This window comes from Notamacropus eugenii, chromosome 1, assembly GCF_028372415.1.
Source record: "Notamacropus eugenii isolate mMacEug1 chromosome 1, mMacEug1.pri_v2, whole genome shotgun sequence".
In the NCBI taxonomy this organism is placed as follows: Eukaryota; Metazoa; Chordata; class Mammalia; order Diprotodontia; family Macropodidae; genus Notamacropus; species Notamacropus eugenii.
In genome coordinates, this window is record NC_092872.1 from 199,777,885 (window position 1) to 199,841,125 (window position 63,241).

General features: G+C 39.0%; 1 protein-coding gene across 2 annotated transcripts; it reads left to right on the forward strand.

Moving 5' to 3' along the window:
* The first annotated feature begins 12,170 nt into the window (after nucleotides 1–12,170).
* Nucleotides 12,171–42,451, forward strand: BAG3 (BAG cochaperone 3). 2 transcript variants are annotated; one of them, XM_072624019.1, is made up of 5 exons: nucleotides 12,171–12,757; nucleotides 34,284–34,622; nucleotides 36,546–36,947; nucleotides 41,030–41,099; nucleotides 41,352–42,451. In XM_072624019.1, the coding sequence occupies exons 1-5, from the start codon at nucleotides 12,566–12,568 to the stop codon at nucleotides 41,864–41,866; spliced, it is 1,518 nt and encodes a 505-aa protein (XP_072480120.1). In that variant the 5' UTR covers nucleotides 12,171–12,565; the 3' UTR covers nucleotides 41,867–42,451. The 2 variants fall into 2 exon arrangements, with proteins under 2 accessions (XP_072480120.1, XP_072480110.1); XM_072624009.1 differs by having other exon boundaries at nucleotides 41,030–42,451.
* Nucleotides 42,452–63,241: the final 20,790 nt, after the last annotated feature.

A 63,241-nucleotide genomic window follows, 5' to 3' on the forward strand; every position in this document is an offset into this window, starting at 1 on the left:
GGAGGAAAGAGGAGGAGGAAGGGGGAAAAATATGAGTTTTATGGAAGAGATTGTAGAACACTAAAAACAAATAAAATAATAGTAATTTTTTAAAAAAGAAAAATGATTAAATTACTCAGAAACTATGTTGCTCAAACTTTTTAAATGTCACACCAGCAAGATGGCAAATCCAGGCTTGTTTGATTGTTCTGTTAAAGAAGTGATAGTGATTGTAGAACACTGAAAACAAATAAAATAATAGTAATAATAATAAAAATTTGAATTAAGAAATACCCCAGGCCAAAGATGTTGATGATTCTGCTTTGTCCATCTCTCACGGCAGTAGAATGATGAAATCATTCAGTTGTCAAAGGTCACCCACAGAGCTTCATCTTTCCAAACTGATATCTTATTGAGAAAACCACTTAAAAGCTTTAAAAAAAATCACAAAGTCACTTTTAAGTTTTATTTATTTCTAAATAGTAAATCCCAAAATGCTGCTTAAATGATGAATATTCCAAATCTCAACAGCCAGCAGAAACTCTCCACTGCTGTACCCATTTGGAATTTATTAAGGATACAAGCCTTAGATTCTCAAACAGTAGCTTCTGCATTAGCAGTTTTGTATAAAATGGTTGTAGCATAATTCTGTATATAGACATTTGCGTGGACAATGCAATTATTTACTCCCAAAATTCAAAGGCCACATCTTGAAAGGAAATCTTAGAAATTCAAAGGACAATGAAAAAAATTACTGGTGATGATAAGGCTCCAGCGATTTAACAACAACTTATGTGAAGAAAGTGAAGGGAAGGACATTATCAAGAATTTGTTTTAATTGGAAAAGGAGGCACACAGATTACATATAGAGAATGAGAAACAGTAAATGAAGATCACACTTTGTACACTGGTCCTCTTGAAATATTAAAAGAATAAAAGGGAAGTTTACAGGCAGTATCCTATCTGAATCCTTGTCTCCTAGGAAAAGAAGAGGCATTTTCTAATTAGCATGATCCCAAGAAATCTCCCTTTTCTGGTTAGAAGGAGTCTAGTTTCTGGGATCTTTTGGGTTAGCTCCCAAGATTAAACTTGATCCAGAGCTTAGGTTGCCCTGGACCACAGGTTCAAGAGATTTTATAGTAAAGCATGGACAAGGGTGACAGCATGAAAAATGAGAAGGCTTACAGGAAATCTAATTGATAGAGGGAAGCTTAATATTAATGGAATTAGAGATCCTTCAAAGTGTTCTTGAATTGTTGAGAACACATAAGCATAATTTAACATTTATCAGTTTTAAAAAAGAAATACAGATATCTCCTACTATGTTCACTTAGCTTGTATAATTTTAAGTTGTGAAGATTTTTCAATACTTCAAGACAGGTGATTTTATCAGTGTTGAGTATTTTTACTTGTGCCACCTATACAGATAAAATTCCACCTCTCCATTAGTAGATGGTCTTATAAATTACCCTGGTTAAAACTAATAATTATTAATATTATGATAATAACTAGCATTTGTATACTGCTTTAAGGTTTGCAAAGCATTTAGAAAATATTATCTCATTTTATTCTCATGACCCTGGGAGATAGGTGCTATTTTTATCCCCATATTTCACATGAGGACACTGACAGACGTTAAGTGATTTACAGAGTCACACAGTAAGTGTCTAAAACCATATTTGAACTCAGATCTTCCTGATTTCAGGTCCAGCATTCCATTCATTGGACCACCTAGCAGTCGTTACCTGGTATATAATGTTCTAATGATGAGCGATTCAGACTTTACCTAGCTTGAGTCTTAGCTGATAACCCATTCTGTTGTCCCAGAAACCTTTCCAGTTCAGCAGGATATGATACTCAATTGTTGAGGAATCAGGGTAAGAATTCAGTGGCACTAATAAAGGTTGCTATTTAGCCACAAAGTTATGCTGTTAATGAAAATATTGAAAAATAAAATAAAAATTACCCTTAAGGAATAAATATGCTCACTTAATAAAACTGCCTTAAAAATTAATTATTTCTAGTTTCTGGAAAAAGTTAAGATAAAATCTTTGATCTCAGACAATTCAGGCCTTTCAAGAAAAGAAAGGTAATACAGCTCCTATTCATTGATTGCTATTATTTTCATTTCTATTTTTTGAACTGTAACTGATTTCATTGGTATATGGAAACAGGAAGACAATCTACTTTACTAAAATCAGCTGCATCTACTCTGCAATTTGGATATTGCCTGGGGCGCTGAAAGGTTACCTGATCTTCCCAGGGTTACATAGTAGTGTGCGTGAGAGAGAAGACTTAAACTTTAGTCTTCCTCATTTTGAGGCTGACTTTCTGCTATAACAAAGTGCATTTTATTTGTGTATATGTCTTATTTTCACCCTACTAGACTGTAAATTCTTGGAGGAAAGGAACTTTGCCTTATTTTCAAGGCATTGTCCCAAATACTGGACATGCAAAAATACGATAAAAAAGACACAGCCATTGCCTTCAATGATTTTAGAACCTAGTCAGTGAAATGAAAAGATACATCTAAATAACTACTACGCAAATTAGAACATGATGTTTGTAGACAGATAGAGGCAAGGCAGAAGAATTTAATTGCTTCATTCCATCATTTAAAAAAAACAACCTATTAAAATGTCCCTATATTGAAAAGGAAATTAGTACTAATAAGTAAACTATTGGATAGTCATAAAACTATGTTAAAAGCGTAAAATGTGTTAATGACAGATATTGTTAGTAAGCCCACCTAAGTTATAGCCATTGTTTGATATGTGCTTTTTCACAGATACAGACAAAAATGTAATTCAGTTCAGTGTGGTCTCATGTCATCTCACCTGGACTGAAGGATATGGGTTTTGAGGTCTGGCCATGCCATTATCTCTTACAACTGTGAGTAAAGTACTTCCTCTATGTAGGCCTAAGTTTTCTTAACTGTAAAAAGAATAATAATCATTAATAGCACTTTAAGGTTTGCAAAAATCAATACTATTTCATGTGCTACTGATAACTACCCTCTGAGATAGAATGCTGTTATCTCCATTTTCCAGAAACTGACCAAAAGACTTGCCCAGGGTCCCTCAGATATGTATCTGATAAGGGATTTGAACCCAGGCATTTCTGATTCCAATCCCACCACATAAATATTTGTAGTGCCTAAAGGTGTGAAAAGCACTTCCCTTACCACAATCCTTTCAGAACATAGTACAAGTGTTATTATCCATAATTTAAAGATGACCAAGCAGCCATATGAATTGAGGATTAGGGTTGTAGCAGGAAGTGAGCACGTAAAGTGACCAAGGCAGCAGAGGAAGTGTGGTGCTCAGCCTGAGGAAATTTTGGTGGCATGCATCCTTGCTTAGGCTACTTGCTACTTGGTACTCTCTCCAAATGAGGTCAAAGGACTTCTCCAGTGACTAATCAAACCACCAATCCTTCTGAGGTCCAGTTCACACCAGATTCTGTGATACAGCTTCTCTGCCACAGCTCAGTTGAGACCCTTAGTCTCCAGTTGCTGCTTCTACAGTTGATAGTCCTAAGGGAAGCATGAGTTGAGTACCCCCTGGAAACCGGTGTTGTATAGCTTTGCTTGTTTAAAAGAGGACTCAGTGTGTATATGTACTAGAACTTTTGGGTCCCAGTCAGTGCCTGAAGTTGACTTCCAGAGGTTAGCTTTAGGAGATTAGTGAGCTTGCAGCTGCTCAGTAGAAATTTGTTTTATTATGTTATTCTGTACTTTTAACATATATATATATATATATATATATATATATAATATATGTGTGTATATATATGTACTCTAAGAGTAAGAATTATAAATAGTAATGAAATTATTTTTAATGATTTATTTATATTTATATATATTTATAATTTGTTATTAAATGATAAATTTTATTTATTAAGAGTAAAAATGGTATAGTATTCAGTGTCTGTTTCCATTATACTATGATCAAATGAGTGTTCATTGAAAATACAGTGTGTACAAAAGTACATCTGTTTCCATTATACTATGATCAAATGACAAGTGTTCATTGAAAATGCAGTATGTACAGCGTGAGAAGGGATCAGCAAATGGATGGAAGCTTGCAACTAATTTTGATAGGGTTGATTCCACAGACCTCTAAACAACAAATAATGCTGCTCTGTAGGAAGAGGCATAGCTGAAGGGAAGATTATTGTTGACTTTTTGGTAACCATAGAAAATGAAGCAATGATTCAGCACTTCTGCCCTTGTGGCATGCCCAAAATTTCACCAGAGTAAGTGATGAATGCCCACTGAGGAGCTATCAGCTCCATCTGGTGGTTAAACCAAGTTTGCAGAGTTAATAAGTGTGGGAGCAGGAATTTGAACCCCAAATTCTTTTCTTTTAGTCCAGTATTCTTTTTGAACTAGGTGACATCTAGGGTATTAATTTAGTAAGCCTTATTAAATGCCTACTGTGTGCAAGGCAGTATACAAAGTGCTAGAGATGTAAAAAAAAGGATACACATGTACACAAGTAAATATAAAATCTATACAAAATAATTTGAGTGAGCAGGAAGAGCACTGTTCTTTTATAATTTAGCCAAAGTAAAAGGAGCTCATCAAACGTATTCAAAAGCTAAAAAATCCCATTTCTTGTCTGTTTCCACATGCATGTGAAAAATGTTTTTTTCCTTCAAAATTCTGCTATGCTATTTAAACTGAGAATCATTTCAAGTAAAGGTGTTTTAATAGCTGGATAGACCATCCAGCATTCATATTTAACTTAAATAATAGCTCCACTGCTGCTACATGATGGGAGGCTGTTTGTTAATGAAAGAATATTCTGCCCAAGCTGACAGTTTGCAAGATGTTTCAAACACAAACTTGCGTGATACCCAAATGACAGGTTATTGTCAACTCTTATAAGACACTTTTAAAACTGGAAAAACTCCCTCACTCCCAGGCATCAAGCACTACCAGAAAACAATGGAATCATAATCTATAAGATTCACAAAATAGCAACAAAACAACTTATTTATATAGTCTTTAAGTTCTACCTTAAAGAGGCAGGGAGGTTATGCAGGGCAGCAAGATAAACTGTTTGGGGAGGGGGATCTACAGGTTTATTCAAGACAGTAACTTGGTCGTTTCAGTCAACTATCTAATTTCTATACACCCCACCCTACAAACAACTGAATGAGCAACTACCACAATACTGCACTGTTACTGGTGAATATCGGAGGGATACTGCAGAAGTAGAGGATTAAATGACTTCCCCCAGAGCATGAGTTCCATTAAGGAAAAACATTAAAGATTAATAACAATACAAGGTAGTATATGATTAAATGCCATTTGTGAAGTACACAGCTGCTAGTTGTTTTGGGCTTTTGTACTCACAGTCTTAAATTTTATTAAATTGGAATTTTAATATTAAAAACCACTACCACCAACTGAATTTACTTTTTGTTTGCATTTAATTTAGATTTTAAAATATCTTGATGAGTTTTTATTCCTTCTTCACCCCTACTCTTTGTTGTCCATTCTTTTTAACTTTTTTTTATTAACATGTTGGTAGTTAGGGCATTCTTTGTTCTGGTTTGGCTATATTTACTTTACATTATCCCATAAAGTTCTTTCCAGATTTCTTTGTATTCTTCACATTTGTTTTTCTTAATGGCATTAAGAGTATTTCATTACATTAATGCACCACAATTTAACTATTGTATTATTGTAGACCTGGAGTCAGGAAGACCTGACTAGCCTCAGACACTTAACTAGCTGTGGGGCTCTGGGCAAGTCTTTTAACCCTATTTGCCTCAGTTTCTTCATCTATAAACTGAGCTGGAAAAGGAAATGGCAAGCTACTCCAGTATCTTTGCCAAGAAAATCCCACATGGGGTCATGACAAGTCATACACAACTGAAATGAATGAACAACAAAATGGTTGGATATTTAGGTTGCTTCCAATTTTCTGAAATCTTACACAATTCTACTATGAAAATCTTTAAACAAATAACCCTTTTTTTCCCTTGATAACATTTTCAGGTATATTATTATGATTATTGGGTCAAATGATATAATTGTTTTTGTAACTTTTACTGCATACTGCCAGATTACCTGCCCAAAGTCTGCAATTCCATTAGCAATATAGGAAGTACTTATGTCTTCATAACGAAGCTGAATATGTAGATATTCTACATGAGTGTGTAGAGGCTGTTCCTTTTTCTCTTTATATCCCCAGCACCTACCAGAGTCCTTACATATAGTGGTTGTTTAATGAATGTAAAATTGAATCCCATCAGAATCAAATCTAGGTGCTTTTAGTTATGTTTTGCCAACTATAAACATTTTTAATTTTTTAAATTAATAAAACCTATTTTCTTTTCCTCCTTCTATGCTGAAAAAATATAGACAAAAACAAAGCATTTGGAACAAATTCATATAGTCAAGCAAAACAAATGTCCAAAAAATATATTTCTCATTCTGTACCCTGAGTCTATCACCTGTCTGTTAGGCAGTGGTTAGTAGGCTTCCTCATTGGTCTTTTGAAATTTTCGTTGGCCATTGTGATGATCAGAGTACAAAAGCCTTTTAAAGTTGTCTTCACAGTATTCTTATTGCTTAGTTTTCCTAGTTCTGCTCACTTCACTCTGCATCAGTTTATACAGGTCTTCCCAAGTTTCTCTGAAACTATATCCATCATCATTTCTTATGGCACCATAGTATTCCATCACATTCATATTACAAAATTGTTCATCCTCCAAATGATGGGAATGCCAGACCTTTATTAGTAAGAGTGAAAATGAGCACTGACATGTGAAGCTCACCTCTTCAATTTTGTCCATTCTTCTTTGATGAATTTACAGAGCATATTATCAGTAGATCTTTATGCACATGGTATTTTCAGCTTCCTATCAATTAAGCTATTATAATTATACCTTTACAGCTTCCTTCCTAAAACCTTAACTTTTTATTGTCTCTTTACACCCAAAAGTACTTTGCAATCATTGCTTTAAAAACCCCCAAAATATTCTGTTATGTATGGCTGAGTTAACAGTAGCTATCATAGATAATTTCCAGTATCTGAAGAGATTTACTTTTCCTGCTCTTCCCTACTGTCCTCCTTCCCCTTTAGCTTCCTGTTGGTCTTAAACTGCCAATCTTGGACAGGAAGAAAAGGAGGTGGAAAGAAGGGGGTGAATGGGGCATATGTACATGAGTATTAATCTCCAGGAGCATTCCAGAGTTGCATAAAAGTGTCTTTAGAGTTATGTTTTTTTATTCCCTGCTTCTTATCCCCTCCCATTAGCAGAGATAATAGAGAACTGACTGTCCTGCCAAATCCTGTGTCCCATTACTAACAGATTAAATCCTTTAGAGTATGAGTTTTTTGGTGATATTTAAGTACAGTGCAGTCAAGTTGTTGGACTTTAACAACAGTTGGGTTATTTCTAATAAAATTGCTTTTATACTTTTTCATAGCAGTCTTTTCTGTGAAACTATGGTTTCTTAAGTTTAGTAAAAAAAATTAGTTCCCCTTGAAAAATGCCATTTCCATCCCTGTCTCCCACTATGAGGGTATGGGGTTAGGTGATTTTAGCAAACTCTAAATCTACAATTAGATAAACTCACATAGGAAAATCTGTTTTTTACACACACATACCCATCACTCCTTTACCATAATCACTATGAACTTGTAATTACTGTGTTTATGATGGTGGAATAAGTACCATCGTAATTAACCCTTATATCTTGTCTAGATGAAAAAAACAGGTCTCTTCTTGTCTTCCTTATGAGGCTACAGTCTTGTAAAATAGCTCTTGATTCTATATTCTCTTAAGAGATCTGTAATTGTCTAGTCAAGCCTTTCAGTACCAGGTGGGCCATGCCATGAGTATATGTCTCTTGCCCAAAGTGAGGTTAGCTAAGCTCAGAGAGCTCAGTGGTTACCAGGTGATGATTTTTTAAGCCATTGAAACTCACAAAGACTTATCTACAAGGGAATAGAGGAGTTGTGATTGGTGGTGATGGAGGCAGGACTCACACCCACAAAACCACCTTGCTTTGAAGTACTGCAGAGTAAGTATGTCTATCATTCAGACCCAAGAACAGGGATAAAGATTGATGGAGAAGTCTGTGCCTGAGCCAAGACCTCAACTGTCCAGAGCTCTGAGGAGTGCTGCCATTAGGAATTGAGTGGGTCCTTTCATTCTTTTTCTTAGTGGGCAACTATTGCCCTTGTTTAGGCTTTAAGTCATAGTTGCCTGGGACAAAGGTTGCTTTATCTTAGCAGCCCTATAAAGGTTATCCATAATAACACCACCAGAGGCCACACTTAATCATCATGGCTTAGGGCTACTTAATTGAAGAAGGCTTGGGAGCCTCGGTGCCCTTGGCTTCAAACACCAATTTGAATCCACAGTCCTCTGTGCTGTATAACTGGGATGGCTTGAAATCTCCAGAGCTCAGCTCTAACAAAGAGTGTCTGCAAGGGCCTATAAAAAACAATGCCTATAAGGGTTAAATCATAACAATTTTACAGACTTCAACCAACATATTTATTTATTAGTTACAAAAACTACTAAAAAGTTGAGAGGCACAAGATATACTAGATAGTGTTGGGAGCAGAGAAGATCTGAATTATAGACCTGCCTCTAACACATACTAGATGTGGGGATCATGGGCAAGTCCCTTCTTACCTCAGTGCCCCAGGAAACTCCCTAAGACTGTGTGTTGCCGACAAGTGGTAGATATGCATTTTTGGAGGAGTTTTCATACTGAGAGTTCCTTATGCTGATGAAATCACAGGTCCAGACACCCAACACAAAATAAAACTAGTTACAATATGAACTGTATTTGGCAAAGAAAGACATATAAGAATTTAAAATGCATTTTGAATTTGACTTGCAAAGAGGCAAAATGAACCCAGCCTATAAAAAGGCCCTTCTCAAGTCCCTTCTCCTCTTAAGTCTTCCTAGACCATTCAGTCTCATAATGACATCACTTTCCTTTGACCTCAACAGTGATTCAGCAATTAACAAGTCATATCCTTTATGACATTTCTTGTGTTTTGGTATAGTGCTGTTATTTAAGACCTGTTTTGGTGTCTAGAGGGGCAATGAGACAAAAGGATAGAGGGCTAGCCTTGGGGTCAAGAAGACCTGGGTTCAAGTTCAGCTTCTGACATTACCTGTATTAACCGCTGTATAATCATGGGCAAGTAACAACCTCTCAAGTCCCAAGATAACTCTCTAAGATGATAAGAAGCTGATCTATATCAAATGGAAACTAGATACCTTGATGAAATCAAAGGTAGGGGAAAAAAATTATGTAACTTTTTATTTTTATGCCTTATCTCTGCAACTAGATCATAGGCCTTTTGTGCATGATCATGGACCTTAATTTATATACTTCCTCCTAACAAGAAAAAACAGAGAATTTTAGAGCTAGAAGGCACCTCAGAAGTCATATTTTAGTGCCTTCATTTTACAGATAAGAAAATATGAGACCCACAAAAGTGAAGTCACTTGCTCAGAGTTACAGCTGGTGGGTAGTAGAGTTGGAGTTATCCCAGCTAATGGTAGATTATACAACTGGAACTAACAGAGATAGAACTGGGGCTATATAATCCGGGTTTCCTGACTCCTAAAATGATGTTCTTTCCCACTATTCTATCTTCCTTGAAATTATAAATCCCTTGAGAGAAAAGACAATGTCCTATACTTATTTGTATGCCTTCGCCCCCAGCCCAAGTGCCTACAGGGGTGGGGAACCTTCAGCCTCAAAGCCACCACATATGATCTTCTAGGTCCTCAAGTGCAGCCCTTTGATTAAATCCAAACTTCACAGAACAAATCCTTTTAATAAAAGAATTTGTTCTGTAAAACTTAGACTCAGTCAAAAGGCTGCATCCAAGGACCTAGAAGGTCACATGTGGCCTCTAGGCTGCAGGTTCCCTATCCTAGCTGACAACTTCCTGCGCATAATAATTTCAATAAAAATTTACTTGATTGATTATTTTTAACATGAAATGTTTCTTGACTATTCTTGGGACACAGTTGACTTGACTGTATGCTTACGTGAGGTAAATATGTTCCTATCACATTGTGCTGTTAGCTGTGCAAAGAGAATTGAAAATCATCTTCAACTGAATGCATTTATCAAAAATCCAGTTGGTACTATGTGAGGCATTGTCATAAGAATTATGGATCTTATACCTACATAGCCTCTTATGACCTCACAATTTAAGGTGAAATAGATGTAGGAGGACATCTTTCTCTGCCACTTAATACCTGTGTGACCTTAAGTAAATCAGTTTACCCTTTCTTGGTCTCAGTTTCCTCATCTGGTAAAATGAGGGCATTAGACTAAGGTTCTTCTGAGCTCTGAATTGATGATCTAGTGACAAGAAAATAGAGATGTTATATCAATCAGATGTTTATATCATATATAGATCAAGTATAATCATATTTTAGGGATGAATAGCTAGGGTCAGAATAAAATTAGGCTGGATAGAATTAGATGTCCTGTATTCATACTAAATAGAATAAGAGAGAAGCAGTGCCTGTTCTGTTAGAATTTATAATCCATGATAGCCTGTGGACAGATGTCAAGCACATAAATTAAATATGTAAGTTAAACATTTACATTGTATTGACAGTTTTATGAACTAAATACATAATTTCCTTGAGAGCCAGCTGCTGTGGTGCTCCTGTATTGTAAAAGTGTTAGGCAACATTGTGTGACTGGAAGACTTGCCACAGACCATTTTCAATATGTCCAGAAGAACTGGGGATATGGGATCAGAGTGACCACTGATAGTCACCCTCCACTGGTAGTCAGTACAACATTGTTTCCTGCATTGTAAAACCATGTAGGGCATTCTTCTTTGAATTTATATGATTCTGATATCTCAGCCTCTAATCTGTAGGGTGGAGAATTAGACTCAATATTATTACACAAACCATTTAGATGATTCAAGGGGAAGAATGAACTGACAGAATTTGAAATTCTAGGTAACAACCATTTCAACCCTTTTCCCAGTCTGGACATAAAATTTTCGTAGAATTACTGAAGTGCAAAGGCTTCCCATCTGGGAGTTAATGAAAAGATTAGTTGACCTTGTTTCCTTCTTCACAGATGCACATCAAGATTGATATTTCTGCTTTTGTACTTTAATTCAACATATATTTTGTTTAATGGCAATCAACTCTTAAAAAATAAAGATAATTTTTCCTCTTTAAAATGGTTCATTGAAAAATGAAGTTCAGTGCTTTGTATTTAATATTGAACAGTCTTGGTCCAGAGAAGAAATGAGGAAATTCTCCCTCAGATCCTTGGAGAAGTAAGGGCCTATAGTATGGAACATTCTGTTATTGTCCTGGGTGATTTGGTGTGTTGATTAATTTTGCTTAATTGTTCTTTGGCACAAAGATTGGGGTGAATGGGGAATGGTGGTTGAAGGACATGTCCTGAAAAACCTGTAATGTAAAAACAGAACAGGAAGGGGTAACTGACTTGGGTGAGAAAAGTAGGGGAAAAGCTTTGAATTGATGGAAGTTATTTTTTCTTCTTGGGAATGCACAGGCTTCAGACCTACAAAACGCCTTCTCTTTGGGGGAAATAATGTTAGATCCGATTTTCCACGACTCTTTGGGATATAGAACTCAAGCAGAACTACTCCATGTAGCATATTTAACATTTCTTACCCCCAGAAAACTCAAAAATACTAAGGATGAGATTCAAAAACACAAGGTAGGAACCAGGACATCTGCATGTGTTTTCTCTTAATCTTAACCTGCTATGAAATAGCCATAAAGAATGGAAAGGGAAAAATGAAACCTTATTAGCTAGCTAGCACACGAATTAGTTACTGGGAACGCTTCAGTTCTACAAACATCCAGTCCAAATGCCATCATTTTGGGCAATCCCTTGCCATTTTCTCTTTTTAAAAAGAGTCAATAGGCCCACATTCCCAATCAGATTTCTTTTTCGACCGGCAGTCGGAAGGGGTGGGTTGCTACTGAAAAGGCCAAATTTTCTTCAGTTATCCAGCTCTTCTCCCTTTCAACTTACAAACGGGAGCCAACTGCAGTCGAGTAAAGTAAAGGCAGGCTAAAGCAGCCCCGAACCGGAGGCCTAGGTGGAAAGACTAAGGGCCACAATAATAGCCGATGACTCAGGGCGGAGCTCTGCATCCTGGAAAAGGGGCACAGCCAAGTCTGCTGGATGGAACCAGAAGTTTCTACTGAGCCAGTTGCTTCCTCCTCGCTCTCTTCGTTATCTCCTCCGTGCCTCTGCCCCGGGAGGACTATTTCCAGATACTTCCAGCTCTTTCCTCTCACGTCACTCCACCATTAATTCATAAAGGTGCTCGGAGGCGGACTTAAGGACACCCTTGTAGCCAGCCTCCTTCGCCTCCTCTTTAACTTCACCCTCCCCCCGCCTCCGCCCTGTCTAGCCCAACCCAGTTCAACTCGCTCTCCCCGCCCCAGCCGAGCCCCAGCCCCGGCCCCAGCTAGTAGCAGCCTCGCCAGCAAGCAGCAGCGGCAGCCACAGCTCTAGACACAGCAGCAGCAGAAGTCACCGCTACGGTAGCAGAAGTCGCTCCTTCGGCAGAGCATGAGCGCGGCCACTCACTCCCCAATGGTTCAGATGGCGACCAGCAACAGCGGCAATGGCGGGGAGCGAGACCCCTTGCCACCAGGCTGGGAAATTAAAATCGACCCACAGACGGGTTGGCCATTCTTCGTGGATCACAACAACCGGACCACTACATGGAACGACCCGCGCGTCACGCCCGAGGGGCACAAAGTGAGTGGTCCTTCCTCCCCCACGACCTCTGGCTTTGCTTACTCTTCACCGCGGGGTAGCCACCATTGGAGGGTTGGGGGCTTCGGAGGAGAAAGCTGAAAGGACTGGGGAGGGACGTCTTTGGGGATAGGACAAGGAGTAAGGAGTACATAGACCTCCCTTCTCTTCCGCTTTTGGTTTGTTTCGGGGAGAGTGTAGCACGGGGCAGGGAAAGTTGGGAGCAGAAGGAAGAGCCGTAGGGCGGGGATCGAGATAGGCCGGGTGGTGGTGGTGGTCCGGGAATGTGTCTGCGTGTGCGCGCGCGCGCCCTGCTGATGTACAGGTTACTCTGTCCAGCGGCGTGGCAGTGCGGAGAGGAAGGAGACGTGGGGGAAGGACCGTAGAGAGTTCTGGACAAGACATGGGCGGCTAGGCAAGTGGTAGAGAGATCGGGCCTGGAGACCGAGACAGATTAGCCAGGTCACTGCAGGGGGGGCGGGGAGAGGCAGGGAGATCGGGCACGGGGACTGGCCAGGGAAGGGCAGGAGGTGGAAAGGGCATTCATTGGCAAGCCCCTTGTCTCCCCACCCTACCCCACCCCCCAAGTAGAAAGCAGGAGCTGCCTTTTGTCTCTGACGCACTGCAGCTCTTCTTAGTGCGCTAAATCATTTGATACTTTAGCCCTGTAATGTTTATTTAAAGTTGGTTAAGTCCACCCGAGCAGCAGAGACACAAGGGAAACTGATTTATTCTTCAGCTGTGTCCACAGGTTTAACAGCGGACTACGTACAGCGCAAAAGGCACACAGACACAACAATTGAGTAGGGTTGGCTGTCTTCTTTTGCTCCTTTTGCAAGTTGCCTGGGAAGTTTTGTCTCCTGCCTAGTTTGAATGTATGTTCACAGGAGAGAGGCATTTCTATTCTAAATAAGTCCATAGATAGAGATGCTTGTGAGAGAGGCAGTCAGATGTAGAGGAAAACCTAGAGGTTCCAGATTTAGAGGACCTAGATTTGAATTCTAGGCTTTACCCCTTATGTGGGTGACCTTGGGCAAAGCACTCAAGTTCTGTGTGCCTCAGTTTCCCCATCTAAGAAAGTTGGACTGGATGATTGATAAGAATTCTTCCTGTTCAGATCTCCTGATCCCTGTTATATGATTTCTGAGTTACATTTGGTCCAGAAAAATGTTACATTGAGTTGCCATTTTTGCTATCAGTTGACAAGATAAAAGGACACGGTAACTTTCATTTTAAGGAACAATCTAGTCTCTTGATATTTTGTGGTGCTTGTATTGTTTAGTTTTAAAATTTCCATTCTTAATGAAAATATCTTTAGTAAAACTGTCTCTAGCTTGGGGTGGAACACCAAGAAGCAGTGATTCAAAAAATTCTATCTTTGTGTCAGGGCCATGCCTCGGCAGGTCTCTGGAGCTTTCTGAGCATAGTGGAAAAGCTAGAAGAGAAAGTCAGAGGTTGCTAAGGCCTATGTTGAAAGAAGTTTGGGTGGACTCTATGGAGCCACAACATTTGGCTCAGGGCCTCCAAAGCCTGGCTTCTTTAGCTGCCAAGGAAGGTTCCTGACTCTTCTTCTGAAATGAGTGGAAACTTCCCAGCTGTCCCCTAAAAATGGTGGGCAGGGAAGGCAAGCAGTGTTTTTCTGTTGCCCACTCATGCAGCAGCAAAAAGCAGAGTCCAGCTAGCTGTGAAGGTGACTCTCCTTGTCTCAGCATTAGGCCAGCAGCACATTTGCGGCTTTTCAGGCCTAGCTCTTGCCAGAGTACTTTTGCTCCTAAGCTAGGCTCCTGGATTTACAGGAGAGATATCATTTTAGTATTGTTAGTAATGGGCTTTTTTGTACCTTTACTTTTATATTACAATTAAAGCTAAATACCCTAAGAAAAAAATAAAACCAACTCTTATTTCCAACATTTAAAGAATGTAATTGAAGAAGGAATAGTCAACACTTCATAATAAATACTAAAGTCATAGCCAGAAGGTCAATAAAGCAATAATTTGAATTAATAGAAGGCACTCAAGTATGAAAAAAAAGAATTTAGGGAAGTATAACTAGTATTTTAAGAAAAATTTTATTGCTTTTTCCCACATGAGTCTACCTACCAAGCCTTGGGTCTCAGTTTCTCGAACTACAGATGGCCTCAGATTATCCCCTCTAGTATCAAGATTCCGATGCTATGATCCCATAATCTTAGAACATTGAGGAAGCTCCCTTATCCACAGACACTAAATTCACAAATAATTAATTGTGTACTCATTTCTAAAAATTAGCACAGCTGACTAATTTTCTATAATTAACATCCGACATAATTGTATACATGAATTTTTGAATGTGCAACCACTTGGGTGGGGTAGAAATCATCTTACGGAGATTTTGTATTGTAGCTGGGTTGGCATTTTAAATCAGCTTAGAAGATATCAGGTAGTTATAGAACATTTATTTTGCCATGCCATTTCTGTATAGACAAGCAGCTTATGGGAAACCTGTAGAGATCAGGAAAACTCAAGGCAGTTATTAATAAACTATCAAGTTTGAACATTTACTGCATGTGTTGAATGGCGTAGATAGTCTGGCATTTTGTTGTAAACATGAAACTGGTCTAACAAGTCCAGAAGGCTATGTGCAAGAAATGTCTGCCCAATACATCATGTAGGCTGTGGCTTAAAAAAAAAATCAGATCAGATAGGAAGGGCTTTGGTTTAAATAAATCTGAAAGTCTATCACTTTGGGAAATAATCATTCACTTTTTAAAAGCACTTTCCTTAAAAAAACAGTGTAGGTAATAGAAATATTATGATTCCTGTTTTATAAATAAGAAAACCCAGAGAGTTGTAAGGGATTAGTCCTACAGGCAAATGGCTGACCAAGTCTTTGATGGAGCTGAGATTTCCTTAGGTCTCCCGAGTCAGCTGTGAGTGACAGAACCAGATTGAAATATAATTGAGAAATATTTAACAAAATAAATAAAATATATTACAACATAGGTAATATTAATTTGCAGTCCACAGTAACTATCTCTCACAGGACAGTTTTGCCCTCCTTTCCTCAAACAGTCTTCCCATATTCTCCTATCTGGACAGGCTCATTCCTACTGGACTCTTGACTTCCAGGAGAGTAGATGTTTTGTACTCATCATACTTTACATGTATATAGTTACACCTGTTCCTAGGAAAAGTGTAGAAATATTCCCCTCGCCCCCTACCTGTGAGTGAGGAAACACAGTGAGAAGAGAGCATTCATCCTCTCCCTGGACTTTTTCCAGAGTAAGCACATGCTGGGCATTTCAGAATGCCTAATATGCTAACTTGGTCCCTCCCTGCAGTATTGCTGAGAGGAGAGGGATATTAGATTATCTGTGTATAGCCCAGGAAGGAAATAGGAGGTGGGGCTACTGCAGGGGTGGTGTAAACATAGAACCATCTCAGAAGCCATTCATCGAAGCCCCTCAGTTCACAGATTACAAAACTGTGGACCAGAGACGTTAAATGATTTTGTCTGTTGTCTTAACAGCCTGCGTCAGAGCGAGAATAGGAAACCAATTTCTTTGACTCCAATTATTACTTCTTATTCACTTATGTTTTCTTCTTTTATAAACTAGCAGTTTTTGGTTAAATATAATTTTTTTATTTTTGATCTTGAGAGTAAAAAAAAAAGTACTATTTTTAAAAATCCCATTAAAAAGTATGTGGAGAGGGGCAAGCTTAAGTAAGTTCTTCCAGAAACCTGGCACTCAGGTGTTCCCATAACATGCTCCTTGTGTCTTACAATACCACTTTAATCATAGTACTCTCCTGCACACAAACTTTCCATGGTTTGTAAAAATCTAAGGTGTCCTGCAGGATGAATCACATGTCCTAAGCCCATAGCCATTTCTTCCTGAACTCTGAGAATTGTGAGTGCTGGAGAAAGGAGGCTAGCTATCTCATCTAACAGCTTCATCTTACAGGAGGGAAAACTGAGGGTCAGAGAAATCAGCTGATTTTTTGTCTAACCTATGTGGTAGGTAGGACCTTTTAATTCCTAGTCCTTTGCTTATTCCATAAAACTTAATCTATACCACTGTCTTGTAATGCTGTAATATTTTTCCTACTTTTCTTACAGTTCTTTACTTGTTACTGCCTTAATCTTTAAAATAAAACCATAGGTTTCCTGAGAACAAAAATTGTTTTGTTATTTTTCTTTAGGGACATATCCAGCTTTTTGGGGAATAGGGCAGCTTAGTTCAAAATAAAGATGAAATGGAACATACCAGTTTCTGTAGGGTTATTCCAGGTCAGGTATTGTGTTTGCTGTTGACAGGACACCGAGAAGTATAGACTTTCTATCCTTGGGGCTGGCTGTCTCATGAAATATAGACTGAAGAATATGGTCTTCTCTATAGGCTCAGAAGTACCTAGACACATGCCCAAGTGTCAGCCAATCATCTTCCTAAAATAATAAGGACCTTGTCCATAGAAGTATGAACCAATAGTGATGGATTCTTTGCTTTGGAAAAGATAGTAGGAATTGATTCTACAACATATATTTAATCAGAAATATTGGTTGGGCAACTACTCTATGCAAGACACGTTGAGATGAACAAAAAGACATGAACCCAGCCTTGGAGGAATGTATACCCTAGTAAAATGAAAACATCCTTCTTTGCTGTCCAAAAGCTGGACCCTCAGACTGAGTCACAAAGCTTTTTGCTACTTTGCACTGACTACAGCATACCTTTACTTAGCACTCTTACTTTCTACAGTTCCTGACGAGGGCTTTTTCTTTTTATAATACATCTGGCTCTTAAGTTTTTCTGAAAATTGTGAACTTTTGTGAAAATTCTGTAAAACTTGGAACAAACATCTTCAAACATTTTCAATAGAAAGAAAAGGAAAAAAGGTACTGTAAATGAAACTCTTAAGTCCTTATTATATACAATTTATCTTTCAAAGCATATATTAAATTGAACAAGGTATTCCTGACCTTGCCTTGCTTATCCTCGTCTTCCTTACACTCTATTAAAAATTTTTTAAAAATGTTTTATTGATGCTCTTTTCCTTTTTTTAAATCTATATAACTACCTTTCTCTACTTCCACAACTCTCTACCTCCAAAATAACAAATAACATTCAAGCAAAACAAATTCATACGTTACTCATGTCTGATAATTTATGTCTCATTCTATACCTACCGCTCTGCCAAGAGGTAGAAAATACGCTTCAACAGCAACCTTTTGGTGCCTTTCTTGTTCATTGTATTGTCAGAGTTCTTAATTCTTTCAAAGTTGCTTTCCTTTATAATATTGTAGTTTATTATATAATTTCTTCTAGTTCAGCCTACTTCACGTATATCACTTGTGTTCATACAAATCTTCCCAGGTTTCCCTGAAGTCATTCCATTCATCATTTTTTAATAATACAGTAGTATTCCATCATAGTCATATTTTGTATCATTCATCTGTTTCTCAATTGATAGGCAGCCACTTTGTTTCTAGTTCCTTCCTACAATAACAACAAAATTGCTATTAGAAAAATGTTCATACATATGAGTCCTTTTCCTCCTGTCTTTGATCTCTCTTTGAGGTATATGTCTAATAATAGTATCTCTGGGTTAAAAGATGTGTGGGTGAGTCTACACACATATACAGAGTTTAATGACTTTTGAGGTATAGTTCCAAATTGCTTTCCAGAATTGCTGAACCAGTTCACATCTCTGTTGAAAGGGCATTGGTATGTTTTATTTCAGCCCAACATTTGTCATTTTCCTATCTTGTCACTTCTGCCAATCGGATGAATAAGAGCTGCAACCTCAGAGTTACTTCAATTTGCATTTCTGTAATTATTCATGATTTGGAGCATTTTTTCATATGGCTATTGATAGCTTGGATTTCTTGAGAATCTGGCCAATTAACTGCCTATTTTCATCCATTGTCCATTTATCTATTAAGGAATGGCTCTTGTTCTTTAAGTCTTAGATATTTAGACGTTTATCAGAGAAATATGCTGCAAAGATATTTACCAGTCCACTGTTTCCCTTCTAATTATAACTATTTGCTTTTGTTTATACAAAAACTTTTCAGTTTTATGTAATCAGAATTATTTTGTCATGTATGATAATCTCTATTCTTTGGGCAAGAGGTCTTCCATATCCATCACTAGGAAAGGTATCTCCTTATCGCCTACTCATATAATCAACCTTTTATATAGTTTTAGCTTCTAGGCCCTATGGTCATTTGTGGTATATGGTATGTTTTGCTGGTTTAAATTTGTACTGAACTGTTTTCTAGTTTTCCCTGCAGTTCCATTCAAATAGTGAGTCCTCCCCACAATAGTTGCTGTCCATGGATCTTTATTGAAAACCATGTTACTGTTTACAGAAGTAATTGCAGATAGTATAGGGTTAGATAAACCAAGAACATCAAATGTAATCCCTCTTAATGTGCCCTCCTAGACAAAGGATTTCATTTGATTGCCCAGATTCACCCTTATGGATTTGGAGAAACGATTTTTGTTTTCAAATAATTCATTTCCTCTGTCTGGGTAGCAGTGACACATCCTCCTTGAAAAGGGCAAGCAGAATGAAATGATGAGTTTTCAGCTGATAATAGGCCTATTTTTTTTTATCCATTTTTATAAAGAACAAGACCCATTAGGCACCAAGGTCTGTCTCATTTTGTTTGTTGTTGGGTCTGTAAACAGGGTGAAACCACATTTCATCCTCTATCTTAACATTTCAGTTAGAAAACCACTGAGTCTCTGAAGCTTAAAAGCATAATCCTTTAAAATCTCAGACACACAGGAGCCTAGCTTTTCAGTAGACTTTCTGGTATTGCTGGGGGTTTTCCTCAGACTGAACTCATTTAAAGATAGCCAAAATGATTTGGTTATCCATCTAATCATATGAGTATAGACTATCCTGGATAACTACATGACAGAATGTGGTGCTGTCAGGATTCAATAACTTCCCCTGTTAGTTGAATAGTTTCCTTACTCACTGGGTAATGTTTCACCCACACTTTCCCCATGTGTCCTAATAGTTAGTGTAGTGGTGGCAGTGACTCAGAACTGAGGCCTGTGCCCTCCGTCGGGGCGCTGGAAAAATGACTCAGCACTGAGCCTGTAGACTCGATGATGCTTGAAGCCTAAGTGTACTGAATGTTCTCAATTTGATTCTTATCCCCACTCAGTGAGGTGACAAGCTAAAAGCTGCTCACTTGTGCTGTTCATTAGGACTAAATAGTTGAGGGCTTGCAGGTTTTCTTCCCCCCCCCCCCTTTTTTTAAACAAACATTGGCAGTATTTTCTTTTGAAAATCAAGAAATGTATAGTAGGCACGCCACTAAAATTGTTAAGGAGACTCTCAGTTTAAGGGAGGCAACTACTTAGGCATTCTCTCCACCTCCAAGTTTGACTCATCTGATTATCCACCCTTTTGCACTGTGTGTATTTAGCTGTCTTCACTATGCTAGTGCCGCATAATGGATGTTTAATGATAATGATTGATTTAATCTGTATAAAAACATTGAGGGGGAGGACCTCACAGTGTGATTTGCCCTGGACCTGGAATCCCTGTAGAGGGAGGGCCTTAAAACCATTTCTCATATATTTTCCTGAAATATGCCTGCACCTTTTTCTTTCCCAATGTCCATTTGAGGAAAATGCTATGACTTTTTTTCTCGTTACTTTCCTTCAGCTTTAAATGTTGTTCACACTTCAAAATTAGGTCAGATTGCTTGTTAAGGTTGGAATTTCCTCCACAGGGTGGGCTTATATTGCTCAAAGGAACAGAAACTTTGTCTTTCTCTTCCATTCCTGAAACAACAAAGAGTATCTGTGCCTCCATGGACTGTTTTTAGGTCACATTTTGGATGTGCTCATTTGCGCTTTTAGTTTGTGTAGTGTTCAGCCCTGGAAAAATTGTGAATCTCTGTACATTGCACGTATCTGGTGGCATAGATATGTAGGCTTTAGAGCTGGAAGAGCCCTTGGAGGTACCCTGTCCAACCCCCTCATTTTATACATAACAAAACCTGAAGATCAGAAGAAATCAAATGACTTCTCCAGTATTACATTAGGACGCAGAGGCTGAATCTCGGGCCTCTTCCCCTGCCACCCCCTTGCCCCCTTATTGTTTGATTTTAAAAACCAGTGAGGCCCTTTCTCCTACTTATCCATTAAAAATAGTGTTTGGACTGAGTGGAATGACTGGTTGTTACTGAATGTGCTGCTAAAAAGGAGATAAAACAAGCCAGTTGTCAGAATAGCTGGGTGTTTGATGTCTAAAAGATAAGACATCCTAGCAATTGACTAAAAAAAAATTTTTTTAAGAGTAGACCTTGAAAGCTCCATGCTGAGTTACCAGATTATTAGAATACCATTGCTTTCGTTATTTTTATGAATACATTTTTACATCACCTGCATTTCCTTTTCCCACTTGTCCTTCCCAATAAGCCATTCTTTGTAATAAAAGTTTTTTAAAAAAAAGAGAAAAATGAAGTAATTCACTAAGACCAACTAATATATTAGTAAAGTCTGTCAGTATATGCAGTATTCCACCCTCTGCAGTGAAAAGCAGGAGATATATTTTCTGGTCTCTTCTCTAGGGTCAAGTTCCCTCATCATAACCAAGCATTCAGTCTGATTTGATTGTTCATTCCATTTACATTGTTATAGTTATGCATCTTATATTATTTTCTTTATCTGTTCATTTTGTTCTGCTTGGGTTTATATGTTCATCTATACTTCTTTGAATTCTTCATATTTTTCATTTCTTATGCTACCATGATTTCCATTAATTCATGTGCCATAATTTGTTTAGTTATTCCCCAATCATTGGGCAGTACTTACTTTGTATCCAGTTTTTTGATACTACAGAAAGTGTTACAGGGACTGTTTTGATATGTATGTGGGCCCTTCCTTTCTGTGTTTGACTTTCCTTGAGACTTCCTTCTCTCTTTGACTTTCTTTGACTAGGATCTCTGGAACACAAGATGTGGATATTTTAGTATTTGAGTATTATTAAAAAATTATTTTATCTATTTTAAAAGGAATGGAATGGAATGTATTTGGAAACTTTGGGTGATTTCTTACGTATGGTTTCTACCCTGAGATTGGTTAAAATGGAAATCCTTCCCTCATTTGTGAGGAGGTCTTAGTTTTGCAGTTCCCTGAAGATGTGAGACAAATAAAATAGAGGGAAGAGAGGAGAGGTTAGGCTGATAGGAAAGCCTTTCAAAGGGAAGGGAATGGTTACTTTGCCTGCTGAATTTCAGGGAGGATGAGGTAGAACAGCTCCAGCTGGCTTAGAGATCTCCAAACAGGCCTTTGAAATCTACCAGAAGGTTTTGGTCTCCTGATTGAGGATCCCTGAGTTAAAGTTTTCAGGTTTGTAGCATGTTGATTTTGCAGGCAACTTTTAATTTTCTGTCTCTGGGCTGCAAAATTATGTGTGTTTATTAGAATGTTCATATTATATATATTTTATATATATATACACACATGTTGTAAACATTTATATGTGTACATATATTCATGTATATATTTTAAATTTTAAGTATGCAACCTTCTATTCAGGTAGTTTCTCCCCTCCCATGGGAAGGGAAGATATAATTTATCTTATTTTCTCTTCTCTGAAACCTTCATTAAATTTTTAATTATTCAATTTTAATCAACTTCCCTTCAGTGAACTTTTGTTTGTATTATGGTAGTCATTGGGCACATTCATTACTATTTTTTAAAGCAAAACATGGTTAGGAAGGAAAATATGCTGGACCAAAGAACTCTGCAAAAGATGAGGAAAGTTATTTTTTATAATTTGTAGCAAGAGTTCTTAACCTGGAATCTCTGAGCTGATTTCAGGGTGTCTGTGAACTTGTTTGGGGGGAAAAATGTATTTTTATTTTTACTAACATCTAACTGAAATTAAGCTTTTCTTTCAACAGTGAAGGAAATCCCCTGCTCTATGGTTTTTGGTATGTGCGTGTGATCACTGAAAGTAGAGTATACCATTGAGAGTTTGCCCATTTGTTACCATAACATTTTTATTTTGAACAGGTTGATACCTGTTGACTAGAGCAGGAAATTTGGAGTTAGGGCACTTGGATTATATTGCTGCTTTCTGTTCTAATACTGTGCATTTGTGGGCATAGTTTTTGAGCCTTCAGCAGTTTTCTGTGAAATGGTTACAAAATAAAGTACTTTATGAGACTTAATGCTGAAAGGGATTTTTAAATCTGCAGCTATAAAGTGCTACATAAATACAACGTTCTTATGACCAGCCTTCACAAAAGCCACTAACAGAGAAGGCATGTCAAGCCTTGTCTTTATATGGACAAAGAAGCTTGTTAACAATTAAAAACGTAGACTTGTTTGCAATAGTTTAGATATAAACCTCAGAGAAGAGCAGCTTTAAATTTCAAGAACCTAGGATTTTTTTTCACTTGTATTTTGTTTTAATTTTCTCTGTCCCACCTCTCCTCCCCCAACTACTGATAAAAGAAGAAAAACAAAACTCATTACAAATAATGTACATTCAGGTAAAACAAAATTCCACATTAGCCATATCAGAAAAAAAATATGCTTCATTCTACACTCTGAGTCTATCCTTTCTCTTTCTAGATGTTGATGACATTTTTTCATACTGACTCTATTGTGCTGATCAGGGTTCCTAGGTCTTTCAGTTTTTTGTCTTTATGATATTATTATTATAGACATTCTCTTGGACTTGCTCACTTCACTTAGCATCATTTCATACACATCTTTCAGGTTTTTCTAAAACCATGCCCTACATCATTTCTTATAGTATAGTAACATTCTATCACATGCACAAAACTTGTTCAGCTGTTTCCCAGTTGGTAGCCATTCCTTCAGTTTCCAATTCTTTGACTTCACAAAAAGTTCTTGTATGTACAAAAGTATATTTGTATAGATAGGTCCTTTTTCTCTTTCTTTGATCTTTTTGGGTACAGGCCTAGCACCAGTGTCGCTAGGCTAATGAGTACGCACAGTTTAATAGTTTGGGGGGTATAGTTCCAAGTTGCTCTGTAGAATGCCTGCACCGGAAGAACCTCGTCTTGTTTTGTTTTCTGTAGGAAGACAGTGAATTATCCAGCTTTTGTATCATGATTATTGTTATTCTGGAATTAACCAATAGTCACTAATAGACTGTCAAGTTAAACTTGGTATATTTTAATTCCTTACAAACCTTACTAGATTCTTGTTTTGTTGAAGTTCTGAATACAAAACTAAGTACATCGATGGAGAATTTAAAGAATGTCTTTTAATCATTGGGAGATTTGTTGATCACCTGTTCTTGCTTTCCACTCCCAAGGAGCTTAAATCCACCTTGACTAGTGCATATTGATCATTCATTTTGTAGTAAAAGCCAGTATTTCCTGGGCCTATTACTGATTCACACTAAAACTGTAGTGACTGCTTGAAGTGTTTGGCATTCTTGGTACAGTGAAAAGATTACTGATTTTAGAACCTGACCTGGCTCTGCCACCTACCACTAGTGCAACTTTGAACAAGTTGCTATACCTCTCTATACATCAAATTTACTCATTTGTTAAAAGAGGGGATTGGAATAGATGGCCTTTGAGATCCCATTTCCATTTCTAGATCAGTGATCCTAAGTGACTTTTCATGTCTGGGTTTCTTCATCTGTAAAATGAGGAGGTTGGGAACTCCTAGATAGACTTCTGAGGTCTCTTCTGGCTATGAATCTATGACTACATAAAGGTTTTTCCTTCGGGTTGATATTCCACGTTGAAAAACATGAAGAATATTGAGAAGCATATTCATTATAGTTGCTCTTGAGCAATAATAATAATAGTAATGCCTTTTAAAATATGCTGGGATATGTTTTGCCTCTGCAGCTGGGGGGAAATAGGGGGAGAATAAAAAAGAAAGCACTTGGTTTTGATTGATTGATTAACCATTACAGTACACTGAGGAAGGAGAGAATACAGAAAGAAGGGGCTCTTGACTATTTTTAGTAGAGATAGCAATAGTTTAGTGTCCTCTAAAATCCATAGACTATTTAACAGAAAGTTAAAATTATATAATGTTAAAACTTCTACATGTCTCATCTCACTTCACAGAAAGTGGCTAATAATAGCTTGCATTTTGTAGCATCTGGAGGTTTGTAAGGTGCTGTACATATATTCCCTTTTGATCCATGCAAAAGCTATGTTGATTAAAGAACTATTATCTTCAATTTATAGATGAAGAAACTAAGTTAAGAAAGGTTAAATGGCTTGCCCCTAAGTCATCCAGGTAAGTACTGGAGCTGGACTCAGATTTTCCTTCACTCTAAACCCTCCATTCATTCCATTTTACCATGCTATCTCCCATTACTTCTTTTAAAACTAGTTCCTACTCCAAAATTTCTGGGAAAAGAATTCCAGCCTCTTTTTCTTAGTGTAAGAGAATTCTTCTTCTTTCCATGTTATCATCTTGTATTTTGCTGTGCTTTTCTTGGTCCATCACCAGTAAAACTCAGCATCTGATTGTATAATCTAAGCCACAGTTTAAAAAGCTCTTCTGGCCTAAAAACTCAGATAATTAAATTTTTGCCCTATTTAAGGGCTCCACAGTTACGAAATTAGAAGTGCAGTGGAGCTATTATTACTGGGATGATCTCAGGTCATTAGTTTAGAGGCAGAAACTTGCCTTAGAAATCATCGGGCCCATACCTCTGTTCAGAGGAGGAAACTGAGGCCCCGGTGAAGGTGAAATGATAGACTCAGAGTCACCCCGGTGGCAGTAGATTTGAAATAACAGTGCTCAGATTTCTTAATGCCAGATCCAGTGCTGTTCCTGCTGCACCATGTGATGACATCCTTACACTTCATTCATCTTAGATACGTTAGACTTAGCATTCACTTCAGCTGGCTAGTTCTATTGGTTAAAGCAGTGTTTCCCAATCCAAGTTATTTACAATGTGCATAGATCAGTAAACTCTTTAAATTTGTTCTTATAGGCTGCTCTACCCTCTCCTCTGCAAGGCTCAGGAAGTAACTGACAGTAGAGTCAAAGGACCTGAGTACAAATACTACTTCTCACACTTATTATCTGTATGACGTTGGGCAAAACACTTAATTTCTCTGAGTCTCAGTTTCTTCATCTTTAAAATGAGGGGAGTTTGAACTCTGGCTTCCAGAGATCTCTTTCAGCTCTAGATCTATGGTTCTGTGAGAACCAGGGAGAAACTGGGATGGGAGAAGATTCCAAAAGGAGAAGAATGGAGTGAGCTTTTGAAATTTATACATGTTGTACCATAAGAATCTTTGATGCAAGTGATATTGTGGACTGGTAAAGATTTGCAGGATCTGCATTTGGGATACAACAGGCAAATATGGTCAAGATTGGGGGTTCCTTGTATTTAGTCAAGATCACTTTGTTTTATAGACTAGACCAAATCCCTCTCCCAGACTAGATGCCTCTCAAATTAATTTCTCTTTATTCATAAGGGAAATCAGAGGGGAGAGTATAGATGGATCAATCCTTTCACACTACAAGGAGAAAAAACCTACTCAAAAGCATATGTATGCCTCAGTACTTGTTGGTGGGTTGATAGGATCACCTCCGTATTGGAAAAATAATACTTTTGAGGCATTGGTGCTCATCTTGAATTCTCTTTGTTTTTCTTTTGGCTTAATTGAATGGAGGTTTAAAGTTTGTTTTTTAATACTGCTTCTATTGAATGGAAGACTACAGTGTTCAAATAATTAAATTGAGTCATCACTTAGAGAATAATGGACCAGGTGCAGGGATGGGGAAGCTGTGGGCTCAAGGCCACATCTGGCCCTCTAGGTCTTCGAGTGTGACCCTTTGATTGAATCCAAACTTCACAGAACAAATCCCCTATGAGGATTTGTTCTATAAAATTTGAACTCCGAAGACCTCATATAGCCTCAAGGCTGCAGGTTCCCCACGTCTATAGAGCATGGTAGTTACATAGACTGCAGCCCATAACAAGTAAGAATCTAAGAAAAAGAATCAGAGCAAAGGATGTCATGAAATAAAAATAAAAAAGAAATGCAGCCATGTTCCAGTCATGTGGTGAAAGTGCATAATAACTGATGGACAGCCCACTTCTGTGTTCCTATAACTAGTATCCTTGAGATATCAAGAGAAGGAAAACAAAGCCTCAGCAGTACGTTGAGCCAACCTCCTATGGCAAATTTCTAGGAAGACATGGGACAAAAGTTACCTAGGCTAGGCAGACATGTATGGGTTGTTGGTGAGAACTTCAAATGGATACAATCCCACCTTCATTTGAGTATATGGGTTAAACTTTATTGTTCTTAAGTTTTCTCATGACATTAACTTTTAAAAAATTATTGTCTTTTGTTACTTCCCTTTAAACCTCACACCACATCTGTTATTGCCTCTCTTGTAATAAAAACGTTTAAGCAGTGCTGACTTCTCTATGAGGAATATTCTTGCAATTACCTCTAGGTAACAAAGCAGGCCTTTAACTTGGTTGAGGCAGAGTTGGGAGTGAGGATGACCTGGATTACATAGAAGTTTGAATCTCAGCTCCACCAGTAGTTCTCTGCCTTTGAGCAAACTGCTCCCCCTCAGTGTACTCAGTTTCAATGTTTGCACTACCTACCTGAGCTCACCCTTCTTCCCATATTTTACGGATGGGACTGAAGTCCAGAGAGGTGGAGAAATTGGTTTGGGACCCTGCTGCTTCTCAAGTGGCCAACTCAAACCTAGGCCTTTAAAGTCTGTGTGCTTTCTACCATAGCATGCTGAAGACTACACTTGCACTGGCCCCTTCACACAGTCATTTTTTTTTAACTTCAAATAAAGTAATTGATATGAAAGTGCTTGTAAACTTATAAAGCACTCTTCTCTAATACCCTACAAGATACTGTTTTTCTCTTAAATTTCCATGGGTTTTTGTTTTGTATGAAAATAGAGTATTTTAAGTCCCTGTAGTATAAGCCCAGAATCAAAACTTTGCCCTGAGTATCCCTCTAATAATACCTTGTACTCAATGGGACAGATTTTCATCTCATCCAGAAATAATTTTTCCTTATCTCTTATTCTGGTAATTTTCCATGGAGTAATTCAGTAGAATCTGGCGCTCAAGGGCAGGGCAATTTGCTGAGAATTTCAAGGCAATTTACAAGATGACTGGCAAGAACTATCAGATTTTAAATGAAATGCAGTCAGCCAAGCAGTGGATGTTTTCATTCCTATCTTACTTGCCAAATAATATATTCTCAGTGTCTTTACTGAAAAGATGATGATAGCAAAATATTGTTTGGCAAAAAGTAGTTCCCAGAATGCTAAGACTGAGGAATATAAAAGTTAAATCATCAAGTTATGTGCTCTGTAAGTAACATTAACATTACAGTTTTAAAGGTTGTTTTTTATACATGTGAGTCGCACTTCAATTCTGTGATATATGAATAATAATACTATTATAGGTTTTGTTATCGCCATTTCACAGCTTAGAAAATTGGCTCAGAGAGGCTAAATAACCTTGCATTATTATTCATATCACTTAGAGCGCATAGGAGTCCATGATCACAGAGCTATTAATTAGCATAGTAAAATATTCAAACCCGGGTTATCCTGATTCCAAGTCTAGTGTGATATCCACTGTACCAATCAGTGCTCTCTAAATTAAGGTGATCTGTTTAAATGCTTTGTTACCACTTTTTAGAGTGAATGTTGAATGTGTACTGTCATGTCATGTGCAAATAAATTGGGAGGATGCTGAGCAAGAAATAATATAATTATAGTATCTTGCCCATACATTATGATTTTGTAGTTAACAGCATTGATTTCTAAAAAAAAAAAAAATTTACAAGACTCACTGTGATTATGCCTAAATTTGAAGGCAAGGATGCCTTAATGTAAGGAAATTATTAGGGAAGTGCTGCTAAAGCCTAGTTTCTTTCATGTTGATTAATTCTTTCAGAATTATATGTTATTAATGTCTTTTGTATTATAATTGTTTCCCTTCCCTTTCTCCATCTAAGTTGAACCTTCCATGTGACTAAAGAAAACAATGAAATACATTTGCTCTAATCTTATGTTGTATTATACTCTGTTCTGTCCTGAGGGGGAAGGTGTGGTTTGTCATCTCTTCTCTGGACTCTTCACTGTTTTTTCCATTATCCAAAATTCAATTTCCTTTTAGTGATGTTTTCATTTACATTGTTGTGGTTCTTTTATATACTTTGTTCTTTTGACTTTGAGTATTTTGTGCTGCCTCATTTTATACAGATCTTCTCATAGTTATCAGAATTCCTCATTGGCCATTACCTTTACATTCATATAGCAAACTTATTTTTTTAGCCATTCCTCAATCAGTGGCTACCACTTTTATGTCCATTTTTTTTTTTTGCTAGGAGGGCTGCTATGAATATTTTGGTATATATTGTTTAGTCATTTTAAAAGAGCAATTTAAAAACTTAAGAGAGGCAAGTCAGGAAGACCTGGGTCCAGGTCCTGCCTCTGCCACAGAATAGCCGTGTGGCCATTGACACGTACATCATTTAAAGTCTCAGTGTTCCAGGGAGCTGCCCAAGATTACAATTTATCAGAATACTACGATTTATTAGGTAGATTGCATACCTCTGTTAGAGGGGGTAGTTTCCTCTTTGAGAATTTTCTAAATAAATATAAAGACAAAAATAAGACCACCTTAAATTTCTGGATGGAGAAATCAATATTTTGTTTTACCAAAACTTAAGAAAAACCTATTTAATTTTTAAAAGATTGTTAATCTTTTAAACATTAAAATGAGTGGAAATTTTCAATTTTATGCAAAACAAAAATCCAATGAAAATTAGAAAGAGCTGCTTTATGACATTATTTTATTTGCTTTTGGTGGGGCTCTGATTATTTGTTGTTGAATAATTTTTCAGTTGTGTCTGCCTCTTTGTGATGTGTGTGTGTGTGTGTGCGCGTGTGTGTGTGCGTGTCCGTCCTTTTTAAGGGAGGCACAGTGTGATAGTATGGAATGGATACCAGCCTGGGATTCTAGGAGATATGGATTCTAATTTTAGTTGCAGCCCTTGTTATAACTCTTTGTAATGATACTGCTTCTACCCACCTCACAGGAAATTTGTTTTATGATTATCACTTTCACTTAATTGAGATTGATATAATTCAATTTGAACAGGCTGAAACTAGAGACTTCCAAAAAGATACTAGGATGTTTCCAAAGGGTGAAAATAGTGGCTGTTTATTAGAATACCTGGTCTCCTTTCAAGCATAGAAGTCTGATCCCCTCCAGTTATAATTGCTCTTGAACTCCATCTCTGTGTGTGTGTGTGTGTATTAACCTCCTTAATACATTGTGTTTACTTATTTGTGCATGTGCTCTATGTTGTTCCCTGACTTGAATGTAGGGGTCCATGAGGGCAAGGATTATTTGATTTTTGTGTTTTGTATCCCTAGCACAATGCACTGCACAGAGAAGCCAAAAAAATGCTTGTTGAATTGAATGGAGACTTTTGAGCTCACAGGAATTTTGTGTGGACCAAAAGAAACTGAAAGGATTTTATAAATCTTAAAGCACTGTATAAAAGTATAAGGTGGAGTTTCCAAGAGGTAGTATTGGAGAGAGAAAAGGGGAGAAATTGGGAGTTTGGAATTCAGTTTAACAAGCATTTGTTAAATGCCTATTCTATGTAAGATCCTAGGAATATAAAAACAAAAAATGAAAACTACTCCCTACCTTTAGAGAGTTTTCATTTTTTTGAAGCAGGGGTGGGAAACCTGCAGCCTCAAGACCACATGGCCCTCTAGGTCCTCAAGTGCAGTCCTTTGACTAAATCCAATTTGTTCTATGAAGTTTGGATTCAGTCAAAAGGCCTTCTCACTTAAGGCCACAGGTTCCTCACCCCTGTTTTGGAGGCTCTAATCTATAAATAGTTAAGTAAATATAAGATAATTTGAGGAGGCAACCAGCACTAACACCCAAAAGTACGAGGAAAGCCTTCTTTGGGGAGTGTTAGTATCTGAGCTGAGTCATGGAGAGGAAAAAAAAAAACTTCTGAGAGATAGAGGTGAGGAGGTGTGGGATGCATTCCAGGGTTAAGGGACAATTTATACAAAGACACAGAGACAAGAAATGGAATGCCAAGTTTGGGGAACAGCAGACTAAGTAGAGGAGTAATGTCTTCAAGGCATGAGAGGAACAGCAAGAAGGTTGGTTTCATTAGAACCTAGAATGAGCATAGAAGGAAGCCATAGGAGGGAAGTCGGCAAATGGAGAGTGGAGCCAAGTTGCAGAGGGGTTTGTATTTTAAGCTGGGGCAGTGGGGAACCACTGAAGATTCATGAGCAGGGGAATGAATGATTAAAAGTGGCTAGGTGATTTGCCCAAGGTCACACAGGTAATAAGTAGAAGAACTCCCAATCCAAGATTCTTTTCACTGCACTATGCTTCCTCTCAACTCATGCCAAGTAGCACTTAATAAGCCTCTCCAATGTGCCATGCACTGTGCTAAGTGCCAGAACTCCTTTTCACCTTAGTAAAAAGTCTTCATGTGTTGCTGTGGCTAAAAAAAAAAATTAATCAGTCACTGTTAGGTAATAGATGATTGATTGGTCTCTCTGATCCTAGCTAAGCTGGTCTTCAGATGACAGAGAACATTGTTGGACCTATACATTTAGACCTTATTCTAGTGGCTTATCATGGGTTCTCTTGTGCATAATGAAGCACACATTCTTTCTGATCCTAACATGGTAGGAAAGTTAGAGTACAATCTTTTAGAATCTTCTTAAAATAGTGTTTTCATTATGTAATCCTTCTCTACTTACTAACACACACTATCTATTACTGCCTGCCAGTTCAAGGCTAAGCAACTCAACCAGGCAGGGAAGATCTTCCCACTTTAGTTATTATTACTTATATGTAATTTTGCCCCAGTAAAACTAGTCCTTGACACAACCTGTTTGATTCTCTCTTTGCTTATATTGCCCTCTATCCCATTTCTCCACCTATCCAAGCTCCACATGTCTTTCAAGACCCAGTTCAATTTCATTGCCTTTCTAAGCCTTCCTCAACTATCTAAAATCATGATCTTTTCCTTCTCTCGATTTGTTGGGCATGCCCCTAGCCCTTTGGCATTCTGGTGAAGCCTAGGATTATAAAAGAGACCAATTATATTGAAATATAGTTACCAAAATATATTTTTAAACAATTCACAAAACCCAAGAGTCTATACCATGCAACCTCTTAACTATTCTGAATGCTGAGTATTTCATGTATGTATTCTTGCCATCTATTTAGACTGTAAGCATCCTTGAAGGTAAGAAGCACTTTCATCTACGTATCTTCTGTAGCTCCTGTTTCAGTGTTGGCACACAGTAGGCTTTCAATAAATACTTTCTGACTTGACCTCATTCGGTATACCCCAGTTAAGGCTTGTGTACAACATTGTGAAAGAAAATGACAGGTGAAAACAACAGTCCCACCAACTCCCCCACCAAAATTGCCTCCCAACTAAAACCCTACAGCATTGATGAAAACTAAGCCTTTTTTCTAGCTCCATTCTTTAAAGTGGAAAGGAAGAGGAACAAATCCTCCATGGGAGTACCTCTGTGAAAGATAGCAATATTTTTCTCATGTTGCTTTAGCCCCTTTTAGTGGTTAGAAATTAAGCTCTTTGTATGATGCCTGACTCTGGAGAGTTAAGCATGGTAATAAAAAAAATGCTGGAATCCGAGCATATGGGTATGCTAATCCAACCCCTGAGAGTGAATAGTAGCTGCCAGTGTCCCCAAGGACATAGTGATATTCTTGCCTTTGATATTTGCTGAAGAAAGTTGATAGGAAGGGGGTTTCTGCAAGAGAGAGAAATGTTGTTAGGTAAACATATTTAGCTTGCAAGGTCATCTAAATGTTTACATACATATACGTGTTCATATAACAAAACCAAAATTTAGATCTGTCACATAGTTCTCATGTTGCCTTTTTTCCTCTGACAAATTTTGTTGCCGGAGAGGTTTTTCTCTGTAATCTCCCAGTTTCTTAGCTTTTAAATGGTTTTGTTTTGTCTTCAAAGATATGATCTCTTAAGGAAGAATGTTTCTATGTGGGCCAGAAAATGACCACTTTTCAAAGAAGTTGCCATGTTTAGACGTATAAGAATGACCAAAGTTCATTTTGGCAAACGATCAAATGTCAGTTTGACATTTTTTGCTATAAGATTTATCTACTTTGGGGGACTCCAAATATGTATGATTTGCCTTCATTTGGAAAGCTCCCTGCATGGTGAATAATGACATGGCTCAGTGAGTGACCGAGGTGCCTTGTTGTCTGTAACATGATCTTTCCCAGTGGTACATCTGGAACTTGGCCTTCTGGAGGGCCCCAAAATAGACTGGCCACCGAAGGACAGGAGGGGGATCCCAGTCATTCTTAACCTGTGCAGGGTTTGTTAGCATCAATAAGGCACAGATAGTCCTAGGCTCTGCAGTCCTAGGCTCATAAGCACTTCTACATTCTTCCTGTATATTGGAAGGCATTTTATTTACCCTGTTCTCAACTTCTGTTGGTTAGCCCTTATTTTCCAGTAGCTGGCCTCTGTATTAGTTCAAAGATCATTATTGCCAACTTCTTTGGCTCATCTTTAGACTTCCTAATTAAGCTTAAAAAAAAAAAGTAAATCTGTAGGAGGCTTGAAAGAGTATAGTAGAGTGGATACATGACTGAACCCAGAAGACCCGGGTCCAGATCCTGCTTCAGACACTTACTAGCTGCGTGACTATGAAAAAGTTATTTAGCCTTTGTGTGCTTCATTTTCCTCACTGGTAAAATGAGGTAGCTGGACTTGATGCCCCCAGATTATTCCTTTTAGCTCTAAATATATCAGTTATCTTGAAATGATCTAGTTCTGTAATTTGACATTCTTAAGTTTCTATAATCACTGAACGGCTCTCTCTGCTGGGTCTCAGATGACTCAGCAAGGTACATAAATATCTATCTGCTTGATGTGTTCTCTTGCTGTTATATCAGCTAAAGTAGATTTGACTGACCGGTTATGGACATTGACTTTGTTAGTGATGCCAACCAAAAACTCATGCTGCTTTCTCCTTGTTATGATTCTTTAACATTTAGCCAAACAGCAGCCTCTATAGGGAAAAAAGGAGCTTTGAGGAGACAGGAGAAGAATGACAGAGGTAGTTGTTTTTATTGTGTTTTTTTTTTAAACATCCAACAAACATTTATCAAGCAGTTACAAGGTGTAGGGGATTTGGGAGACAAAGACAAAAAGAAAAGTCCCTCCCCTCAAAAGAGGAATGACCATTGAGAGAATAATTTGGAAACAGAAGAGGATCAAAGATGAACGTGATTTCCACCCTAGGAGTCAGAGAGATGGGATAAGAGTGCCATAGGCTTTTTATTTAATGGTCATTGAAAGTTGATTGTCCAAAAAATTCCCACATTGTGCATGGGGTGTCAAGTTCTCTCTGGTTCTGAAGACTTGAATAGCTGCATGCTTTCTGTATTTTGTTTTCTTGTCATTCATTTCCGTCACTCATTTCTTTGTCTCTGGTTCCTTTTGTGGTAGGAAAATCAATCAGCCAACGGCCCATCTGAGGAGAGTCCCAGGCTACCTCCTGCTAGGGAGGGTACCCCAGTGTATCCCCAACTTCGTGCTGGCTACATACCCATTCCAGTTATCCATGAAGGCTTTGAAAACCGGCAGCAGCACCCATTCTACTCCTACCATCAGCCTGGGATGCAGCGAGTGAAAGCAAAAACAACCCCTCTGAGATCTCAGTCACCTTTAAGGTCCTTTTCCCCATCAGAATCCTCTCTCAAAAGCTCATCTGAATCTATTCCAACAGAAAAACAGTGTGGAAAGGCAACAACAGCTGCAGCAGCTCCAGCCTCTCAAGGACTTGAGGTAATTGGGTGTGTCTTGCAGGAAAGTGGCCTAGCCACCATTCAGTGCCCTTTGGGACTGCCTTGGTTTATTCAGTTCGCTCATGGTATATAATAAGGATTTCCTGGGCATTTCTGACTTTTTTCACATAATGGATTATTTGGGTACCTTCATCAGTCACCAAGCCAGTCAGGAAAAGTTGGCTTTTTTCCCCCCAATCCCTATTGTTTTGACAGAAGGTACTTTCCAACAATTATCCCAAGTCCCCACAATAGATGTTCCCTGAAAATGTGTATTCGCATATTATTTTAAAAATGCCTTGAAGCTGTTTGATCAAATAACATAATAGCTAATATTTATGTTGTGCTTCAAAATGATGCTGTATTATTTAACCCTCACAAGAACCTTGGGAGGGAGGCATTCAAGATACTATCCCCATTTTACAGAGGAAGAAACTGAGTCTTAGGTTATACGACTTAGAGAAGAGCTATGTGGACACATAAATAGCAAGTGTCAGAGCCAGGATTTCAACCTTGGGTTCTTTTGATCCCCAAAACGAATTCTCTTTCTACTTTACCATGCTGCTTCCCCTCCCCCCCCAAAACCAACAACTAATTATTCTCATGGTCAATTAATTTTCTTCCTATTTCAGAGACAAAATAGCTAAGTTTGAAGCAGGGTAAGGTTGAATAGCTCTAATTCTAAAGTAAAACCGAAACAGAGGCAATTGCATTAAGACAGTGTTTTAAGACTAATTCTAAATTGTAGCCTGACATAGTAGATCTCTCAGATATTAGCTCTGCCTTGTACTTCCAGGGTGACTTTTGGCAAGTAACTTCACATTCTGGGCCTTAATTTCTCCAACTGTAAAATAAGTTTAAGCTAGATGACTGTTTATAAAGTCCCTTTCCAATTTTCTAGCATTATGATCCTATGCAAGGAAACATTGTGGGAAAATGAAAATACAGATGACTTGGGAGTCTAGAGAATTGGGTTTTATTCCTGGCTCTGTGCCAGCTGTGATCTCAAGCAAATCATTAACCTCTCCAGGTCTCTGTTTCCTCATCTGCAGAATGAGGGGTTGGACTGGATCTTTTTTAAGATCTCTGCCAGCTCTGAAGTCCCATGGTTGTGAAAGTTAGACTCAGTGCATTAATATCTGAAGACCAGACCTTAAACCATTTTCTGGCTCAAGACTTAAGACATATTAGATGCAAATAGTATTATACCTGCCTCTTATACAATAATTTTCATTTTCTGTCTGCCCTAAAGATAACTTTCATGTCTTCTGCATTCTTCATCTGTTTGGATTGTACTACATATGTACATGTGGAAATTAAACTAATCCTGATGTAGAACATCAGGTAAAGCTTTCTCTTTTAGAACAAACAGTGCGTGTATTTGTGCTCTGTGGGATTTTTATTGATTTATTTCTAACCTCACCTCTATAAAGACATTTCAGCCAAACTGACCAACACATCTACCAAGTCCAACATTGTATGCAGTGTTGCAACCACAGACCCTCACTTTTTCAGGGAGGGAGGTGCATTCTCATATGTCTTCCTTGGGGCCAAATATGGTCATTATAACTTTCCCAGCATTCAGTTTTGATGGTTTTGTTGTTCTTTCCATTTGTGTTGTTGTAGTCATTGTGTTTCCTGGTTCTACTTACTTCACTTTGTATCAGTTCATGTGAGCCTTCCCATTCTTTTCTGTGTTCATTATTTTCATTGTTTTAAACAGCCTGGTAATATTCCATTACATTCATAAACTGCAATTTGTAGAGCTGTTCCCCAGTGATGAGCATCTGCTTTGTTTCTGTTCCTTGGCACCAGCAAAAAGAAAGAAAAGAAACCAACCCATCATGTTTGCTTAATGTCGTGAGTACCTAGGGTGAGAGGTCATCTAGTTGAAACATCTTTTTTTTATTTTTGTGACTTGCAGAGATCCCAGTCTCCAGCTGCTTCAGATTCCTCTTCCTCTTCCTCCTCCTCTGGTCTGCCTCCTTCTGCTGCCAGGAGCACCAAGGGAAGCCACCAGCTTCCCCGAGGCTATATCCCTATTCCTGTGATCCATGAGCAGAATCTCCCTAGGCATCCAGCACAAGCTTATCATCAGGCACAGAAGACTCACTATCCAGCTTCCCAGGGGGCAGAATACCAATCTCAACAGCCAACATACAGAGTCCATACTGATGATCGGGAACCTAAGGCTGTCCATGCGCAGTCCCCATTCAAAGTGGTTGCCAGGGGCACATCTAGCCGAGAAGGGTCTCCATGCAGAGCTAATGCACCAGTACTTTCCTCATCTCCTGCCCGAGGACACACGGTCATGGATATCCCCCAGGTAAGGAGACTTCTATTCCAAAGCCTTCAGGTTACTTTTACCCATAATTCCAAGAATTCTTTAATCTTGAAGAACCCCATCTAGGGTTCGTATAATTTTCACCCAGTTGGTCTTTTCATCATTTCTGGAGGTAATGCATTTGATGCATTTCATGTGAGACAATTAATTAGAATTTAGAATTAGAAACTAGGACTGAGTTTACAGCCCAAAATTCCGCCCTCTTCCCCCTCCTCTAATTTTACAGAGGAACAAACTCAAGGCCAGAGCAGTTCAATGACTTTTTTCCCTAGGTTAGAAAGGATAGCAGGTGGCAGAACTACTTCTGAACCATTTGGGTCAAAAAATTTGGATTTGAACCTAGTTACAATGATTTCAAATCCAGTGCCCTTTCCATTCCATCACATTGGACAGTTCAGTGGTGCAGTAGATGAAGTGCTGGACTTGAAGTTAGGAAGACCCTAAGATCCAATCTGTCATCAGACACTGATGAAACCCTGAGCAAGTCACTCAAATTCTCTCAGGATACTTCCTCATCTGTGAATTGGGCATGATAAAGCACTTACCTTCCAGGGCTGTTGATGAAGATCAGTAAGCTTAGATATATGTAAATCACTTTGCAAACCGTACATCATGCTTTATAAATGCTAACTATGTGATTGTGTTCCTATTCTCTCCTCTGAGCTGCCTACAGAAATGCAGTCTGAGAACCAAGATTCCTTGTAACATTGTGTACTTCAGCTTGTACTTGGCTACAACCTGGCTGCTTCTGGGCCTGGCCTAATTTCATAGGTTCCTAAGGGATTAGCTGTGGTAAAATGCAGAAAGCATGGAACCAAAGGATCAAGAAATTGGGTTCCTGCATCTGCCACTCACTTTTTTTTAATGTTATTGGGATATTGGGGGGAGAGAATTTGATAAATCACTTCCAAGTCCTCCCACCTCAAAGTAACAATCCCCCCCCCCAACAACATAAACATTCAGTCTGTCCCTCTTCCTAAAATTTAGAGAAGTGCTAAGCAACTTCTGGAGTACCTGCAAGAATTGATTCCTCTGCCCTATCCATTAATTTAATCACTTTTTCATCTATCCTAAGATGCCCAGCTATTTTTCTGTGGCAAGTCATTCCCCACATTCGGCTTTAGTTCTAATATGTAAAATGGGAGGGGAGGTTGGATTAGAATCATTGAATGATCCTTGAAGTCTCTCACTCACTCCTATATTTTTTTTTCCTGCTTGTTTAGTTAAGCTTTTGGTGATAATTTGCACAGGGACCTAAGATTAAGCTGCCAAGAGACAGGGCTCCCCTGAGTGATGTTAAGGAATAAGGTAGATTTGGTTAAGATTGATGCCTTGTCATTGCCTTTATGTGAAAGATTATATTGTCTATAAAATAGCATTTCTTACTGAGAACTGAAGCAGCTAGGGAGCTTAGTGGATACCACAATGGACTTGAAAGTAGGAAGGGTTTGAATCCTGCTCTAACTAGCTGTGTGACCCTGCACAAGTTATAGAACTACTCTTAGCCTTAGTTTTTTCATCTTTACTATAGGAATAAGAGATAGTACAGAGTTGTTGTAGCAAATAAAATTAAGGTATGTAAAGTCTTTTGCAAATCTTAAAGTGCCATGTAAATATTAGGTAGTAATCCTGTTATTATCTAATGTGAGTTGAGTGCCACTTTGGAACTGCCATCACACTAGCTGTAGATCTTCCATGCATTCCTGCTAACCCAGAAGTCCTTGAAGTTACCTCTTGTGCCTCTTACATAAATGATATGTCCTGGTTTGCTCAAAACAGCTGTGCTACTCAAAAAAAACATGGCGGTCTGTAGAATGGTGATAATTTCCTTCTACATGCCTTGGGTTAGCAGATGACAATGTTATTTATAGAAAAATAATATTTTGCATATTTTCCTTTTAAAAACTTAGAAAGGCTTTTTTTTCTCCTTGGTCTTTGAAGTCTCAATGTAAGAATATTTTGCCATCATCATATAGGTTTGAGGGACATTTTGACATAGGGGCCATCTGAAGCACTTGCATTCAGTCTCCCCTTCCATGGAGCTAACTGCTAAAACCATGCTGTTTTCTGTGGAATATTACTGTTTCTTAGCAATAGCTCACATTTATGGAGTATTTTAAGGGTTTGCAAAATTCCTTTCTATAGATTATCTCATATGATCTTCCCAACAACCCTCTGAAGTGTGGTGGCTGCTATTATCTACATCTTACTGGAGGCAGACAGAGTTTAAGTGAATTGCCCAGGGTCACCTAGCTAATAAGCATCTGAGATGGATTTAAAACCCAGGTCTTCCTGACTCCAAACTCAGCAGTCTATCCACTGTCTCCTTCTCTTTGCTTATGTATTGTAAGGAAAGGAAATAGACACTTCATTCTAAACCTCTTACTGACTGCACCTCCCTCTATCAACCAACAAGTAATTTTTTGAGCATGTCCTAGGTTACCAGTTCTGTACAAGTCAAAGGCGTGCTCCTTTTCTCTGCTCTCATGTGCTTACCTGACAATACTGTTTGTGTAGACCAAGCTTATCCACAGCAACTAGAGAACAGTGAGATGGGGATGACATATGCTTTCTTCAGAGCAGGGAGAGATCAGTGCAGCTTGGGAACACAGCTGGAGGAGGCTTCTATGCAAACCTGGCTTAGCTCCACTGGATTGCATTCTTGGCTTTACAGCTGGAAGAAGGGGTCTTGGAGATGATCTGTTCTAACCCATTACTTTACAAACGAGCACATTGAGGTCTAGAGGGCTTATCTCTGTGTTAGCATATATGTAAATAGATGGAGTCAGAACATCATTTCATCTCTGTTTCATGCATAGATGATATAAGAAGCAATGGGGCTGGTATGGTGGCTCCCATTAAACTTTTATCTTCCTACATGTACTCAGAAGGTCAGTGCAGACACACTGAATAACAAACATAGTAATAGCTAAGATTTATAAAGAGTGCTTTACATATAGTCTGTTATCTCATTTGATCCACACAACAAAACAAGGTAGTTGTTATTTTATAAGGTAGTTGTTATTATTATCCCCATTTTACATTGAATTGAATATGGGAGAGGTTTAGTGGCTTGCCTAAGACCACACAGCTAGCAAATGACTGAGAGCAATTTTGAACTCAGGACTTCCTGACTCCAGGTCCAGTGGAGCCACTATGCACTATGCCACCTAACTGGCTAGAGTTGTTTATATTTGTCTTTGGTCCAACTGTCTGGAAGCACAGTCCTCCTTCCCTCTCCTCTACCCTTTTTTGAAGTACAGTTCTTAAAAGATTAAATATCCTTGTCATTTTATTTCTTTTCTCATCCTAGGTAAATATTTGGCATTTATTCATAGAATCATGGTTTTAGAACTGAAAGCCACCTTAGAGGCCATCAAATTCCAACCCTCTCATTTTACATATGAGGCGATCAAGGCAGAATTGGAATTCAGACCTTTCCAGTTCTACGCCTTACATTTTACTGTGCTACTTATCTGTCTGTAATCAGAATTTGTTTTCTTGTCTCTGCCACAGTTGTCTTGAAACATGGTTCTTACTCTTCCCCCAATCCCCACCCCTTTTCTCCAAAGCTTGATTCTTAAAGGCTTAAATATCCTGATCATCCTTTCAAAAAATAACAAAAAATAAAGTGCCCTAGGCAGAAACAGCCCCTGAGTAGTCAGAAGTGATAAAAAAGGAACAGAACCTTTCAGAAATGTAATCTTAGAAGGAAACATTCTGACCAGAAACTTATATATACTAAAAGGAAAGATTGGTAATTACTATTGAGCTGAATCAGTGCAGTCTAAAGAGACAAAAAGTCTCACCCTTCCCTTCACTTCTTCCCCCCCCCAAAAAAATCCTCCCTACCTGTGACTGGCGCTCTACATTGATCTAATTAACTTGATAGATGTCATTCATAATCTCTACTTTACTTTGAGTTATGTAGCCCAAGCCTGTCCTTAAAATATGTTTTCTAGTATTTTCAGTTTTGAAAATATCCGTGTATCTACATCTCCTGAAAATTGTCATTCTGAGTTAACTTAATCTCCAGTTTTTAAAACTATATTTGTCTTCTCCAGGCTTCTTCTCAGCAGCCAGGGGTGCGCCAAGAGTCATCTCCGGTGCCCAAACCTGAAAACAAGCCAGAAAGTAAGTCAAGCCCTTCTGGACCAGATCTCTCTTCAGGCTACATCCCAATTCAAGTTATTCACAAAGAGGTTGATTCTAAACCAGTTTCCCAGAAGCCTCCACCTCCTTCTGAGAAGGTTGAAGTGAAGGTCCCTTCTGCTCCAGTTCCCAGCCCCCCTCCCATTCCCTGCCCTCCTCCTGCCCCTAGCTCTTCCAAGAATGTAGATGCAGAAGAGAAGCCAACCTCCCCCATTCCTTCTTCTTCTGAACTAGTACCACAGAAGCCAGCCGATATAGAAGCAGACCTCAAACATCCTGGTGTGATGAAAGTGGAAGCAATTCTGGAGAAGGTCCAAGGGCTTGAGCAGGCTGTGAATTCATTTGAAGGAAAGAAGACAGACAAAAAATATTTGATGATTGAAGAGTATTTGACCAAAGAGCTTCTGGCCTTGGATTCAGTGGACCCTGAAGGACGTGCTGATGTGCGTCAGGCCAGGAGGGATGGTGTAAGAAAGGTCCAGCAGATTTTGGAAAAACTTGAACAGAAAGCTGAAGATGTCCCAGGTCAAGTTCAAGTTTATGAACTCCAGCTGAGCTCCCCAGAAAATGTTAAGCCTCTGCAGGAAACTGTGGGAGTTGATACCGAAGCAGCAGACAAAAGTAAGAAAAGCACAAAGAATGAACGTGTCGGAAGGGAATCCAAAACAGAGGTACAGCTGCCCCAAAGCAGAGATGTAGCAGATGGCAGTACAAGCTCAAACACAGTGCGTCCTCCACCAGAACCGTAGCCACCTACCTGTTCTAAATAAAAAACTAACTTGGACTTGGGAACTTGACCCTGTGTGCTTAAAGAAATTTTCAGTTGCATGCATTTCAGGAATTTTGCAGCCACTGGTTTATAATAAACGTAGCAGCTTTGGGGGGGCACAATAACAGCTTGGGCCAGGGTAGAAGTAGTAGGGAGAAGCACGGGTGGAACCTAAACACCGAAAGGGCTAGAATGAAAATGACGCTTTTCTTCTGTATTCTTGTATAAATAAAGAAGCTGCTTGTTGTTTCAAAAGGTTAGTCCTCATACTTGAGTCATTCTGGTGCCCTCTGTGTACAAGGGCATGCTATGTTAATCTGTGTGTGTATTACCTTCCCACATTGCTTCTTTGGCTAAAGGGAGCTAGGGGAAGAAATCAGTGTACCACCACTCAAGAATAACCAACTTTAACTTTCAACAAGATGATTTTTTCTTCTTTTCACCATTGGATACTTTAAGTCATGACAGCAGAAAGTGTATAAGAAACCATAGTGTTATTTATATGTGTGGACAACTTTCAATGCTCAATTTTAAGAATGGAAAATAAACCAAGAATAATACAACATCCAGACATGCTCATTGTGGTTTCTGAAGCCCTAATGACTGATTCATATCTGAAATAAGTCCTATTTACAAGTCTGTCTGGGATTGAGGTGCATCTTTATATTGGCCCTCTGACATTGACCCATCACAACTGAAAGAACTGGAAAATAAAGTGACGTGCCAGCACCCCTTTTGGACACTACCAGACAGATTCATTTGCGAACTTAGGGGAGGTGTTCTCAGGTACCTCAGACTTCAAGGCATACTAAGTGCAAGGGTGGGGTAAAGCAATTCAAAAATGCATTCTCAGGCCATTCCAGAGAGTCTGGGCAAGACTTTCAGGAGGCCAGACTTTAAGAGTTTAGGGATTCATTCTCTGAGACATCATGGAGGAGAGTCCCTTTGAGCCACAATATTAGTCTGGGATTTCATTGATTCACCCCAAAGGTAGGCTCCTTAGAACCAATCCTGTTTCTAAAGATAGGGTTTGGATGTACCCAGAACCTTGGGTTCCTTAGATTCTAGGTGTTGCCTTCACAAAAAAAGTGAAGGTTTTCACTTCTCTATTTATCAAAAAACAAATCTACAAGAGATTCCATCACAGTAAGGAGGCCATGAAGTAAGCCAATCACATGAAGTAAGCCAATAACTTTGAACCATATGTTCCCCATATATTTTCATTTTCTTCTCTTTGTGCTTATTAAATGCCTTCACTCTTTTCTCCTTTAAAATTATCTGCTATTAAACTCTGAAAGGGTAGGGGTATGAGCAGCAGGAAGGGGAGCAGAGGATTTGAGGTTAACTAGTTTATTAACAGATTTTTAAAGTTGTAACATCATAGAGCTGGAAGGCATCATCTAGGACGCTTAACCTTCTAAGGTCATTTCCAGCTCTAATTCTATGCTCCTATGATCCGGCATCTTATACGTAAGGAATCTGATGGCCCAGCAAGGCAAAGTAACTTTAAGACCATACAGAGAATCGCTGGTAGAGCCCACACTAGAATACAGATAATATGTTTGACTCCCCAGTGTAGTAGTACTTTTTGTACCGTGACATGGTTCAATGTTATATGTGTTGTGGGATGCTTTGTGTGTTAAATATACATAAAGGGAAAATAGCAAAGTACAAGAAAATGCTAAGTGAATCATGTTCAGAATCATGTTAAATGCATTTAAGCAGTCCCCCAAAATCACTGTTTGTAGAGTATTTGTGTGTGTGTATTCACATATATTCTGATTTATATTGGTATTTTTTTTCCTTCTGAATGTTCTGACTTACTTTAGAATAGCAAACTAGTAGAGAAGGGAGCCTTAAGCCTATCCAAAGTCTTGGCTAGCGAATGAACATAGCTACAGAGAATATCTGGCCATGGTACAGACTTTTACTATAAACAAAATAAGTGTTCAAGCTGAAAGTGAGATTTTTGGTACAAGCACTTGTTAACCCATAAAGGCTGTTTTACCCCACAGCTTGTGCTGTGAGCATCATTGTTGACTCTGGTTTAATATTGGAATCAGTGATGCACAATCCTGTGTCACCAGTTTGCTACTCTTAGCTTTGTGAACAATGCTGAAATCATTCTGATGTTGATCTGCCAACATAATTCTGGTATGAACTCATCTGGGTACCACGTTCTGGCTGTGGGATTGCATTTCTGCTTAAAAGCACATTGCCACTGTTGATAAAAAAGAGGAATACATCCTTCACACACGAGAAACTGAATATTACTTGTAATAAACAAAATCACTAGGAAATTTGCCCAAAGCAAAGAATGTGTCTGTTCCTCTTTGCATCTTCGGACTACCGTTAGGTGAGTTAGGTTCAGATTTGGCATCTGCTGGTGGTGCCTGGGTTGTAGATGGGGCAGTGGTGGTGACAAGTCACTGCTTTTCACATACCCTACACGGCAACCAGAATAAACTACTTGCTGTGCGCTGAATATATCCTTCACTTTACTATGTCTTCGCCCATTATGCCATTTCTTATTCTTGGAATGACCCTGCTGTTGTCTCAGGCTATTGAAAATCTTACCCTTCTTTCATGTCTCAGATCATCCCACCTCTTCTATGAAGTGATGTTTCTTGGTCAGAAATTAATCCTCTCCTTTAAAATCTCAAATAATTTTCTCTGTATCTGCTAAGCACTTTCTCATTCTACTTTGTATTTTATTTGTGATCATATCTTGTTTTCTCCTCACCCCCAAATACTTCATGAAATTGAACTAGCAAGCAGCCCCACAACTGCAAAGTTTCCACTTGCTAGGGTGGAGGGACTTCCTTTCTGCCTAGGAGACAGATGGACAGTGGTAGCAAAAGAACTCATTGAGAATTGGAATTCTCATTTCCACCTTTATCAGGATCTCTGATTTCTGACACAGACGTGCCTTGAGAGAGGGAATCACTCAAAAGGTGCTACAGAGGACTTAACTTCTGCTGGTTGCTGAGCTTGAAGATCCCAGGCACACAAGACATTTCAGGAAAAGACTTGTCCCAAGGAGCACACCCACACACAGGGAAAGTCCTCAAGGAATGCCTTGCAGACAGATGCAGTCACAGTGCCCCCTGCAGTGAAGTACTACCTATCTCCTCTTTCACTTAATCACTATCAGGGTGCCCCTCTAGTGTGATGAAAATGTCTTCAAATGCCAACAATGGAAGATGTTGCTGGTTATGTGCACTGGCTGGGGGCAGTTCCAGTGTAGAACTGACTGGGAGATTGCTGATAACTATTGATTGCAGCTGCTGTCTTCCTACTGTTGGGTCCAGGTGCACTATTTTCTGGGTAGTGTTGAGTTTTTCTTCATCCCCTTTCCCAGATTTCCTTATATTCAATCACTAAATATTTGTCAAGCACCTGCTATATTCCAGGTACTGGGCCAAGTACTGGGGATACAAAAAAAGGTCAAAAAAAGTCCCTCCCTCAAGGAGTTTAAGATCTAATTTGTTCACTGATTTTACCTTCCCTAATCTTTATGTGAAAGTTAATTCAAATTCAGCATGTCTCAGACAGAGCTATTACAGATATTTCCAGACAGACTATCACCATTGCTGGCTTCAGTTCTCTTTTTTCATGAATGTCACCAATATTCTCCCTGTCACTGAGGCTCAAGACCTTGGAGCTATCTTAAAGTATTTCTCCTCATTTCTCCTCTGTAGTCAGTCTATCACAAAATCTGTTTCTCCAAAATATTTCTTTATAGATTTTTGTTCTCACCACTCTAGGGGCAGCTAGGTAGCTGCATGAATAGAGTGTTGGAACTGGAATCGGGAAGATCTGAGTTCAGATCCTGACCTGTATACTGATTAGTAGAATAAAACTAGGCAAGTCACATCTTCTTAAAGCCTCAGTTTCCTTCTCTGTAAAATGGGGGATATTGGCACCTACCTCACAGGATTGCTGCAAAAATCAAATGAAAATAGACGTAAAGCATTTTGTAATCCATAAAAATCCATAAAAATGCTAGTTATTAACAACTCAGAGTAGCTAGACAGCACAGTGATAGAGCGCCAGGTCTGAAATCAGGTAGACTTACCTTCCCGAGTTCAAATCTGGCCTCAGACACTTTACTAGCTGTGTGACCCTAGGCAAGTCCCTTAACCCTGTTTGCCTCAGTTCCTCATCTGTAAAAAGAACTGGAGAAAGATATGGCAAACCACTCTAGTATCTTTGCCAAGAAAACCCAAATGGGGTCACGAAGCTGGACAGAGCTGAACAACGGAAAATTCATAACTCATCACTCGTGTTTTATAGTGATACCCAAAAAAGAATGCCATATCAAAAATTTATCAACATTTTTTAAGATGCACAGAAGAGAATAAAAAGAAGCTCAGACAAGCAATATAATTTTGAAGGAAACATGCAGAATTTATTATATATGTGTGTCTATACATATATATGTGTTATAAATATATACATATACACATTTTAAGCTAGTGGTATGAAGTGGAGCTTTATGGTTTCCTATAGAACCCTCTTTTGTGTTCTGTTACGTGTGCGCAAATGCACTTTTTGGCATCTGAGCTCAAAATAAAGAAATATAACCAATGAAAACCAGTGTGGCACAGTCCCAGCCACCAATCATTTAAGTATGTTATTGCTTAATAAACCCAGATTCTGGGAATTAACCCTTTTCAAGCTCCTACTGGATTGGAACAATTAGGGTTAAGGGTCCAATTTCTCTGCTGATTCTTTATTCCTTATTAGGCAATTTAGAAAATACCTTCACTGTACTGGTCCTATAGATAACCGGAGAAGATGTCCTATCGGCATATTGCTGGCCCTTTGTCTAAAGGTCTTGGACTTGAGCAAGGATACAACCTCCCCAGCCCAACCCCACTGTGTGCTACCGACTTCAAGCATGGAGGCACAGTAAAACTGTCCCTGTTTGGAGTTGTCTTCTCCTGAGTAGCAATGAAGTTTGTTAAAGCTTTCTCTTTGTGGACTGCTGCTTTTCATTGGAAGTCTGCATGACAGTGCTTTATAGTTTAAAAGATACTACTTATACCATCTCACTCCATTGTTGAAATCATCCTGTGAGATAACAGCATACACATTGTTTGCATTTTACAGCTTAGGAAATAGGCTTTCAAAGAGGCGGTGACTTACCTTCCAACCCAGATCTTTTGATTCTGTTTTCCAATTCAATTTTTCTTTTAATATGCCATTCTCCTTCCCATAACACAGAACTGTATCAGTAGCCTGCTAACAAGCCTTTTTTTTCTCTAGTCTACTTCAATACATGTTGCCCTGATACTAATCTTCCAGAACAAGTGGTCTAAAACATCACTTTGAACACGATGCTCATCTGCTCAAGAATGGCTCTGATGCATCAAGTCCAAATATTTCTGTGGCACTTGAAAGTCCTTCCCAATCTGATCACATCCTCTCTGTCCAGCCATATCCACCACAAGTCCAATATTTACTTTCCATTCCCCTAACTATTTATCATGCTCATTTCTACCTTTATACCTGGTGGGTTCCTATGATTTATTCCTGTTCTAATGACCAGCTTATTGCTCTATATAAATCCTACCCACCGATCACAGATTGGACAGATCACACAGTTTCCTTGAATTCCTATTGTGCTTAGAGCTATGCCACACAACTTAATTTTTCTGTTTCATGATTTTAACTTTTCTCTGTTTTGTGGATGTTAATATTCATCCCACTATTATGGTGTAATTCCTGCTTAAGTGCAGGAATCATGCTTGAGGGCACTGTATCCTCCACAGTACCTAGAGTAGTATTGTTTGGGTATATTGGAATGGGTGATCCATGGGCCAGGTGACTGCTAAGACCCCTTCTAACCCAAATGCTTGATATTTTATTAAGTGATTGTTCATGCATCGATTAATAATAACATGGGGTTGGGTTTTTTTACATTTTATTTGCACTTCATTATGATTCTTGGACCACAAATTTGCAAGATAGCTAATCAAACTTAAGGGAGTTTCAGTTTGTAACTGCAATTGGGGGTTACCTCAGTCAAACTGAAATCTGGAAATGACCTTAACTTAAAAAGACCAAGGTCTCTCACTGTATCTGGGGCCATCTCCAGTCATCCTAATCTGTATCTTGCCATTGGAAACTTTGCACAGCCCTCCCTCACTTAAATCCAATTCACTTGCAAGCCATGGCATCACCTTCCTGATGTCATGGTCCTTTTTGAGAACAAAGGACAGATGACAACAGCAACAGAATGGGAGTTGTCCAGAATAGGAATTGAACCTCCAAGTCCTAGTCTCTTTAGGATCTGGGTTCTAACCAAATAAGCCTGAGGAAGACCTGAAGAAGGAGTCACTCTATTGAATCTCATCTCTAGAACCTGAAAACACAATCTTGAAAATTGCTCTCACAATAACACGTGCCACCATGAGCGAGACATTTGGTTTCAACAAGAGACCCATCCTTGAAACCTGCTCATCTTTCCAAAAGGCATCCCAGTCGCAAGTTAGTATAGTCACTAATTAATGACTACCTGGCCTGTAGATTGTTTAGCCATTCTGGAAAATAATTAGGAATTATGCAATAAAAGTTACTAAATTGTTCATACTTGCAGCCCAGATTTTCCACCATTGTGACTATATCCCAAGGAGTTGTTGACAAGAAGAAATCTATAATGTATGTACAAAATTATTCATAGTAGCGTCATTTCATGCAAACAGCTAAAAACAAAATATGTGCCTGTAGACTGGTAAATTGCTGAATAATGTGCCATGTAAATTTAATGAAATATCTTTTGACCAAGCCAATCACCCTCTCTCTTTTAATATTCTCTAAGTTTTCATGACACTGCTCTCTCTTGGTTCTCCCTCTATCTGATTGCTCCTTTGCAGTCTCCTTTGGTTAGATCTTCATACACATCATGATCACTCACTGTGAGTTTCCCCTAGTGTCATCTTCTGTCTCTACACTATTTTGTTTAGTGACCTCATCAGCTCCCACTGATTTACTTATGATCTCTATGTGGATTATTTTCTGTTTATCCAGTCACTGTCTCTCCTGACCTTACTCAGATTGTAAATAAATCTACATGGAGAGACAACAAAACTCAAGTCAGTTACAAAAGTCAATGTTAGTACTGCTGTCAAAGGAGACATCTTTTCTGAAGACAGTGCTTCACTGGAAAGATCTTTGGACTTAGAATTATAGATTTGTAGATGGAAGAGACCTTTGAGGTCATCAAGTCTATCCTCTCCCTCATTTTACAGTTGAGGAAACTGAGATCCAAAGACATTAAGTGCCTTGCCCACAATCACACAGGTAATAAGTGGTAGAGTCAAGATTTGAACCCAGTTTCTCTGACTCCAAATACATTGTTCCCTCCATGTACCACACTATCCTGTAGAAGTTATAGGTTTAAACTCTGCCATTTACTATGCTAATGTGTTTGGCCAGTCATGTGTAGCCCAGACCTCAGTTTCCTCATTAATAAAATGAGGGGGTTGGACATAATTTAATTCTCACATCTCTTCCAAGTCTTGATCTATTATCCATTCTATGAACAAGTGTAGGATTATTTTCTGAAAATATACCTTATTGGGAGTTCGAGTGGGAGATTATTTGCGTTTTTATTGGGAAGTGTCTGTTATGTCAAAACAAAATGTAACAACACATTTTTTAAATGTTAAAAAAGGTTTAGGTAGTTTCTGTTTGTGACCCATAAACCGTGCTTCTTTGAACTTGAATTTGGTTGGTGAGAGTAGTTAGCTATTTCTCAGGAGAGAGCGTATTCATGTATGTCTCATCCCACATTCCTATAAAGTCACTATGTGAATGTGGGTGATTTGTCTACTCTTCTGTAACATTATACAATGTAACTGTACTCCAATGAGTGGAATCCAGAGTGGAAGTTATTTTAGGCTATGCAGGAGGCTGGTGGGAAAATGCTAGAACATATTCTGAGTCACTTAGTCAAATACCTTTCTTTCCACTTTAGAGTAGTGAAAATAAAACAAAAACAAAAACAAAGCCTTGAAGGAAACAGTTCTCCTCTTTGGAATTTATTGTTTAGAATGAATGTAACTTATTTCTTCAACTTTTTTTCTCCACTAAACATCTTCTTGGCTTTGTTATTTGTCTGAAATGTATGTGAAATAAAGTATAGAACTAGAGAAATTTAGAGCTAGAGAGGACCTGACAGGTAATCCCCTCATTTTGCAAATCATAGGATTTAGGGCTGGAAGAGACCTTGGAGATTCCCCCTCAGAAGGTAATTTTGAGAGTCATAACCAGGACCAAGCCTCAGCAAAAGTATGACATCTATAAAGCTGAGCAACCTTTCCCGCCCTTGACTCTTTCTTGGTCTACCTGAAGCTTCTTTCTTTCCTGTGTTATTCTTGTTCTCAGCCAGCTGTCAAAGAATCCTGCTAAGGTGATTCTCCCCATCTCCCATCTCTTCAATCAATCTCTCCTTTTACTGGTTCTTTCCTAGTTGCTTAGAAACACACCCAATTCCCTCATTCTTAAAAAAAAAAAATCAGGGGGGCGGAGCCAAGATGGTGGAGTAGAAAGTTGCATATATACTAGCTCTACCCCCACAGCCCATAAAATACCTGCAAAGAAAGACTCTTGACAAATTCTAGAGCAGCAGAAGCCACAGAACAACAGAGTGGAGGAGATTTCCAGCCCAGGGTGACCTGGAAGGCCAACAGGAAACATCTGTTGCACCGGACGCAGAGTGGAGCCCAGCCCAGCCTTGGCCCACAGCACAGCTCTGGGAGGAGGATGCGAGGAGGCAGTGGGGACAGAATCCCCAGTCCCAGTAGCAGCGGTTTGCAGATCCCTCAACCCACAGGTGCCAAAGGTCAGTGACAGGGTTTTTTCAGCTGACTGAGAAGGGAGAAGGGCCTTTCCATAGTTTTGGTCTCAGGTGGCAGCAGCCACATCTGGCAGGCAGCAGCAGCTTCTACAGCAGCCCCTATAGCAGCCCGCATCCATTGTTGGATTGTAAAACCCTTAGGGGCACTGAGCTGCTGATTCTTACCTCAGCCCTGTGTAGAGGCCCTGCCCCCATCTAATACTCCTGAGGGATTTGAGCAGCTGATCTTTATCTCACATTGAATGGCAGACCTGCCCCTGCAGCTTATCTGAATTTCAGCCCCCAGTGCTGTCTTGACAGGTGGTTGTGAGAGGAAACTCTATTACTCAGATTCTGGATGCAAAAATTTCTACTTGCTCTCAAGCCAGTGTACACGTTTGATTGTACCACCTTGGAGGAACTGAGATCTTACAGACCCCCAGAGTATACCCTACTCTTGACAAAAGTCAAGTAACTGATTGGGAAAATGCCAAAGAAAAGGGGGGGGGGGGGAAATAAGACTATAGAAGGTTACTTTCTTGGTGAACAGATATCTTCTCCCATCCTTTCAGATGAGGAAGAACAATGCTTACCATCAGGGAAAGACATAAAAGTCAAGGTTTCTGTATCCCAAACATCCAAAATAAATATTCAATGGTCTCAGACCAAGGAAGAGTTCAAAACAAAAGAGTTGAAAATCAAGTAAGAGAGGTGGAAGAAAAACTGGGAAGAGAGATGCAAGAAAAGCATGAAAAGCAGGTCAACACCTTACTAAGGAGACCCCAAAAAATACTGAAGAAAATAACACCTTTAAAAATAGGCTACCTCAATTGGCAAAAGAGGTTCAAAAAGCCAATGAGGAGAAGAATGCTTTAAAAAGAAGAATTAGCCAAATGAAAAAGGAGGTTGAAAAATTCACTGAAGAAAATAGTTCTTTCAAAATTAGAATGGAACAGATGGAGGCTAATGACTTTATGAGAAACCAAGAAATCACAAAACAAAACCAAAAGAATGAAAAAAATGGAAGATAATGTGAAATATCTCATTGGAAAAACAACTATCCTGAAAAATAAATCCACGAGAGACAATTTAAAAATTATGGGACTACCTGAAAACCATGATCAAAAAAAGAGCCTAGACATCATCTTTCATGAAATTATCAAGGAAAACTGCCCTGAGATTCTAGAACCAGAGGGCAAAATAAGTATTCAAGGAATCCACTGATCACCTCCTGAAAGAGATCCAAAAAGAGAAACTCCTAGGAACATTGTGGCCAAATTCCAGAGTTCCCAGGTCAAGGAGAAAATATTGCAAGCAGCTAGAAAGAAACAATTTGAGTATTGTGGAAATACAATCAGAATAACACAAGATCCAGCAGCTTCTACAGTAAAGGATCGAAGGGTGTGGAATATGATATTCCAAAAGTCAAAGGAACTAGGACTAAAACCAAGAATCACCTACCCAGCAAAATTGAGTATAATACTTCAGGGGAAAAAATGGTCTTTCAATGAAATAGAGGACTTTCAAGCATTCTTGATGAAAAGATCAGAGCTGAAAAGAAAATTTGACTTTCAAACACAAGAATGAAGAGAAGCATGAAAAGGTAAACAGCAAAGAGAAATCATAAGTTGAACTGTTTACATTCCTACATGGAAAGATAATATTTGTAACTCTTGAAAATTTTTTTTCAGTATCTGGGTAGTTGGTGGGATTACACACACACACACATACACACACACACAGCACAGAGTGAGTTGAGAATAGGATGGGATCATATCTAAAAAAATGAAATTAAGGGGTGAGAGAGGAATATTTTGGGAGGAGAAATAGAATGGGGCAAATTGTCTATCATAAAAGAGTCAAGTCAAAGACTTTTCAGTGAAAGGAAAAAGCGGAGAGGTGAGAGAGAAAACATGAAGCTTACTCTTATCACATTCGACTCAAGGAAGGAATAAAATGCACACTTATTTTGGTATGAAAACCTATCTTACAATAAAGGAAAGTGGGGGAGAAGGAGATAAGCAGGGTGGGGGAGATGATAAAAGGGAGGGCAGTGGGAGGAGGGAGCAATTAGAAGTCAACACTCTTGGGGAGGGACAAGGTCAAAAGAGAGAATAGAAGAAATGGGGGGCAGGATAGGATGGAGGGAAATATAGTTAGTCTTAGACAACGCAACTATTATGGAAGTCAGCTGCAAAACTTCACAGATATGGCCTATGTTGAATTGCTTGCCTTCCCAATGGGGATGGGTGGGGAGGGAAGGAGGAAGAGAAGTTGGAACTCAAAGTTTTAGGAACAACTGTTGAGAATTGTTCTTGCATACAACTAGGAAATAAGAAATACAGGTAATGGGGTATAGAAATTTATCTTGCCCTACAGGACAAAAGAGAAGATGGGGATAAGGGAAGGGAGGGATGTTAGAAGGGAGGGCAGATTGGTAATAGGGGTAATTAGAATGCTCAGCATTTTGGGGTGGGGGGAGGGGAGAAATGGGGAGAAAATTAGGAACTCAAAATTTGGTGGAAATGAATGTTGAAAACTTAAATAAATACATTAATTTAAAAAAATCATCACCTTACCTTCTCAAATGATTGTCCTCTCCTCCCTTTTCTAGTCAAATATCTAGGAAAAAAAAGATGTCTCCACTCATCCCCACTCACTGATCTCCTTTCACTCATTTTTCAACTCTTTGTAATCTTGTTTCCAATCTCATCACTGAACTGAAACTATTCTCTCCAATCAATCAACAAACATTTATAAAATGTTTACCATGTGCCAGGCACTGTACCAAGCCACTAGAGATACAAAGAAAACAAAAAGGCAAAACAGACCGTACCCTCAAGAAACCTGCATCATATTGGGAGAAAACATGTATATATAGAGGAATATACACGATATATATTAAAGCAGATAAAAGATAATTTGGATGAGAAGGCATTAGAAGGTGGGGGCAAAGGATAGATCACAGAATTCTGAATTTAGAGGTAATTGAGTCCAGCTCCTTTGTTTTACAATTAAGGGAACTAAGGCCTAGACTGGTTATGTGCCTTGCCTGGGATCATGCAACTAATAACTGAGGCAGGATTCAAGTCCAGCACTTTATCCATTATATCATGTTGTATCTCACAAAAGTTAGTGCTTGGGATTCCAAGAAGCTGAGGTTCAGGGGAAAAACATTTCAAGCCTGTGGGAAAATCAATGCAAAAGCAGTGAGAGAGAAAGTGGACTGGTATGACTAGACTCAGTGTGAGGGAAAGACTGGAAAGTTAGGAAGAGGCCATGTTGTAAAAGGCTATAATAGTGAGCCACTGGATTTGGATGAGTCAGACTATACCTTAAGAAAATCATTTTGACAGCTATGTAGAGGATGGATTAGCACAAGGAGAGACTTGCCTAGGATCACACAGCTAATTAGTATTTGAGGCCAGAATTGAACTCAGGAAAGTGAGTCTTCCTGACTCCAGGTCCAGCGCACCATCTGCTGAGTCACCTAGCTTCTCACCTGGCATATAGTAGATATTTAATAAATAGTTGTCATTGGTTGACTGATATTAAGATGCTAGCTGCTAAAGATGTAAAGGGTGATTCCTGCTTACCTCATGTGAATTTTAAAAGGAGGCTTAAAAGAGTCCCCTTTTTAAAGTTAATAAATAAACTTTTATTAAGCATCTACTATGTGCCAAGCACTATGTAACCCTGGCATACAAATACAAAAGTGTCCTGGTCCCTGCCCTCAAGGAGGCAATATACTCCTGGGAGGATACCACACATTTAGAGAGAAGTATATTCAGTATCTAAGTACAACCACAGAGTAAGGGATTCGGGAAAGGCATCTTGGAAAAGGTACCACTAGTGCTGCACCTTGAAGGGAATTAGGAGTTCTAAGAGGTAGAGATGAGAAGGATGTAGAGTGTTCCAGGAGAAAGAATGAAGTGTGACCAGTGGACTGGAGTGTAGTGGGTGGGGATGAGGGGTGGGGACTAGATAATGTGTAATCAGCCTTGAAAGGTAGACTAGAACCAGGTTGTAAAGGTCACTAACCTCCTAGAGCTGTGTAATGCTCCTGGAAAGGTAAACAGGAACCAGATCATCTCAGTCCTTCCTCTCTCCTTAATCCTCTGCATTCTGGCTTCCAATCTCGTCGTAAAGCAGCTAGGTGGTGTGGTGGATAGAGCACTGGACCTGGAGTCAGGAAAACCTGGGTTCAGATCTAACCTCAGAAATGTACTAGCTGTGACACCTTGGACAAGTCACCTGACCACCGCATGCCTTACTCCCAATCTTCTCATATAAACCCTTTGGGAGGCAATGAATAACCAAAAATTGGATATCCTCTAAAAGCTTATAGAACCCTTCCTTAGTGTGTCAGATACTTTTGCAAACTGCAGATCTTATCTGTCCATCAACAAGTTTTCCTGAGTACTTACTCTGTACAAGGCTTCGTACCTTATAGGATATAGACATGAATAAGAAAAGCTGATGACCTCAGAGAGTTTATAGTCAAATTGAGAAAGAAAAACAAAAGTAAGCATTCCCAAAAAGACAGCACATTCTCCCTTCCATCTTCAGTCAAGGGCCAGGCAAGTGATCCAGAAAATACTTTTTATAGGAATTTAGAGGGGAGAGAACTCATTGTAGGCTGGGCAACCGGGGCAGGTCTCATGGAAGAGTTGGAAGGGTATTGCACAATTGGGTGAAGAATCCTGATTCCATGAAGGATGCTAGTTGGTCAGTTGTTGCACACTCTTTTGGAAGAGTGGGAATGCATATGTGAAGAATAAGCATAATTACCTGTTTGAAAAGGAGTTGCATGGGAAAGGAAAAAAAGCCAGAGGCAGAAATAGTCTTTCTCCCTCCAGTCTCCCCAACCCATCCTACACACAGCTGTTCCAAATATTGTTTTCACTCTGTCACTTGTCTGCTCTGAAGAATTTGTAATAGTTACCAATTAAATCTGATTTACACTGACGGACGCAAGGTCCCCCACTAATCATTATCTTTCTCCTCTCCTATCTCCATTAGTAAAAAAAATAATTAGTTAGTATTTATTTGGGTCTTTAAGGTTTTCAGAGCACTTTACATATATATTATTGAATTTGGTCCTCACAACAACCCTATGAAGTAGTTGTTATGGCTATCTCCAGTTTATAGATAAAGAAACTTGAGGGTGAAAGAGGTTAAGTCATTTGCTCAAGTTAAGGCAGGATTTTAACTCAGTTTTCCCTAATTTCAAGACCAGAACTCTAACCCTGTTGCCTTATTTTTGTTAGTTTGCTGTTTCTACTACACATCTTAATATATGTGCATTCCTTCCTGTCCTCTAGTTGACTCACTCATTTCTGTTTTGGGGCAGAAAGAAGTATATTTATACCATTTCCTCAACTTGGAATGGCCTCTGTCCTCTCCACTAATTCATATCTCACCTTTCCTTCAAACAAAACTGAGCTGGAAAAGCTCAGAACTTCAAATCTCAGCTCCTTGGAGCATCCCCTTAGTAGAGACACCATCACAACCATCACACAGTTACTCCAGAACTGGAAAAATCTCGAAGTTGCCAGTATGCCAAACAAAAATTTTAGGTCATGTAGTATTTTCAGTGAAATATTATTGGAAAGTATAAAAGTATACTACCTTGTACCACCATCTTCCAACCCCAGAGGGTATAGTGCAGGGTTGGGAAACCTATGGCCTCCAAGTCACACATGGCTATCTAGGTCCTTGGGTGTAGTCTTCTGGCTAAATCCAAGTTTTATAGAACAAATCCTTTCATTAAGGGGATTTATTCTTTGAAGTTTGGATTCCCTGCCTCTTTTATTTAATGATGATAACTCATTCACAATAGCACTTTAAGATTTATCTTTACAAATATTATCATCATATTATCTCCATAACAACCCTGAAGAATAAGTACTATTATATGCCCATGTTACAGATGAGGAAACTGAGACTAAGAAAGGTTAAGTGGCTTGTGGAAAAGACACACAGCAAGGAATTGCCAGAGGTTATATTCGAACTTAGGACTTCCTCACTCCAGGTTCATTGCTCTATTTGCTAGGCCACCTAGTTAGCTCTTTTAGTGTTATTTTTTTTTTTAATATTCACTGTTTTTTTTTAAATTTTGAGTTCCAAATTCTCTCCCTTCCTGCAACCCTTCCCTCACCCACTGAGAAGGTAAATAGTCTGATACTCATTCTTAGTCAGTGGTTATAATTGAGCATTAAAAGAAACAAGAGTATAGTGGAAAGCGCCCTCAATTAGGGCTCAAGAAACTTGGGTTTTAAAAACTTCTTTCCATTTCTCCCATGTTTAAATTAATGTAGTTCTTACTGTCAGTTTTTTCATCTGTAAAATGAAGGGGCTGGATAATTTTAAAGTGCCTTTCAAACTCTACCATTCTCTTAAATCTATGATGCTATTTTTAAAATAATATTTTATTTTTACCCCAATTACATGTAAAAACAATTTTAACATTCTTTTTTTTTTTTAAGTTTTGACTTCCAAATTCTATCTCCTTATTCCCTTCTCTCTCCCCTTCCTGAGAATGTAAGCAATCTGATATAGGTTATACATGTGCAATCATGTGAAACATTTCCATATTAGTCATTTTTTGGAAGAAAACTAGAACTAAAGAAAAAGTGGGAAATAGTAAGCTTCAGTCTGTATTCAGATGACATCAGTGCTTTCTCTGGAGGTGGATAGCATTTTTTATCATGAGTCCTTTGGGATTGTCTTGGATCACTGTATTGTTGAGAAGAACTAATTCGTTTAGTTATTCATGGTACAGTATTGCTGTTACTATGTACAATGCTCACCTGGTTCTGCTCACTTTACTCTGTGTCAATTCATATAAGTGTTTCTAGGTTTTTTTTTAAACCATCCTGCTAATCATTTCTCATAGCACACTAATATCTGATTATAATCATATACCACAACTTGTTCAGCCATTTCCCAACTGATGGATATTCCTTAAATTTCTAGTTCTTAGCCACCACAAACAGATCTGCTATAAATATTTTTTCTACAAATAGATTCTTGTCCTTTTTAAAAAAATATCTTTGGTATACAGACTTAGTACTGGTATTGCTGGATCAAAGGGTTTGAAGAGTTTTATAGCCCTTTGGGAATAGTTCCAAATTACTCCCCAGAATGGCTCGGTCAGTTCACAACTCCACCAACTGTACATTAGTGTCCTAATTTTCCCACATCCTTTCCAACATTTGTCATTTTCCTTTTCTATCATATTAGCCAATCTGATAGGGGTGAGGTGGTACCTCAGAGTTGTTTCAATTTGCATTTGTCTAATCAGTAGTGATTTAGAGCATTTTTTCATATGGCTATAGGTAGCTTTTATTTTTTTCTCAATATTGCCTGCTTACCCAACCCTGGCATGATTACCACGGCAGGCAGGGAACCCCACTACATGGTCGAAACACAAAAAAAAAGTACAAAAGCATCTGCAAAGATGATTCCACTCACCATTGGCACATGGAACATGCGCACACTAATAGACAACACAAAATCCAGTAAACCTGAAAGAAGAACTGCTCTTATTACAAGAGAACTCAACAGGTCTCACATCCAAATAGCAGCACTGAGTGAAACAAGTTGGCAAATGAAGGTCAGTTTACTGAAGTTGGAGCTGGATACACCTTTTTCTGGAGTGGGTGCAATGAAGGGGAGCACTGTGAAGCTGGCGTGGGTTTTGCAATCAAAACTAATCTAATCAGCAAGCTGGTACGCCTGCCAAAAGAAGTAAATGACAGGCTCATGACAATGCTATTGCCACTCATAGGAAAAAGCCATGCCACCATCATCCGTGCCTATGCTCCTACCATGACAAACCCTGATGAAGTCAAAGAAAAATTTTATGAAGACTTAGAGACCCTTATCGTCAATGTGTCAAAAGAGGACAAGCTTATAATTCTGGGTGACTAATGCTAGAGTAGGCTCAGACTACCAGACTTGGCAAGGAGTCCTAGGAAGGAATGGAGTTGGAAATAGCAACAACAATGGTCATTTACTGCTGAAGACTTGTTCATCGCATGACCTTCTCATCACCAGCACTGTCTTCCATTTACCTAAATGTAATAAAACTTCATGGATACACCCTCGCAGCAAACGCTGACATCTAATAGATTATGTGATTGTAAGGAGAAGAGACAGACAAGATGTGAGTGACAAAGGCAATGTGTGGTGCACAGTGCTGGACTGATCATAGACTTATCCTTTCAAGCTAAATATTCACATTCATCAAAAGCACTGCCCCAAGGCAAAATGACTACCAGAAAAATTAATGCCAACAAATTAGAGCTCTTCTCTGAGCATGAACAGTTTGCTGCTGACTTGGAGGGAAAGTTGAGCCAACATATAGCTGGCAATAGTGGAGCAGGAAAGGAGTGGGCAGCTCTCAGAGATTTGGTGTACAGCACTGAATTTGCTCATCTGGGTCAGAGCACTCACAAACACCAAGACTGGTTTGATGAAAATGATGGGGAAATTCAGAAACTGCTAAATGAAAAACGTGAACTCCACAGGATTTACCAGTAGGATAGTTCATCTACCTTCAAGACAGCATTTAATTCCATCAAAAGCAAAGTACAATTAAAGCTTAGAGAGATGCAGGATGCCTGGCTCAGTAAGAAGGCAGATGAAATTCAGTTTTGTGCTGATAGTAACAATCCAAAGTGCTTTTATGATTCCCTGAAAGCTATTTATGGACCAAAAACTTGTGGTGCATCACAACTACTCAGTGCTGATGGAGCCACATTGATTAGTGATAAGGACATGATCCTAGAGAGATGGACTGAACACTTCCATAGTGTTCTCAACAGACCATCATTAATCAATGCTGAGGCCATTGACCATTACCTCAGGTGGAAGTCAATCCCTCCTTAGCTGAACTTCCAACTGAAGAGGAGGTTTTGAGGACCATTAGGCTCCTTTCATGTGGCAAAGCACCTGGTGCTGATTCTCTTCCAGCTGGAATTTACAAGATAGAGGGACCATTGCTCATACAAAAACTGACTGAAATTTACCAGGTTATATGGCAAGAGGAGGTTATCGCCTGGGAGTTCAAGGATGCCTCCATTGCCCATCTCTATGAGGGTAAAAGGTATAGATTGTCCTGTGACAATCACAGGGGGATCTCTCCCTTAGTCTTTGCTGGCAAAATTCTTGCTAGAGTTCTCCTTAATAGACTGATCCTTCACCTGGAAGATGGGCATATATCTGAGAGCCACTGTGGCTTCAAAAAGGACTGAAGAACAGTCGATATGGTGTTTGCTGCCTGACAACTCCAGGAGAAATGCCAGGAGCAGAACAGAGGTCTGTACATGTCTGTGGATCTGACCAAGGCCTTTGACACCATTAGTTGTGAGGACTTATGGAAAATTATGTCAAAATTTGATTGCCTGGAGAAGTTCATCAACATTGTACGTCAGTTTCATGATAGCATGTTTGCCTGGGTTCTGGATAATGGACAAAGCTCTCGTGTCTTTCCAGTCACCACTGGAGTGAAACAGGGCTGTGTGCTTGCTCCCATGCTTTGTAGCATGATGTTTTCAGGCATGTTGACAAATGCTTTCAGTGAGGATGAATATAGCATCAAGGTCAACTACTGTACTGATGGTACGTTCTTCAATTTGGAAAGGTTACAAGCCAAGACCAAAGTGGAGGGAGTGTTGGTGCATGATTTTCTGTTTGCAGATGATTGTGCATTCAGTGCAGCCTCTGAAGCTGAGATACAACAAAGTATAGATAAATTCTCTTCTGCCTGTGCTAATTTTGGCCTAATAATTAACACCAAAAAAACACAAGTGCTCCATCAACCACCACCACACCACCCATACCTGGAACCATCGGTTACAACAAATGGAGAAGTTTTGAATGCTGTGGATAAGTTCACTTACCTTGGTAGTGTACTTTTCAGGGATGTACACATTGACAATGAGGTTGATACATGCATTGTCAGAGCTAGCTCAGTGTTTGGAAGGTGCCAAAGAAAGGTTTGGGAGAGAAGAGGTATTAGACTGACTACCAAACTGAAGATTTACTGAGCTGTTGTTCTGACCTCATTGTTATATGCTTGTGAAACATGGACAGTCTACCAGCGCCATGCCAGGAAACCGAATTGCTTCCATTTGAACTGTCTTAGGAAGATTCTGAGGATCACCTGGCATGATAAGGTACCAGACACTGAAGTCCTTGCTCAAGCTGAACTTCCAAGTATTCAAACTGTGCTTGAGAGAGTGCAACTCTGATGGGCTGGCCACATTGTTCAAATGCAAAATGTACGGTTGTCAAAAAGACTATTTTATGGAGAACTTGTATAGGGCAGGCGATCACATGGTGGCCAGAAGAAACGATACAAGGACACTGTCAAGAACTTTGGATTTGACTGTGCAACATGGGAGACAGTGGCATAGGACCACTCAGCGTGGTGTGCCCACATAAAAAATGGTGCTGTGCTCTTTGAAATTGAAAGCAAAACTGAGACAGCACAAAGTAAATGCAGGATGCACAAATTTGGGATATCCACCCCAAATATTCATACAGACTATCTGTGCCCAACCTGTGGTGGAGCATTCTGAGCTCGTATTGGTCTGATCAGCCACAGTTGGACACATTGAAATTTCACTTTACAATAGTGATGTCATTTTGGTCTTCTTCAAAGACAAAGGACAACAACCAACCAACCAGAGCATTTTTTAATACAACTATAGATAGCTTTTATTTCTTTGAAGACTGCCTGTTCATATCCTTTGACCATTTATCTATGACACTGTTTTACTACCATGCTGACTGCTTGGTAGAGAAAATGTCCTGTTTCTATTTTCCATTTAAGAAAAAAAATTAATAGAAACTGAAGAACTTAGAGTGTTTTGCTGAGAAGTAACACTACTTCCTTTCTACCTTAGCTCTAATTCTTATTGAGGTACTCCCACCCTCTTTCCCTGTTGCCTCCTTTCCTCTCTTTGTCTTCCCAGCCTCCCCTTCTCTTTTTCAGCAAAACCCATGGTATTATAAAGAATACTAGAAGATTTTAACTAAAAGAGGCTTTAGAGATTATCTACTATGGGATTCTTAATCTGGGATCCATGAGTAAATTTCAGGGGGTTCGTGAACTTGGATGGAAAAAAAAGTTATCTCTATGTTCACTAAGCTCTAACTGGAATTTAGCATTTTAAAAATCATTTTAAAACATTATTCTGATAAATGCTTCAGCCAACTACCAAAGGAGTCTATGACACAAAAAAGCTTAAGGACCCCTGATGTAGTCTAAACCTCTCATTTTATGGATGAAGAAACAAATCCAGAGAGGCCAAATGATTTACCCAATGTAACACAGTAAAGCAGGAGTGTAGCTGAGCCTAGCATCCACATCTCCAGGCTTCCATGCTTCAATACAAGTTTAACCAGAAGGGAACACTGCTCAACATTTGCCAGTTGTTTTTCATAACCCCATTTGGAGTTTTCTTGGAAAAGATACTGGAGTGGTTTGCTATTTCTTTCTCCAGCTCATTTTATAGATGAGGAAACTGAGGCAGATGGGATTAAATGACTTGCCTAGGGTCAAACAGCAAGTGTCTGAGGCTGATTTTGAACTTAGATCGTCCTGACTCCAGGCCAGGCACCACCTAGATCCCAGATCCTGCTCTACAGAAGACCTAAATAATGGCAATTCCAACCTTGCCTCCCTTCTTCCAACCCCCATTCCTACCCACCCTTCCTTTACATGGAGCTCTTTGTGGTTTGCTATTAACTTTTCTTCCTTAGCTCCACTCTTCATGTGGGTGGTAATGATTTTAGGTTTAGTCCAGGTCTGTGTGAATTTATCAAATTAGTCTCCTGACTCTAGCGTTACCCACCTGCAAACTTCAGCATCTTCTCTCATTGCCAAGTTTCCAAAGATTCCAATCATATGAACATGGTATGAATAAGTAGATCACACAATTGTGATTTAAGTGCATTGCGGCTTCTTTACTCACACCCACAAGAAACAAAAGAAAGAAAATCTAATATAGTAAAATAACTACCAGAAAGGTCTGTACCTGCCTCTCCTCACGGACTCAGGCAACCTTTTAGCATTCTGTAGGTGCATCCTAAATCCAAGTATTCCAAATCAGAGGCATAGACTGAGGATCTACCCAATGGCCTCAGTGCTGCAGCTAGCAGATACCCCCAATGCTGGAATCAGCAAGTGTCGCCAGTACTAGAGGTAGAAACATCCCCAATTTTTATTTCACGTAAGAGTTTACCAGAAAACCAATGTGAACCACTTAAATGAACTCAGGACCTAGAGACTGATTCCACCTCTGGCTCCTTTCTTACAGTCGCCATTCTGTTACTGACCGGGATCTCTAATCCTGCCCTGCAGCTGTTTCCTGGTGCAGCTGACTCAGAGAACCCTGCTTTCTCTTCCAGACATGTTCATCGTTTGTGGAGTGGTGGAGTCAGTAACAGATCCAGGCATACCTAGAGACTCCTCCCATAGCCACCCTTCCTCCTTTT

Bases quoted from the DNA above. Each gene is read 5' to 3' on its own strand.
- BAG3 (XM_072624009.1), top strand. From the start codon at position 12,566: ATGAGCGCGGCCACTCACTCCCCAATGGTTCAGATGGCGACCAGCAAC. The intron at 34,623-36,545 runs GTAATTGGGTGT...TGTGACTTGCAG, and splicing joins CAGCCTCTCAAGGACTTGAG to AGATCCCAGTCTCCAGCTGC. The intron at 36,948-41,029 runs GTAAGGAGACTT...TGTCTTCTCCAG, and splicing joins CGGTCATGGATATCCCCCAG to GCTTCTTCTCAGCAGCCAGG.